The 72,089-nt window shown below is 39.2% G+C and overlaps 2 protein-coding genes across 2 annotated transcripts; one reads left to right on the top strand and one right to left on the bottom strand.

Moving 5' to 3' along the window:
• Positions 1 to 57,891: 57,891 nt before the first annotated feature.
• LOC104102969 (spore wall protein 2-like) lies at positions 57,892 to 59,595 on the top strand. The gene has a single exon (XM_009610828.4). The coding sequence runs from the start codon at positions 57,892 to 57,894 to the stop codon at positions 59,593 to 59,595; it is 1,704 nt and encodes a 567-aa protein (XP_009609123.2).
• A 305-nt stretch (positions 59,596 to 59,900) lies between these two features.
• On the bottom strand, positions 59,901 to 64,407 carry LOC104102968 (uncharacterized). The gene is made up of 4 exons (XM_009610827.4): positions 64,151 to 64,407; positions 63,893 to 63,963; positions 62,064 to 62,150; positions 59,901 to 60,184 (listed from the first exon to the last, which is right to left on the bottom strand). The coding sequence occupies exons 1-4, from the start codon at positions 64,257 to 64,259 to the stop codon at positions 60,161 to 60,163; spliced, it is 291 nt and encodes a 96-aa protein (XP_009609122.1). The 5' UTR covers positions 64,260 to 64,407; the 3' UTR covers positions 59,901 to 60,160.
• Between the last annotated feature and the right edge of the window lie 7,682 nt (positions 64,408 to 72,089).

Here is a 72,089-nt window from a genome sequence, read left to right as displayed (position 1 = left end):
GCACTCGATGACTGAATGTAGAAGGAATATGCTGGAAAGGAGGAAGGAAAATAAAGTAAACATAGAAGGGCAACATGCTGGGGGTCAGGAAAAACCAACAGGGGAGGCAACAGAGTGGAGAAGGAGATGCGAGAAAGCAAGATGAAGCAACGGGGATAAGGAAGTATAATAAACAACCTAGAAAAGGAAGCATAGATACAGAGGATATGGGTAGAGGGACAACCAGCTGAGAAGGTAATAGAGAAAGGCAAACAACAAACAAAAGGAAGACCCCAAATTCAACTAAACTAGCAGAGGAAATCAATTCCAGTAGGTAATACATTTGAAGAACTTGAACATGATGTGGATAAAATGGAGGGGCAGAGGAAGGAGCCTAGTCACTAAGACAAAAGCTTATAACAAGTGGACAAAGGTACAGTAAGTGGGAGGGGTGAGACTACCCCCATCCTCATAGATAAGATTGGGTTTTGGAATGTGAGGGGTCTGAAAAAACCAACTAAACAAAGAGAGGTACAAATGCACATGCATAACTCTCATGTTGGGATGTTTGGGATCCCAGAGACAAGGATTAAGAGGAACAAGGCTCATAAAGCCTCTCTTAATCTTTTTACGGACTAGTCGTTTGTTACTAACCTGGATAAACATCCAGAGGGAGAATATGGGTATTATGGAAGCCACATATCTATGAGGTATATATAAAAGTAACTACAGAACAGCTGATTCACTGTGTGGTGAAACATATTGGCCTTAGGAAAGAGTTTGAAGTATCTTGGTATATGGCTTCAATGATCTAGGTATGAGGAGACAATTGTGGAAAACTATAGAGGTGATATTGGTCACGTACAAAGCACACCTCAAAAGAGGTATGAAACAGTCGTTTGCTATAATAGAAACCCAACTAAGAGTCGGGGTCGAATCCACATGGAGCTAAAATGGGAGTTAGGGGTATATATTTCAATATGAGTTGGATTATCTAGATTGCACTTCCACAATAAGATTTGTGTTCTATTTCTAATTTTACTCTATTGATTGCGAAATAAAGGAAGAAGACTAGAGAAAATTATTTTTAATTTTTTTTTTCAAATGAATAAAAAGCCTAGGGCTATGACCATTACCTAGGTGTTGCCTAATTAGATAAAGACTTTAATGCTTGTTTTATTGATTGTGGTGTATTATAGCTATCAACTCTAAATTACCCACTCAATACCTCTCGGTCAGAGAGTGATTTTGCCCAATTTAGCTTTTTCAAGACCAAATGGGTATAACTTAAAATAGTTGATAAGAGCTCAAGTCGGGTTATTACTATCTCTAGGTTGAACCCTTTAATTGGGTTAATCAATCTCTCAATTGATCTAATTCCTTGTTAGCAAAGTTATCATAGACTAAGTCTCTCTGTCTCAAGTAGAGACTAAGTCAAATAGGCATAAATTAATATTTGCAACTATTAATTCTATAATTAAATCATGAACTAAGCTAAATAATAAATACCTAATAATAAATAAGCTCTAAATTAGATACCCATAAGGTTTTACACTCTAGGGTTGGGTCACAACCCTATTAGAAATCTAGCTACTCATAATTGGGTTTGAAGAAAATAGAGAAGAAAGACTAATTAAACTCATAATGAAAGCTTAAAATGATTAAATCTAATGAAAATACACCAAAACAAAGTAAACTTCCTAAAAAGACAAAGAAAAATGGCTATAGTAATTTCAAAGGTTCAAACTTGACCTAATTTTTTGAAACTCGTCCATTTATACAAGGCTGAAAATCTAGGACAAAAATACCCTTCGGGAGGTTCTGCGGCCGTACAATTCCATGTGCGATCCGCAGATTTCTTCATCTGACAGGAACTGGAGTTTTGCGGCCGCATATTTCTGAACTGTGGCCGCAAGGCAACCTTTTTGCGGTCCACAGATTTTGAACTGCGGCTGCAAGGCACTCTTCTGCGGTCCGCAATATGAGGATTGGACCCGCAAAGAAATCTTCTGCGGCCACACAAATTTTTGTGCGGTCCGCAATTCACTGAGGCTCTGAACTTGTTCTTTTTGCACACTCTTTGATCTTCAACACTTAGCCCAGCTTTGCGGCCGCACAATTCATGTGCGGCCCGCAATTTGCACAAATGTCTCATAATTTTTCTTTTTTTGTTTGCGGTCGCAGATGAAATTCTGTGATCCGCAATTTCTTCTACGGACCGCACATTGTGTACTTTTGTTCCCTTTATTGCCTTGTACTGGGAATGGTCTTTTTTGAGTTGAATTTCATCTCGGGAGCCTAACTTCCAGCATTCCTGCAAATTTGCACAATTTCATTAGTTTCGGCAAAACAATTCAATGCTTTTAGACTAAAACAAAATCTAAAAGGCGCTAATAAGTAGTCAAAATTCCCACTTATCAACTCTCCCAAACTTAAGTCTTTACTTGTCCTCAAGCAAATAAAATAGTTTTTACCTCCAAAAGTTAAGGGTCATTTCAGCGAGTCGAAGGTGAGCCATCCACACATCAGTTGGGACCAACAATTACCCACACTAACCATGTATTATCGACAAGGCGATAAGTTAAATATTTATGCACATATAGTTCTAATGTGACATTTGAGCATCAAAAATTGACTTTACTCATCAAGGACTCTTGCTCTATCATGTAGGTTATGGTGGACTCCAAACTCTTCCTCCTTTACTTTCCGTTTGCCTGGTTTACTTAAGAATTTTAGCACTCAATCCAAAGATTTATGAAAGGTTCACTCATCTCTCTCAAGAGAATGTCGCAAGTATGACTTCAAGTACCATAGGCTTTCCTCTCATATAGAACGCCACTAATGTAAGCTCACTCAGCTTGAAATCAAATATGACTTCTTTCGGGATGTAATGAAGGTTTTGGAATATGGTTGGATACAATATGAGTGAGTGGTTACACCTTTCCTTAAGCACTTTATTTTTCATTTCTCGGCTCACACTTTGCCAATTCTTTGAGCCACTTTCTTTTCCTTGGGGAACTAGAGAGACTTAACATCACTCTTTCTTGATCAATACATTAATTTTTTCCCTCTTTGATTTCTTCATGTTTGGGATTATTACCTCTCTTTGAAACCTTCAACTCTTCCACTTATTCACTATTTTGTATTTTTATTTTTTTTGCTATTTTGTTTTCTTACTTTTCTTCTCATCATTTCTTTTCTATTTTTGTGCCTTGATACTTTTTTCAAGTTCCTTGTCTCTCCCCCAAACTTACATTTTTAGCCAATTATTTTACAAGACTGTTAAGGAAAGCTCGGGTGCCAAGAGAGGGTCACAACCAAATGGGTAAAGGCTTGTAACATGGTTGTCAAATGAGAAAGGCTCGAGGCTCAAGGGGGTTGACTAGGGATCACAATATTGGTGGGCAATAGAAAACTCAAACGGGCCAAGGAAAGCCTACAATCACTTCTCAAGCCAAGCAAAACTTAGGATTTCGCCTTGGAACACATTCGGGGCAAGTTCTAGACCTTTCACACGGGTACTTGGACTAGCAACAAAGCATCTCACCTCTCACGCAATCGGATTGTTAAAGAGGAAAGATTCGAGGGCCCACAACGACCACATTCAAGTTTAAAAATTACTGTGGTTCAATTAAACCACTCGATGGTTGCCAAAGTCAAATCAAGAGTCACAAAGTAACTAACTAAAACTATTTATTTCAAAAATCTTATTTTTAACCATAAGCACATAGTTAAGTGTGTTGGTACTAATTGAAATATGTTTGACTCTTCGAGCATGACTCAATTAGATCTTTTTATTCATTACTACTATTATTACCTAAACACCAAAAACAGACTAATTTCCTTAAGAAGGTTGTCACGCCATCCATCGTTGGGATGAGTCACCGGGTTCGACACAACAACTATCTTTGAAAAGAACCGTGACATTAAGAAAATCAAAGGCTTATTATCTATGAGAACATATAAAGATGCTACTAAATCAAACAAAGAAGCTACTAACTCAACTAAGAACTCAGAAAGAAACAAAAATGAAGAAGCTAATAAACAAAAACTACTGAATATACATAATGAGATAGAAAGAGATAATATATATAGAATACGAAAAAGAAAGAAAATAATATCAAGTTATTACATGCCAATTTTCTCAAAATGTACCAAATAAGATCAAATAAACTCCAAAATAAACTCCACCCCCTCCCCCGAATAAAAATAAGCATTGTCCCCAATGCTTAACAAAATAAGGGTAAAAGAGGGGAAAGAGTGAAGAAAAACTCCCTATGGCTCCTTGGACATCTCTGTGTCCACAACAAAGTTACCGCCCCCAGTCTCATCCAACTAGATCTCATCATCCTCAACTTTGGGAGTGACTGGGTTGGTGAACATCTAATGCACTACCTCAGCAGTGTCGATAGCAGAGTCTGGCTCCTCAGACTGGCCAGCTGGTGCCACCGGTGTTGATGGTACTGCAGGATATGGGTCTGAAGGGTGTGGGTCGATCAACATGTTAAAAGGGATATCTCCGGCTACAACAAGCTTGGTAACCTGCCTCTGGAGCATGTCCACTGACTTCTTACTGGCCTGGGACTTTCTCATCTTCTTTACTTCTTTGTCCAGTTCTTCGATCACTGACTCGTGATGTGCCAAGGTAGCCATGGTGGTGTTCTGGTTCTCCAGGATCTTCTTTAAAGTCTCCTAAACTGTCAGGGGGAACTGAGATGCCTGAAAAGTACTGTGCTGCAACAACACTGGATAGGCCAGATAACTTTGCAGTTGCTATCTGCATCCAGTTGTTGAGGCTCGCCAATGTCTGGGAGACTCGCAGCACAGAAAGTGGAGCAGTAGGCATAGGCACCGACTTCAAAGCCGAAGTGGAAACTGTGGCAGGAGCTGCAGAAGGGGTTATGGATGATGGTAGAGGCATAGCTGCGGCACTGGAGGAAGGCTCAGCCGAAGTAGATGGGATATCAACTTCCTCCACAACTACTATAGCTGACTCATCAGACTGGCCTGTGGTGGTTGACGACTGACCTTTTCTCTTCGAGTTGCTTGCATCCATAAGTGAGTACCATGAGAAAGGTTTTTTCGGCCTCACCTTTGTATCAAAATCCCTTGGTTCCACCGCCGCATCCGTAAAATACTCTGTAATGGTGTAGGGGTACGGGTAGGAAGAGTCAACCTGCCGGGCGATTACTGAGATGTTGGCCGACATCACGACACCCATATTGATATAGTACTTGGCCATAATCGAGGCAACTAAGACTGCTTGAGGAATCGATAAGTGAGTCTCATTTTGACTCGGGTCCAGTCTACTACAGACAAATGATTGCCACCCTTTTTCTTCAAAGCTTAGTGTGCTCCGGTGGATAGGAACCCCAGCAGTGATCCATGGCGGTGGTTGTCCTGGTGCAGCTTGAATCTCCGCTAACCAAGGTTGAACTGCATCCCCAAGTGCACACTTTTCCAGGTATTCTTTTGGCTCGACATCATCAAAGCGCAGGTATGTGTTCTGTGTGTGCTGGTCAAATCGCACTTTGAGGTTTCTCACTTTTGTCACCTTTGTCCTCTTTTTGATATGTGCCAAATTGGCGTAGAATTCCCGGACAAGTTATTCTTTTGCATCCACCACACTTTGGGAAAAACACGTTCACCCTTTGCGTTCCCTAAACTACCTCAACACGGCCGGGTTGTATCTCTCTAGGTCTGTCAATAAGAACTGTCACTCGAGTGTTAGTGACCTCGCCGGCCACTAAGTGCAGAAACTAGTGAAAGCTGCCAGGCTGACAAATCGGTCCTCCCAAACCTCTTTCTTCTTTGTTCGTTCAATCCCAGTAGCGGTGGCATCTCCCCCTTTACCATCATCAGGTATGTTCTGAACTGTGTATATGGTACCTTAGGGACACGTATAGTGGATGGCTCAGAAGCCTGACTAGCACTTTTCGAACCCTCGGAAGTGTTGTGGGATGATAATGGCTCATCCCGCAGTTGAAATCTCCCTGACTGCTTGGACTGTACTACTGGTTGTTCCTGAACAAATGCTGAGTTGCCCTCTGATACGTCCCTAGATGGGTATGAACTCATCTCGGAGAGATCTGCACCTTTCCCTCTCCCGGCTGCCGTTTTTTTTTTTCTGATTTTCTGCTGTTGGGTACTAGGTAAGGCTCTCTTGTCTCGTCCCCGAGAAGGTTTACCCTGTCCTTTAGAAGTATCACCTCTGCCTCTAGATCGAACCATTATATGTATCAATTAGACGCAGTTGTTAGTTGCAAATCAATGTTCAATCAAACACAGGAGATATACAAGAAAACACCTAAAAACACAGTGAGAGTCTCAACTATAGTGTGCTTGAAAGGTAAGGATCTGAGGGCCGCACAATTTTTGTCACGACCCAAACTCCCTCAGTATAACGTCGTGATGACACCTAGTCTCTACGACTAGGTAATCCTAACAAATTTCGGAATATAACAAAAAAACGAAAGTAAAACTTGGCAACTAACAGCAGTGGATAACTGAATAATTGGTAACAATGTCGCTCAGCACGTACAATAACCAGTCTATAAATACATAGTCTTCCCGAAACCCGGAACATCGTAAGACACAAGCTACAGAAGGAAAACTAGTATCTCTATAAACCAGAGTCTAACAAAAGAAGTACGGAAGGTAAATGGCATATGAGATAATAAAGGGGGGACTCCGAGGCCTGCGGACGCGGCAAATGTACCTTGAAGTCTCTGTACAACAGCAAGACTCTCAGCTTATAGCGGGGCTAATAAGTAGTACCTGGATCTGCATATAAAACATATGCAGAAGAGTAGCATGAGTACACCACAACGGTACCCAGTAAGTGCCAAGCCTAACCTCGGTAGAGTAGGGATGAGGTCACGTTCGGGCCCCTATTGGGATATAATAATAAAACAGATGCTATAATAAAAATGAAGTAAAATGGAGAAGACAACATCAAGTATTCACAAAGCAATAACAACACCGCACAATGATATAGCAAAAGGGGCGCTCTCGAGATACCGTCCCGTAGTCCCAAAAGTAAATATACAGGGAGAACTCCCGAGGTACCGCCTCGTAGTCTCAAAAGTAAATATGTAGGGAGAACTCCCGAGGAACCGCCTCTTAGTCTCAAAAGTAAAAACACAGCTCAAACTGATAGATACAACAATTAACAACAAGAATTTTACAGTTAAGACTGATAAATATCAAGGGAAAAACAAGAAATCAATTAGGCATGCTGCATAGAGTTCAAATAAGCAGTTAAAGCACGTGGACATGGGATATTAGACTGAACATGATAACTACACATATTGGAATAGCTCAATTAAGACTAAAAAACAGACTAATACTCATTTAAACGGTATAACTTCCAATTTAAGGAAAAACAGGTTGCTACTCAGTAAAATGAATCGGGTTTTACAACAAATAACCCGTGTACGTGCTCGTCACCTCACATATCACAACAGTACCAAATCCTAAGGGGATTTCCCTCCACACAAGGTTAGGCAAACCACTTACCTCGAACCAAGCTCAGTCAATCGGTGACAATGCCTTTTCCATGAATATCCAACTCCGAATGGCCCAAATCTAGACAAAATCAATTACATAACATTAATATAATTACAAGGAACTAATATAGCTAATAAAATCAAAGCTAAAGCAAGAAATTAGAAAATCGCCTTAAAAAGCCTCCATGGGCCCACATCTCGGAATCGGGTAAAAGTCACAAAATATGAACACCTATTCACTCACGAGTTCACTCATACCAAAATTATTCAAATCCGATACCAAAAGCTCGATCAAAATCCCAAAATTCGGCCTAAGAACTTTTCTCAACTTTTCAACCCCAAATCCGAAATTAAATGGAGAAAACAACTATAGATTAATGGAATACAATCAAAAATGAGTTAGGAATAATTACCCCAAAGCTTCCTCTGAAAATACCTCGAATAATCGCCAAATTTCGAGCCCTCAAGTCCAAAAATGAAGAATGAAATCAAACCCTCGCACTTAGCCCTTTTTCTGCCAGAGATCTCGCTTCTGCGAGCCTTCAACCGCATCTTCGGTCCCGCACCTGCGGAATTTTCATCGCATGTGCGGATTTCACTTAAATCTCATCGTCTGCTTCTGCGGTCAAAAGGTCGCACCTGTGTGTGCGCACCTGTGGACCTATGTCCGCTTCTGCGGTCCCCATCGCTCCTACGATCTCACTAGCGCATATGCGGGCATCGTAGATGCGGAACTCACCTCGCACCTGCTACCCCTGAACATTCCTTCCAAAACCGCTTCTGCGCTTAATCTTCCGCACGTGCAGCCCCGCACCTGCGGTCTCCCCACCGCAGGTGCAAAAACACCAGATGCCTGAAGGTTTCAGCAATTTCCTAAGTCCAATATTTCTTCAGTTAAGCATCTGAAACAAACCCGAGGCCCCCGGGACACCAACTAAACATACCAACCAATCCTAAAACACCATATGAACTTAGTCGGCCCCTCAAACCACATCAAACAACACTAAAATTACAAATCATCCTCCGATTCAAACTTAAAAAACTTGAAACTTCCAAATTCGACAATCGATACCGAAACTAACCAAACCCCATCCGATTGACCCCAAAATTTTCACACAAGTCATATTCAACATTACAAACCTACTCCAACTTTCGGAATCGGAATCCGACCCCGATATCAAAAAGTACACTACCAGTCAATATCTCCAAATATTCGACTTTTGCCATTTCAAGCCTAAATGAGCTACAGATCTCCAAAACACAATCTGGACACGCCCCTAAGTTCAAAATCACCTAACAGAGTTAACAAAACCGACGAAACTCCATTCCGGAGTCGTCTTCACACATTTCTGACTATGGTCCAAAAACTAAGGCTTAAACCTCCGTTTAGGGACTAAGTGTCGCAAAACACTCCAAAAATCAAAATGAAACCTCCCGGCAAGTCACAATAGCAGAAATAGGTGCGGGGGAAGCAATTAATAGGGGATCGAGGCTATAACTCTCAAAACGACCAGTCGGGTCGTCACATCCTCCCCCTCTTAAAACAATCATTCGTTCTCGAATGAGTATAGAGACATACCTGGAGCTGTGAAAAGATGAGGATAACGGTTGCGCATATCTTGCTCGGTCTCCCAAGTCGCCTCCTCGACCGGCTGACCTCTCCACTAAACCTTTACTGAAGCAATGTTCTTTGACCTTAGCTTTCTGACCTGCCTATCCAAAATAGCCACTGGCTCTTCAACATAAGATAGATCTTTGTCCAACTAGACTGTGCTGAAATCCACTACATGAGCTGGATCACCGTGATACTTCTAGAGCATAGAAACATGAAATACCGGATGAACCCTTGCAAGGCTGGGAGGTAAGGCAACCTCATAAGCAACCTCCCCAACATGCCGAAACACCTCAAAAGGACCAATGTTCCTTGGGCTCAGCTTTTCCTTCTTTTCGAACCTCATAACGCCCTTCATTGGCGATACCCGGAGCAAGACCCGCTCTCCAACCATGAATGCTATATCGCAAACCTTTCGATCCGCATAACTCTTCTGTCTGGACTGGGCTGTGCGAAGTCGATCTTGAATCACCTTCACCTTATCCAGGGCATCCTGGACCAAGTCTGTACCCAATAATCTGGCCTCGCCTGGCTCGAATCAACCCACTGGGGACCGACACCGCCTACCATACAGAGCCTCACACGGTGCCATCTGAATGCTCGACTGATAACTATTGTTGTAGGCAAACTTCGCAAGTGGAAAGAACTGGTCCCATGACCCTCCAAACTCCATCACACACACAGAGCATATCCTCTAATATCTTAATAGTGCGCTCGGACTGTCCGTCCATCTGAGGTTAAAATACTATGCTCAACTCCACTCTAGTACCCAACTCATGTTGTACGGCTCTCCAGAATCGTGATGTAAGCTGCGTACCCCAGTCATATATAATAGATACCGCTACGCCATGAAGGCTGACGATCTCACGGATATAAATTCGAGCCAACTGCTCGGAAGAATAGATAGTTATCATGGGAATGAAATGAGCTGACTTGGTCAGCCTATCCACAATCACCCAAACCGCATCAAACCTTCGCTGAGTTCGTGGTTGTTCAACAATGAAATCCATAGTGATTTGCTCCCATTTCCACTCCGGAATCTCTAACTTCTGAAGCAAGCCACCCGGTCGCTGATGGCAATTTAGGCATCGAGACACAAACTCCAGTATGTCCTTATTCATTCTCCTCCACAAGTAATGCTGCCTCAAGTCCTGATACATCTTCGCGGCACCCGGATGAATGGAGTGCCGTAAGCTGTGAGCCTCTTGGAGAATAAACTCCTGCAACCCATCTACACTGGGCACACATAGCCTGCCATGCATCCTCAATGCACCATTTTCTCCAATAGTAACCTCCTTAGCATTACCGTGCTGAACCGTGTCCTTAAGGACAAGCAGATGTGGGTCATCATTTTGACGCTCCCGGATACGATCATAAAGAGAAGACCGAGAAACTACACAAGCCAATACTCTACTCGGCTCAGAAATATCTAATCTTATAAACTAGCTGGCTAAGGCCTGAACATCCAACGCCAACGGCCTCTCTGCTACTGGTAGATATGCTAAACTCCCCAAACTCTGTGCCCGACGACTCAAAGAATCGGTCACCACATCGTCCTTCCCCGAATGGTACAAAATGGTGATATCATAATCCTTAAGCAGCTCTAACCACCTCCCCTGATGCAAATTAAGATCCTTCTGGTTGAACAAATGCTGCAAACTCCAGTGATCGGTGTAAATCTCACAAGGGACATCATACAAATAGTGCCGCCAAATCTTCAAGGCATGAACAATAGCTGCTAACTCAAGGTCGTGGACCGGATAGTTCTTTTCATCCACCTTCAGCTGTCTGGATGCGTAGGCAATGACCATACCGTCCTGCATCAACACCGTACCGATACCAATCCGCGATGCATCACAATATACAGTATAAGGCCCCGAACCTGTAGGCAATACCAATACCGGGGCTGTAGTCAAAGCTGTCTTGAGCTTCTAAAACCTCTCCTCACACTCCTCTGTCCACCTGTATAGAGCACCCTTCTGGGTCAACCTGGTCATATGTGCTACAATAGATGAGAATCCCTCTACAAAATGACGGTAATAACCCGCCAAACTAAGAAAACTCCAGATCTCCGTAGTTGATGACGGTCTAGGCCAACTCTTCACTGCTTCCACCTTCTTCAGATCCACCTAGATCCCATTACTCGATACTACATGACACAAGAATGCCACTGAGTTTATCCAAAAATCACACTTTGAAAATTTTGCATATAACTTCTTTTCTCTCAAGGTCTGAAGCATAGTCATCAGGTGCTGCTCATCATCCTCCTGAGTTTGGGAGTACACCAGAATGTCGTCAATAAACACAACGATGAATGAGTCAAGATAAGGCTGGAACACACTGTGCATCAAGTGCATAAAAGTTATTGGGGCATTGGTCAGCCCAAAAGACATCACAAGGAACTCGTAGTGACTATACTGAGTCTTGAAAGCAGTCTTCGGGATATCTGGCTCACGAATCTTCAACTGATGATAGCCGAAACGTAAATCAGTCTTGGAAAATACCCTGGCACCCTGTAGATGATCAAATTAAATCATCAATATGAGGTAATGGATACCTGTTCTTCACTATAGCTTTGTTCAATTGCGGTAATCAATACACATCCGCATAGAACCATCCTTCTTCTTCACAAATAATACAGGAGCACCCCAAGGTGACACACTGGGACGAATGAAGCCCTTATAAAGAAATTCTTGTAACTGTTACTTCAACTCCTTCAACTCAGGAGGAGCCATACGATATGGAGGAATAGAGATGGGTTGAGTGCTAGCAACAAATCAATGCCAAAATCAATATCTCTGTCGGACGGCATTCCCGGAAGATCAGCTGGAAATACATTTGGAAAGTCCTTCACTACTAGAACTGACTCAACTGTAGGGGTATCAATACTGACATCTCTCACATAAGATAGATACGCGTCACACCCCTTCTCAACTATTGGTTGAGCTTTAAGATATGAAATAGCTCTGCTGGGAGTATACTCTAAGGTACCTCTCCACTCAAATCACGGTAAACCTGGCATAGCCAGCGTCACAGTCTTAGCGTGACAATCAAGAATAACATAATGAGGTAAAAACTAGGGCTGCTTATTGGGCGGATCAGGCGGTTATTTACTTTTAACGGTTCGGCTTATCGGTTTTAAAATGTATTAATCCGCTAGCCACGTGATAAGATATCGGGCGGGCTGGTATCAATTTAGCTATTATCGGGCGGCTATCGGTTTAGATTGTGCTTTTTTAATTAGTAAATTATGTAATAAACTGAAGTAAAAATATAAGACACGGAAAGATAACATTTCATATCTGCACGAGTTCTGACAACAACAACACATTTGAGACATTTCTTCAATATGTGAAACTCGTTCCAGTGAACAAGCTTGTTGGGTCAAAGTTTTATGTGCCATACATATAAGTTGGGAGTAATAAAAAAACTGTTTGGACAACACCTCTGCCCAGATAACTAATTAACCCACTACTTAGAAGAAACAACATCCAAGAATATCAATTTATATTTATGGATAAAAATAAATCAGTACAATTCACTTTGCACTTCGTACAATTGTCCAGAGCAGTAATATGGATAAACATAAATTATATATATTCTTAACGGGTTAACGGATTATCCGTTAAGAAAATTGAATAGTCTGCCCCCAAACCGATAAACCGTTAATAGAAAAATTTTAATCCGTTCCCCGTCCGTTAAACCATTAACCCGATACCAATAAGCCATTAAGCTTCGATTTCGGTTCGGTTTTTGTTTTCGGTTTCGGTTTGGTTTTGAACACCCTTAGCGACAACAGTCCATGCCCAAGATAACATCAAAGTCTACCATGCTGAGTAATAATAAATTGACTATGGTCTCAAAACCACTAAGAGCAATCAAACATGACTGATACACGCGGTCCACAATAAGAGAATCTCCCACAGGAGTAGACTCATAAACAAGGGAACTCAAAGAATCCTGAGATACGCCCAAATACGGGGTAAAATAAGAGGTCACATTGGAATATGTAGAGCATGGGTCAAATAATACCGACGCATCTCTATGACAGACCGGAACAATACCTGTAATGATAGAGTCGGAAGCAACTACCTATGTACGAGCCGGAAGAGCATAATATCTGGCCTGGCCTCCCCCTCTAGGGCGACGTCGACCTCTCCGACCTCCACCTCGAGTTGGCTGAGGAGGTGGGGCGGTAGCTGGTACTGGAATCACAACCTGAGGACCCGGTGGAGCATGTAGTGGCTGAGAAATCTGTGGAGGTGCACCCCTCCTAAATCTGGGGCAATCCCTCACCATATGGCGAGTATCGCCACACTCAAAATAAGCTCTCGGAGAGCGTGACTGCTGTGACTGGCTCGGGCCAGGTCTGCTGGGCTGGACGCTAAAAGCACCCTGAGCAGGAGGCACACTAGATACTAGCGGTGCATAATAAGGCTCCTGGGGCCTATAAGGGACTGCAACACCATTGGCGGATGGAAGAGCTGAATGTACGAGGCGACTCACAGAACCCCTACCATGGAGAACTGCTGGGGCACGAGCACCAGAATAAGAACCAGTCTCTCGAGACCTCTTGGCCTCTCTCTCCTCTCTATCCCGGGCAAGCATGCCCTCCAATCTCCTGGCAATACTCACAACCTGCTGGTAAGAGATATCCATCTCCAACTGCCTGGCTATACTGATCCTGATGCTGGGGTGGAGTCCTTCAATAAAGTGACGAACCCTCTCTCGAACCGTAGCAACTAAGGCCAGTGCATGTCGGGCCAAATCACTAAAACATACTGCATACTGTGACACAGTCATAGAATCCTTGCGCAACTGCTCAAACTCCGAGCGCCATGCATCCCTGAGGCTCTGAGGGACATACTCTTTCAAAAACATATTCGAGAACTGAGTTCATGTGAGTGCGGTTGCCTCATCCAGAATACTCAACTCATAAGCACGCCACCACTGATAGGCTGGCCCTCTAAGCTGGAAAGTGGTAAAAGAAACCCCACTCGTCTCCGCTACGCCTATAGTACAGAGAATACGATGACACTCCTCCAGAAAACCCTGAGCATCATCTGTACCCGATCTGTTGAAGGTAGGTGTGTAGTACTTCTTGTACCTCTCAAGTCTGAGCTGCTCCGCCTTAGAAGCGGCTATCCTAGTCTCGTGCTGAACCAGAGCTACCGGCTATATTGGTATAATCTCTGGAACTTGGTCGGCCTAAACCTGCTGCTCTGGAGTATCGATGACGGGAGTCTGTGCTCCTCCCCTGGCTTGAGATGTGGCAGGATCAAGTGTAATCAATCCAGCCTGAGCTAAGGTGCTGAACATGCGCAGAAATTGGGCTAGGGTCTCCTGGAGAGCTGGTGCAGCAACAGGTGCCTCAGGTGTCTGCCCTCCAGCTGGAGCTACTGGGGGCTCCTCTGTGGCAGCTCTAGCAAGTTCCCTGGTTGACTGCATCGACGTCCTCGGCCTCTACCCCGGCCCTAGCCTTTAGCGGCTCTAGCAGGAGGCGTGTGTGCCTGGTCATTAGATCCGCCTGTACGTCTCCTCAACATCTGTGAGAGAATAGAATACAGAAGTTTAGAATTTTTTTTTGATGTCAAAAATTTTGCACGATAAGGAATCAAAGAAGTATAATTTTTTCTAACGATTCCATAGCCTCCCAAAGATAAGTACAGACGTCTCCGTACCGATCCGCGAGACTCTAATAAACTGGCTTGTGACTCACGACACCTATGAACCTAGATCTCTGATACCAACTTGTCACGACACAAACTCCCTCCGTATAACGTCGTGATGGCACCTAGTCTCTATGACTAGGTAAGCCTAACAAATTGCGGAATATAAAAAAAATGAAAGTAAAACTTGGCAACTAACAACAATGGATAACTGAATAACTAGTAATAACGCCGCTCGACATGTACAATAACCAATACTCTATAAATACATAGTCTTCCCAAAACCCGGAACATCGTAAGTCACAAGCTACAAAAGGAAAACTAGTATCTCTATACACCAAAGTCTAACAAAAGAAGTACGGAAGGTAAATAACATAGGAGAGAATAGAGGGGGGACTCTGAGGTCTGCGGACACGGCAGATGTACCTTGAAATCTCTGTACAACAGCAAGCACTCTCAGCTAACAGCGAGGCTGATAAGTAATATCTGAATCTGCACACAAAATATGTGCAGAAGAGTATTATGAGTACACCATAACGGTACCGAGTAAGAGTCAAGCCTAACCTCGGTAGATTAGTGACGAGGTCAGGTCCCGGCCCCTACTGGGATCTAATAATAAAACAGATGCTATAATAAAAATGAAGTAAAATGGTGAAGACAACAACAAGTATTCACAAAGGAATAACAACACCGCATAATGATATAGCAACAGGGGCGCTCCTGAGATACCGTCTCATAGTCCCAAAAGTAAATATACAGGGAGAACTCCCGAGGTACCTCCTCATAGTCTCAAAAGTAAATATGCAGGGAGAACTTCCGAGGAACCGTCTCGTAGTCTCAAAACTAAATGTGCAGGGAGAACTCCCGAGGAACCGTCACATAGTCTCAAAAGTAAATGTGCAGGGAGAACTCCCGAGGAACCGCCTCGTAGTTTCAAAAGTAAACACACAACTCAAATTGATAGATACAACAATTAACAACAAGAAGTTTACAGTTAAGACTGATAAATATCTAGGGAAAAATAGGAAATCAATTAGGCATGCTACTGTTCAAATAAGCAGTTAAAGCACGTAGACATGGGATATTAGACTGAACAGGATAACTACACATATTGGAATAGCTCAATTAAGACTGAAAAACAGACTAATACTCATTTAAACGATATAACTTCCAATTTAAGGAAAAAACAGGTTACTACTTAGTAAAATGAATCGGGTTTTGCAACAAATAACTTGTGTACATACTCGTCACCTCACTACACGACGCTCACATATCACAACAGTACCAAATCCTAGGGGAATTTCTCCCCCCCACAAGGTTAGGCAAGCCACTTACCTCGAACCAAGCTCAATCAATCAGTGACAATGCCCTTTCCACGAATATCCGACTCTGAATGGCCCAAATCTAGCCAAAATCAATTAAATAACATAAATATAACTACAAGGAACTAATCTAGCTAATGAAATCAAAGCTAAAGCAAGAAATTGGAAAATCGCCCTAAAAAGCCTCATCGGGCACACGTCTCGGAATCGGGTAAAAGTCACAATATATGAACACCCATTCACTCACGAGTTCACTCATACCAAAATTACTCAAATCTGATACCAAAATCTCAATCAAAATCTCAAAATTCAGCCTAAGAACTTTTCTCAACTTTTCCCCAAAGATTCAACCCCAAATCCGAAATTAAATGGAGAAAACAACTATAGATTAATGGAATACAACCAAAAATGAGTTAGGAATTATTACCCCAAAGCTTCCTCTGAAAATGTCTCGAAAAATCGCCAAATTCCAAGCTCTCAAGTCCAAAAATGAAGAATGAAATCAAACCCTCGCACTTAGCCCTTTTTTTGCCAGAGATCTCGCTTCTGCAAGCCTTCAACCATATCTGCGGTCCCACACCTACGAAATTTCCATCGCAGGTGCGGATTTTACTTAAAACTCATCACCCGCTTTTGTGGTCAAAAGGTCGCACCTGCGTGTGCGCACCTGCGGACCTATGTGCGCTTCTACAGTCCCCCACCGCTCTTGCGATCTCACTAGCGCATCTGCGGGCATCGCAGATGCGGAACTCACCTCGCACCTGCGACCCCTGACCATTCCTTCCAAAACCGCTTATGCACTTCGCCGCTTAATCATCCACACGTGTGGCCCCACACATGCGATCTCCCCACCGTAGGTGCAAACACACCAGATGCCTAAAGGTTTCAGCAATTTCCTAAGTCCAATATTTCTTTCGTTAAGCATCCGAAACACACTCTAGGCCCCCGGGACCCCAACCAAACATACTAACCAATCCTAAAATACCATACGAACTTAGTCGAGCCCTCAAACCACATCAAACAACGCTAAAATCACAAATCATCCCCCGATTCAAACTTAAAGAACTTAAAACTTCCAAATTCGACAACCGATGCCGAAACCAACCAAACCTCGTCTGATTCACCCCAAATTTTGCACACAAGTCATATTCAACATTACGGACCTACTCCAACTTCCAAAATCAGAATTTGACCTCGATATCAAAAAGTCCACTACCGATTAACATCTCCAAAAATTTAACTTTCGCCATTTCAAGCCTAAATGAGCTACAGATCTCCAAAATACAATCTGGACACGCCCCTAAGTCCAAAATCACCTAACAGAGCTAACAGAACTGACATAACTCCATTCCAGAGTCATCTTCACATAGTTCTGACTACAATTCAAAACCTGAGGCTTAAACTTTTGTTTAGGGACTAAGTATCCCAAAACACTCGAAAAATCAAAATGAAACCTCCCGGCAAGTCACAATTGTAGAAATAGGTACGAGGGAAGCAGTTAATAGAGGATCGGGGCTATAACTCTTAAAACGGCTGGCCGGGTCGTCACAATTTTCTTGTGGCCGCAGATGAAATCTTGCGGACCGCACAATTTAGCATTGCGGCCGCAGAAGTGAAGTGTGGTCTGCACAATTTCACTTGCGACCTCAACTTAGAGACTCAAAATGTGCCAACTCTCTGATGATAGAGAATTGGCTGATGTGCGACTGCAGTATATTTTCTTCGGTTCGTACAATTTGTCTTGCGACCGCACATTTGAGTTACATATGGTAGACTCTCTAAAGATAGTGAAAGGGCTGTTGTGCGGCTAAAACTGCCCTATAATCAACTTTTGTGGACAGTACAATTTCAAGTGCGGTTGTAGAATTCAAAATATACGAACAGTCAGTTATGATTAACTAGGTTTTGCAAAAAACATTTATGCAAATTTTGACATGGCAACAACATAAAAGTATGAGAATGCATTGGCCCAGTCCCTAAGAAGCAAATAATAGTTAACCCACTACGGATTTACCCCCACATGGTTGTACAATTAAGTTCTACTAGCAAATGGCCTAAAATCACTTAATAACTACAATTTAAACTAAAAAATGAAAAATTATAACAAGGAATTTAAGCATACTAGATGTGAATGAGTGCAAGGGGTGAGTGATCACAATTGTTGGGCATGTGGGCAGATGATTTACCTAGAGATATCAGTATAGTGCAAGTTTTTGTGCTCAGAGAGGGAAAAAGTGTAATAGTAGCCCTAACTCTCTATTTATACGGTTGATGTTGTTAAGGGATAGAGGGGAGAGTGTGACCGCACAATTATCTTTCGGTCCGCACTCTATTACCTGGGGAGCTTAAGTCGCCTTTTCATTTGCGATCTGCAGAAATTGTGTGTGCGGCCGTAGATTCCTTGTTGCAGCCGCAAATTTCCTGTTGCGGCCGCAGATCGACCCTTTTTCTGACATACCAAATTCAGAGAGCTGGTATTTTCCACCTTCCACTTGTGCGGTCCGCAAGATAATTGTGCGGCCGCAGATCACTTTTGCTATAACAACTGTAAATGTGCGGTCCGCACAATTTAACTGGGGTCCGCTTAGCCTGATTTTTATCAACCATTCCTGTAAGGCACACTCTTCCCTGTAGCACACTTTAAATCAAGTTAGCACAACAATAACACCTAACTACAAAAGAAGAAAATAAAATAAAAAGAAACATGGGTTGCCTCCCAAGAAGCGCATGATTTAACGTCACGACACGACGAGAATACCATCAATTGAAATGAATTACTGCCACGGTGTGGCTATCTCCAACTTTTCCCAAATAGTGCTTCACCCGGTGACCATTGACTCGGAATACCTCATTGATTTGTTCTTCAAATCCAATGCACCAAAAGGCATCATACCCATAATTTCAAAAGGACCACTCCATTTAAACTTTAGCTTCCCGGGAAACATTTTCAACCTTGAGTTAAACAACACAAGATCGCCCACCTTGAACTCTTTGTGCCAAATGTATTTGTCATGAAGATATTTCATCTTTTCTTTATACAAGGACGAACTTTCATAACCATGGTACCGAAACTCATCCAATTCATTCAAATGTGCAGCCCTCAAGTTAACAGCTACATCCCAATCAAGATTCAACTTCTTTAGAGCCCACATTACCTTGTGCTCTAGCTCCAACGGAAGATGACAAGCTTTACCGAACACCAAACGGTAAGGTGACATTCAATAGGTGTTTTGTAAGCCGTCCGATAAGCTCATAATGCATCATCAAGCTTCTTGGACCAATCCGTCCGGTTAGCATTCACTGTTTTGGACAAAATACTCTTTATCTCTCGGTTGGAGACTTCCACTTGACCGCTAGCTTGTGGATGACAGGGAGTCGTGACTTTATGAGTAACACCATACTTGCTAAGTAAAGTGTCGAAAGCCTTGTTGAAAAAATGCTACCCCCCATCGTTTATAATAGCCCGCGGAGTACCAAACCTTGTGAAAATATTCTTCTTCAAGAACGCCACCACACTTCTCGCCTCATTTTTGGCTAGAGCAACGACCTCAACCCATTCAGACACATAATTAACCGCGACCAAGACATAGGTATTTCCACAAGAACTCATAAAAGTCCCCATGAAGTCAATACCCCACACATAAAAAATATCAATCTCCAAAATGGTAGTGAGAGACATTTTATTTTTATTTGAGATTCCATCGGCCCGTTGACATTCATCACATCTTTTTACTAGCTCACTAGTATCCTTGTTAAGAGTGGGCTAATAGAAACCGCAACTTAGTACTTTTGCCACCGTTCTTGCTCCACCATGATGACCACCATATGGCGAAGAATGTCAAGCCCCAAGAATTTCACATTGCTCTTCTTTCGGTACACATATTCTAATCACCCCATTCGTACAAATCCAGATGGTTCATCCCAATAATAATCTTGACAATCCCGTTTGAGCTTCTTCCTTTGGTTTGAAGAGAACTCATCCGGGTTGATACCACACACAAGAAAATTTGCTAGATCCGCAAACCATGGCACCTTCTTCATCGAAATGGCCAAGAGTTGCTCATTGGGGAAGGAGTCATTAATTTCAAGGACATCATGCGGCCTCCCCCCTCCTCCAAATGAGACAAGTGGTCCGCCACTTGATTTTCACTCCCTTTTCTATCTTGGATGTCAATATCAAACTCTTGCAACAAAAGCACCCATGTCATCAATCGAGCTTTGGAATCTTTCTTGCTCATTAGATAACGAAGTGCCGCATGATTCGTGTGGACAATGACCTTGGCACCTATCAAGTATGGGTAGAACTTCTCAATTGCAAAAAAAATGGCAAGGTGCTCTTTCTCTGTAACAGTATAGTTAACTTGGGCACCATTCATGGTCTTACTGGACCAGATGAAAAATCTTGTTGATGCGTTGCCCCAAAACAGCCCATACCGCTACGTTACTTACATCACACATAAGTTCAAAAGGCACACTCCAATTTGGAGCGATAATGATGTGAGTAGTTGTCAACTTGAACTTTAACAATTCAAAAACTCTCATACATTCATCATTGAAGTTAAACTTAGCATCTTTCTCAAGGATCTTGCACAACGGGTTCACCACCTTAGAAAAATCTTTGATGAAACACCAGTAAAAACTCGCGTGGCCTAAGAAACTCTGCACGCCCTTCGCCGAAGTTGGAGGTGGAAGTTTAGAAATCAATTCAATCTTTGACTTTTCAACTTCAATTCCATTCTTTGGGATTTTGTGACCAAGGACAATGCCTTCCTCGACCATGAAATGACACTTCTCCCAATTGAGCACCAATTTGTTTCTTCACATCTTGCTAATACTTTATATCTAAATTCGCAAGACAATCATCAAAAGAATCTCCAACTACCGAGAAGTCATCCATGAAAACTTCAAGATAGTCCTCCACCATGTCCGTGAATATAGCCATCATACACATTTGAAATGTCGCCGGTGCATTACACAAACCAAATGGCATCCGCTTGAAGGCGAAAGTACCATAAGGACATGTAAAGATTATATTCTCTTGATCCTCTGGAGTAATAAGGATTTGGTTGTAGCCCAAATTCCCATCAAGAAAGCAATAGAAATCATGGTCGGCCAACCTATCAAGCATTTGGTCTAGGAAAGGAAGTGGAAAATGACCCTTTCTTGTGACTTTGTTGAGCTTGCGATAGTCCATACACACTCTTCAATCGGTCACCGTTCTTGTAGGAATCAACTCATTCTTGTCATTGGTGACCACTGTCATGCCCCCTTCTTTGGGACACATTGAACCGGAGAAGTCCACGAACTATCATAAATGGGGTAGACAACCTTGGTATCCAACCACTTGATAATCTCCATTTTACAACTTCTTGCATAGCCTCATTGAGTCTCCTTTGATGTTCAATAGATGTTTGGAGCCTTTCTCCAAGTTTATCTTATGCATGCAAAATGCGGGGCTTATCCCCCGAATATCCACCAATGTCCACCTAATTGCCTTTTTCCCCTTATGTAGCACCGCCAATGTAGAACCTACTGCACGTTAGTCAAACAAGAGGAAAGAATAACCGGTAAAGTAGATCAAGGGCCAAAATATTAATACCGAAAATGTGGAGGCAATGGCTTCAACTCCAAGGTAGGAGGCTCTTCAATGGAAGGCTTTGTAGGAGGAGTTATCCTATTTTCAAGATCCAAAGATAGTTTTCGGGGTGCATAATTGTACGACCCTATTCCTTGCAAAGAGTTCACACATTCCATGAAGTCATCCATCTCGTCATCATCAAAGTTGAGCAAGATGGCCTCCAACATATCACCAACATTGATCGTGGTACTTGAATCATCAACAATAACATCGGTCACCAAGTCCACAAAAGAACACACCTCGTTGCTATTTGGTTCCCGCATGGACTTGCACACATGGAATACCACTTTTTTATCACCCACCCAGAAAGTGAGTTCTTCAGATTTAACATCATAAATAGCCTTCCCCGTAGCAAGGAAAGCTATTCCAAGAATAATCGACACCTCATAATCAACTTCACAATCTAGAATAAAACAATCTGCTGGAAGAATGAATTTATCAACACGAACCAAGACATATTCAATCACTCCCAAAGGTCTCTTCATGGTCCGATCGGCCATTTGTAATCTCATAGAGGTGGGTCTTGGTTGACCGATTCCCAAGGTCTTGAAAACTTAATTGGGCATCAAATTGATACTTGCTCCAAGATCACAAAGAGCTTTAGCAAACTCGGCACTTCCAATTGTACAAGGAATCATAAAAGCACCGGGATCTTCCAACTTAGTAGCCATTGAATGCATGATTGCACTCACTTGATGAGTGACTTTGATAGTTTCAAAGTTCATTGACCGCTTCTTTGTCACAAGATCCTTCATAAACTTTACATAACCGGGCATTTGTTCTAACGCTTCAACTAATGGCACATTGATTGAGAGACTCTTCATCATTTGAATAAAATTTTTGAATTGATTCTCGTCATTCTTTTTGGCAAGTCTCTGAGGATATAGAAGTGGAGGCTTAGGCAATGGAGCCTTAGCCTTTTGCACTACTGGTTCCGGTATGTCAATAATATGATCCCTAGACGGGTTCACATCCACTTGAGTCTCTTCCACATTATCATGAATATAAATCCGAACTTCATCATTTGATTGAACCACATTGTTCGATATCTCTTCTTCTTGTACCACTTGCTCATCATCCACAAGTTGCTTTTGAATTGAGGTGGGTCCATTCCCACCTCTTCCACTTCTTGTAGTAACAGCCATGGCATGCCCTGTGTTGTTCCCACCCTTTCGGTTTACCACCATATCACTTGGTAGTGCCCCCTTAGGACGTGAATTTATAGCTTGAGTGATTTGACCCATTTGAAATTCTAAGTTGCGGATAATGTGTTGTGTGAGGCAAGTTGGGCATCCGAATCGGCATTCTTTTCCCTCATTTGCTTGAACATGTTCTCAATACACCCCATCTCATTGTTTGTGTTACACCCTGTACGTCCCAAGGTGATGTAATGAATATGATACTTGTTAATCACTATTTAAATGATTTTAAAGTCATAATATGGCTATATATGATGTTTGGATAGAAAATATAAAGTTTGGGAAAAGTCGGATATAAGTTGCAGAAAAACCGACCAAGGAATTGCCTTGTAACAGAGCTTTTTGAGCAATACATTTTATGTGCTATATGGGGTTTCTATTGGGACATATTATATACCAAATTGAACGTCTTGTAATGTAGTTTCCAACGCTCTTAACCGGTATTTCATACGACATCCAGTTAAAAAGATATAAGCGTCGGAAGATGGGCCAATGAGAGGGTGCCAAGCTAGCACCTCTTTGACTTTTCCAAACTTGATATATTAAGGTCTTAGGTCGTCTTTATCTTCATTTTTCCATATCACACGACTAGAGAACACCCATAAACATATCCTTAAGCTCTCTTCTAGGGTTTCAAAGGATACTAACATCCCGGGTCCGAAATCAAGAAGCGATAACATTAAACCGATCCCTACGACGTTACTATCGCTATATCACCTCTCTTTTTCTTTGTAGTTTGCGTTTTGGAAGGTAATTCATATTTAAGAAAATGTATAATTTCTGTATTGAAGCTTTTATATATCAATGAAGGTTGATAAATTTATTTCCTAATATTTAGAACTCACGGGACAGTGATCGAAAGTCGTGAGTTCGATTTACTTCACTTTTAGTGGACTGTTTTGTAGTCCACTAGTTTTGGCCTATTGTGCTTCTGATTTATAGAGTTTGGAAGGATTAAGGGCGTGGAGACACGCCACATGTGGTAGGGTAGTAGGCTGGTCGCTCGTCGTTGCAATTTCAGGCTAATTGATAACTTATTGATTGGGTGTGTTATGGTATATTTGGTTTTTTTTTTGTATTGAAGGTCCCAAATTGTAGTTGGGTTGTTTTTGAGTTGCTGATTGTATTGTTTTTGTATCTTGCCTATAGTAAGCTTGAGGGAGCATTGAAATCAGGGTAAATGCTGCTCGTTTTATTTAAGAATCGAGTTATCATTTGAGATACGTGATATTCCACCGCCATCTAAGTTGTACACATATTTATTTGTTAAAGGGTTGCCGCGCTAGTTGTCATAAGCTTGTTGTTGAGTTGCATTGACGACTTGAGGTATGTTAAGGCTATCCCTTCTTTTCTTTTGGCATGATCCATATGATACAAAAGAAACGAGCAAATATGCAAATTTCATAAATGATTCTATTCTTAGAAGTACTAGGGTTGCCTATATTCTAGATTCCCCATATGCCCTACTTTCATATTGTCTGTTCATGGGTATCATGACATTCCGAGAGATATTACTGAATTACTTCATTATGCATTGCATTCATTTATACACGTACATTGATCCATGATCAGATGGCGTAATATACACATATATTATATGTATATGGGATATGGGGAAAGGTTATGGCGTTATTTACGCACCACCACCTGATCAACTAGTATACGCTGATGATTTCGCCCACAGTGGCTGAGATGATATGATGGGAAGCTCTCAGAGGCTTAATGATGTTATGTACACATATACCTATGCATGGTATGACATTTATACGTACATGTATGCCATTATAAAATTTTCATGATTCACAGAGCTATTTAGAATTACAGGTTGAGTTCTTTACTCCATGTTTATTTCATGTCTTTTATATACTACTTTCATGCCTTACATACTCGGTACTTTATTTTTACTGACGTCCCTTTTGCCTGGGAACATTGCGTTTATGCCCGCAGATCCTGATAGACAGGTTGAGAGTTCTCCTAGTAGGCTATCAGCTCAGCAGAAGGTGTTTGTGCACTCCACTTGCTCCAGAGTTGCCTATTTGGTCAGTATGATTTGAATATGTATTGATTGGTATGGTGGGGCCCTGTCCCCACCTTTATGACATTTATGTACTCTTAGAGGCTTGTAGACAAATGTCATATATATGGATACTTGTATGGCCTTATCGGCCTATATTTTGAGCATACAAATGATCATGTCAGCTTTATAGGCCAGTATGTCACATGTATAAGTTTTTATATCATGTTGGGTCATCCTATGTCTAGTATTCCCTTATGTTTTATTCTCGTTATCTCATGACGGCCCTTATGGCCCACTTACCCATGATGGTATGATTAGAAAGATATGTTACGTTGGTACTCAGTTGTGTAAGGGGTCGGGTGCCCGTCGCGGCCCTGTGGTTTGGGTCGTGAAAGAAGTGGTATTAGAGTAATTCTGTCCTAGGGAGTCTACAAGCTGTGTCTAGTAGAGTCTTGTTTATGGGTGTGTTGTGCACCACACTTATAAGCAGGAGGCTACAGGGCATTTAGGACTGTCACTCTTTCTTCTTACTCTAGATCGTGTGGTAGAGCTCAGTTGTGAGAATTCAAACTCCTAAATTTAATTTTATTCGTTATACAACGACATCTACATCCAAAAAGACAGTTGGTAAGAGATTGAATGTGGCTGTGGAAGAGTTGAGTCAGAGGAACTCGATTTTGCGTCATGCTTATGATGAGTAAATGTAAGGTCTTCAGTAGATTATATGTGTACTACGACGTGTAAGCTTCTTGATAAGGAGCCCTAAGGCATGAATATCTATCCACCCCTATGGTAAAAAGCAACGAGATAATCAGAAGGTAGATACAAGTTTCAACAAGTAAAATGAGCAAGGTGAAGAAGGATACGAGGTACCCAGTTAGTGAAGATTACCTGTATTTACAATTCAGACAAAGAAATATAAGCATTCTAAGTTACTTTTAACAGTAACACATATATATACACTTGACAACACCCATCTCAGTTATGCCCTATGGGAGCTAACAAATATAGTTTAAGAGAAAGATGGTATATTAGGATTCAGCTGGGGTTAGAGTAGCCCAAAATTATGGATGGATTGTTGTCATTAGCTCACAATGTCGAAGGATATTGCAAACGTGGTAATAGTTCTCCTTGCGAGACACCCAGATGGTGCACTCTAGAATAGTACAGTCAGATATGAATACTAGAATATTCATAAATTTTAGAAGATAGGCAGTGGAATCCTAGAAGGGATAAATATTTACCTTAGTATCACTCGCGTCCCTAAAAAAAGGTAGAGAGAATGTTAGGCGTCCTGAAGAGCCAGTTAGATGAAGCAAGGGGAGCTAAAAGTGAAAGAATATTTTGTTGAAGTTTTCAGAATAAAGTGATAGAAAGAAATATTAGTTGGAGAATAAGAAGAGAGTAAATAAAGTAATATGAGTAAGATATGATAAATGGGTGATAACGGTAAATCAAAATATGACAGAATGACAGAGTCTATAGTCAAGTGAAGGAAAAGACATGAGGAGACATGCCTTGAGTCAATAAAAGATTATAAGCCATAAAGTCATGTCCCCATTTCGAGAAATGAGTTGGTGACTCGTACGTGATTACCAGAAGGAAAGGTTAGACCCCCCAAAAAAATAGAAATCAGTATGGGCTAGTGAACAAGATAAACTGAGCATGAGTTAGGAATCGAAAAATTTGATAATAGTCAGCATCGTGAGAATTTTAAAGATCGTGTTCTGACAATAATAGAATGGACAACAGAAGAATAACCTTTAAAGGTCATTGAGGAAGACGCTTACCTAAAAAAGGCGTTGTGAGCAGAGTTCAGCTTAAGGGACTAAGTGTGCCAGTTACATTAAACGTCACCTTCGTGCGTACGAAATTAAATTATCCCTGGTACAGAAGGGTTACCGCAAGGCAAGTAGAGTCCGTGAAGATATGAAAAGATGCCAAACATGAAGAGGTGAAACATTTATAGGTAAATCTGCATAGCATTAAATGTTAGTACTCCCCTAAATGAGAAAGATAGTGTGATATGGTATTAAGTCGGAGTTATGTGGTTCAGGTAACTATGGAATAGTAAAGGAAGAATATGGTAGAAAGGCGAAAGGAATGAGATTGCATTTATTCAAATCCTACGGATATGATACCACTCTAGAACATTATGTAAGCATGACGACAGGGAGAGGCAGTAAGGGTTCCATAACTAGATGTTATTGATAAATAAGTGAAAATGAACACTGGAGACATAAGGAGCCAGTGTGCGGGGTAAGTTAAGACAAAGGATATAACCCAAGAGAGATTTCGCAGAATATAGATATGAGAATGGACTAACGAGTAGTTAGTAGTTGATTCAGGAAGATCCTAGCCATGGCTAAACAAGAGGATACAGACAAATCAGCAGATTGTGCAAGATAAACACAATGAAACCCAACATAGGGAATTCAGTCTCACAAATATGATGACATCGTAATCCTTTAGAAATATTCGGATAGGAGTTGGGGTTGTTAAAGGTACCGTATAAGTGTTACGAAAATAAAAAAATGATGCCACTGAGAAAACAGTCAAAAGTTTCAATTCAGAATCAACCTTACGAGAACAAGGGCGCGGAGGTAAGTAATTAAGGATAATTATAGGCGAGTAAGAACATCAAAAATTCTTTCGGGTATACGATGTAATAAGCTCGCAGCTTTACATGAGTCAAAGGGTCTCTCTTAAGTGCTACAAAGAAAGACTAGCTGAGGGAATAAGGAAGAAGGCTTTAGCTTAAGCATAGTGATATAAATAAGAAATAGTCTTGTAACGACAGTCTCACAACAACATTGTATGCATTTCATAAGAAAGTGGCACCTATCATGGCTAATGAATAGGAAGAAAAAAAAATCAAAAGATGATATTTGAGATCATATGAGTTACAGGAAATTCCAGTATTTGTGGGCAATGAGATAAGCCATGTATTCATGAAACAAGTGGTAGTACGACCATGAAAAGTAATTGCTTATGTTTAAAGACAACTAAGAAAGCACAAGAATAATTACCCGATCCATGATTTAGAGTTTGCCGCGGTGATTCATGAACTAAAGATGTGGAGGCATTATTTGTGTGGTATTCATGTTGTTATCTATACAGATCATAAAAGCCTTCATTATATCTTCAAGCAAAAGGAATTGAATTTACGCAAAAGGAGATGATTGGATCTACTGAAAGACTATGATGTTGATATTTTATACCATCCGGGGAAGGCGAATGTAGTAGCCGACGCCTCAGCCGTAAATCTATGGGTAGCCTGTCATATTTTCATCAGCTAGCTAGTCTTGGAGTTTGATTACTGGACTCAGGTGATACCAGAGTTACTATTTAGGACATGACAACATCCTCTTTAGTAACTCAAGTGAAGGAACGCCAGTATGAGGATCCTCTGCTAGCTCATTACAGAGATACATCCCCTCAAAAGGAGAATACACCATTTGAGATTACAGGAGATGGAGTCCTCATATATCGAGGTCGATTATATGTTCCTAATGTGGCAGGGTTGTACCAGCAGGTTATTGGAGAAGCTCACTATTCTCGTTATTCTATTCATCCAGGAGCGACGAAGATGTATCATGATATAAGGGGAATATACTGGTGGGACGGAATGAAGAAGGATATATCAGAGTTTGTTTCTCAGTGCCCTAATTGTCAGTAAGTTAAGATTGAGCATCAGAAACCCGATGGATTATTGCAGGCTATAGAGATTCCAACTTGGAAATGGGAAGTGATTAATATGGATTTCATCATAGGCTTACTTCGTACCCAGCATAAGTTCGATTCTATATGGGTTATTTTTGATAGACTTAAAAAATCAGCCCATTTTCTGCCTGTCAGGACTACGTATTCAGCAGAGGATTATGCAAGGCTTTACATTAAGGAGATAGTACGACTTCATGGTGTCCCTATATCTATTATCTCAGATAGAGGTGCTCAGTTTATAGCTAATGTTGTAAGTCTTAGTACAACATTTCATCCCAGACAGACGGTAATGCTGAGCGTACTATTCAGACATTGGAGGATATGCTACAGGCTTGTATGATGGACTTCAGGGGTAGTTAGGATGATCATCTTCCACTTATTGAGTTTACATATAATAATAGTTATCATTCCAGCATTCAGATGGATCCATATGAAGCTCTGTACGGACGGAAGTGTAGGTCTCTTATTGGATGGTTCGAGATTGGGAAACTAAGTTAGTAGGAACAGAATTGATACAACCGGCAGTTGAGAATATTAAGCTTGTAAGGGAAAGGCTATTAGCAGCTCAGAGTTGTCAGAAGTCCTATGTAGATAATTGACGACGAGACTTGGAGTTTAAGGTAGACGATTGGGTATTCTTAAAGGTATCACCGATGAAAGAAGTTATGAGATTTGGTAAGAAAGGAAAGCTTAGACCTCGGTACATTGGACCTTATAAGATTATACGTAGAGTAGGCCAAGTAGCATATGAGTTAGACTTGCCTCAACTTGGAGTCTGTACATCCAGTCTTTCATATGTCTATGCTCCATAAGTGTATTGGAGAACCCTCTAAAGTCATTCCAGTTGATGATGTTCAGGTTACAGAGTAACTATCATATGAGGAAGCTCTCATTGCTATACTAGATAGACAAGTTCGAAGATTGAGAACTAAGGATGTAGCTTCGGTTAAATTACTTTGGAGAAACAATAATGTGGAGGAGATGACTTGGTAAGCTGGAGAAGAAATGAAGACTGGGTATCCTCACTTGTTTCCTTTTCCGGATGAGGATCGGACTGAGACATCACAACCTTTAAGTACGTATATGATACTTGATTCTTATGTTAGTTATTGTTATTGGTCGTGTGAGGCCATTAGTGTTATTGATGATTGTGGCCCTGTGTGGCTTTGTATGGTTGGGTTTTCTGTGTGACAGGTTGGTAGTAGTATCGTTACAGAGGAGACTTTGCCAAAATTTCTATAGATTTCTGGGAGTTTAACATTCGAGGATGAATGTTTCTAAAGGGGGAAGATTGTTACACCCTGTGCATCCCAAGGTGACGTAATGAATATGATACTTGTTAATCACGATTTAAATGAGTTTAAAGTCATAATATGGCTATATATGATGTTTGGATAGAAAATATAAAATTTGAGAAAAGCCAAATTTAAGTAGTGGAAAAACCGACTAAGGATTTGCTTTCTAACGGAGCTTTTTGAGCAATATATTTTGTGTGCTATATGGGGTCTATTTTGGGACATATTATATACCAAATTGAAGGTCTTGGAATTTAGTTTCCAACGCTCTCAACCGTTATTTTATACGACATCCGGATAAAAATATATAAGCGTCGGAAGATGTGCCAATGAGAGAGTGCCAAGCTAGCACCTCTTTGACTTTTCCAAACTTGATATATTAAGGCCTTAGGTCGTTTTATCTTCATTTTTCCATAGCAAACGACTAGAGAACACCCATAAACATATACTTAAGCTCTATTCTAGGGTTTCAAAGGATACTAACACCCCCGGGCCCGAAATCGAGAAGTGATAACATTAAACCGATCCCTACAACGTAAGTATGGCTATATCGCCTCTCTTTTTCTTTGTTGTTTGAGTTTTGGAAGGTAATTCATATTTAATAAAATGCATACTTTCTGTATTTAAGCTTTTATATATCAATGAAGGTTGATAAATTTATTTTCTAATATTTAAAACTCACGGAACGGTGATCGGAAGCCGTGAATTCAATTTATTTCACTTTTAGTGGACTGTTTTGTAGTCCACTCATGTTGACCTATTGTGCTTCTGATTTATGGAGTTTGGAAGAATGAAGGGCGTGGAGAAACGCCACATGTGGTAGGGGGTAGTAGGCCGGTCGCTCGTCGTTGCAATTTCAAGCTAATTGATAACTTATTGATTGGGTGTGTTATGGTTTTTTTGGGGGGGGGGGGTTGTTGTATTGAAGGTCCCGAATTGTAGTTGGGTTGTTTTTGAGTTGCTGATTGTATTGTTTTTGTATTTCGCCTATAGTAGGCTTGAGGAAGCAGTGAAATTAGGGGAAATGCTGCCCGTTTTATTTTAGAATCGAGTTATCATTTGAGATACGTGATATACCACCGCCATCTAAGTTATACACGTATTTATTTGTTATAGGGCCGGCGCGCTAGTTGTCATAATCTTGTTGTTGAGTTGCATTGATGACTTGAGGTATGTTAATGCTATCCCTTCTTTCCTTTTGGCATGATCCATATGATACAAACGAAACGAGCAAGCATGAAACTTTCATAAATGATTCTATTCTTAGAAGTACTAGGGTTGCCTATGTTCTGGATTCCCCATATGTCCTACTTTGATATTCTCTGTTCATGGGTATCATGACATTCCGAGAGATATTACTGACTTACTTCATTATGCATTGCATTCATTTATACATGTACACTGACTCATGACCAGATGATGTTATATACGTGTATATTATATGTATATGGGATATGGAGAAAGGTTATGGCGTTATATACATACCACCACCTGATCAGCTGGTATACGTTGATGATTTCGCCCACAGTGGCTGAGATGATATGATAGGATGCCCTCAGAGGCTTGATGATGTTATGTATGCATATACCTATGCATGGTATGACATTTATATGCACATGCATGACATTATAAATTTTTCATGATTCACAGAGCTATTCAGAATTACAGGTTGAGTTCTTTACTCCATGTTTCTTTCATGTCTTTTATATACTATTTTCATGCCTTATATACTCAGTACTTTATTTGTACTGATGTCCTTTTTGCCTGGGGACGCTGCGTTTCATACCCGTAGGTCCCGATAGACAAGTTGAGAGTTCTCCTAGTAGGCTATCAGCTCAGCGGAAAGTGTTTGTGCACTCCACTTACTCTGGAGTTGCCTATTTGGTGAGTATGATTGAATATGTATTGATTTGTATGGTGGTCCTCTGTCCCCACCTTTTTGACATTTATGTACTCTTAGAGGCTTGTAGACAAAAGTCATGTATATGGATACTTGTATGGCCTTATCAGCTTATATTTTGAGTATACAAATGATCATGTCGGCCTTATAGGCCCGTATGTCAATTCTATATCATGTTGGGTCGTCCTATGTCTAGTATTCCCTTATGTTTTAATCCCGTTATCTCATGACGGCCCTTCTGGCCCACTTACCCATGATGGTATAATAAGAAAGATATGTTACGTTGGTACTCAGTTGTGTAAGGCACCGGGTGCCCCTCGTGGCCCTGCGGTTTGGGTCTCGATAGTTTGAAAAACTAGGACCATGGGAAGGATAGGGAGGCGGGTTGTTCGGTTGTTGATACATCGGGGGACTTTGAAAATCTGACCCCCGATTGCCTTGATTATGGTTCTATCCGCCTTGATTCTTACCCCCCTATCCCCCCCTAATTCCCTTAATTATTGCCACTCCAATTTCATTGATTATTGTTGTTATGCCAATTCCCTTGATTGTTTCCACCACTCCAATTTCTTTGGTTGTTAGAATTCCAATTGCCTTGATTGTTTTAAGGTCGCCATTGTTGTTGGCTTGGGCTTTGGAAGTTTTTTCGTTGCCCTTGAAAGTTGTTCACATTTTGCACCTCCTCTTCTTGGTCATTGTAAGAATCATCTTGATCAAAACCACTATACTCTTCCACAAAATTATCCACTCGATGTTGCACTTGTGGGAACCTTTGTTCTCCTTTTGTTCACCATCATATTTACTCCCTCCATGGCATTGACTTGCTTAGGATTTTGCACTTGTTGAAGTTGAGACTTTTCTAGTTGATTCACGGTGGTAGTCAATTTGGCAATGGCTTGCTCATGGTCATGCAACTCTTTGTAAAGGTGGATCATGTTGGGATCACCCTGTGGAACATTAACCCGAGATTGCCATGCCGATGATGTTTCCACCATTTCATCTAAAATCTCACACGCCTCCGCATAAGGCATAGTCATGAAGTTCCCACCGGCAAGTTGATTCGCTACACATTGGCTAGTTGTGTTGATCCCACGATAGAAAGTTTGTTGAACCATATTCTAAGTCATATCGTTGCTAGGACATTCCTTAACCATTGTTCTATAATGTTCATATATCTCGTGTAGTGGTTCATTTGGCTCTTGCTTTAATGCCAAAATCTCATCCCGAAGTGTAGCTTCCGCCAACTCATCCCAAGTGTGAATGGAATGGTTCAGCAAATGTTCCAACCAATCTAAAGCTTCCCCCCCCCCCCATAGAGAGAAGAGAAAAAGTCTTAGCCTTAATGCATCCTCAGAGATATTTGTTTGTTTGCTCCCCCAACAAGTGTCCACAAATACCTTCAAGTGTTTATATGCATTTTGACTTGGAGCACCAGTGAAGAAACCTCGTTGCTCTAGAAAAGTGAGCATCACATTGGTGATTTGAAAGTTGCCCGCCCTAATATGGGGAGGGACTATTGCACTTGCATATCCTTCATTGGGTAACACTCGGTGTGGAGCCGCTCGTGGTGGAGGTGGGGGTGGAACGGGCACATTGTCATGAGGCACTCGACCTCTTTTATTGGCTTGAGGTTCAAGAGGAACCTCATCCACTTGGTCATCCTCGACGTCTACATTCCCCAAAGCAATATATCCGAGCTCATTGTTTGCCATGGTTGTACCTACGATTTCTCAAACAAGTTAGTAACACGGAAGAAAAAGAAGATACTCCAAAAATACACCCAAATATATAGCTAATACCGTTTTTTAACTCCCTGGCAACGACGCCAAAAATTAGTCACGTCCAAAGCACACTTCAAAAGAGGTATGAAACGGTCATTTGCAATAATAGAAACCCAACTAAGAGTCGGGGTTGAATCCACGGGGAGCTAAGATGGGAGTTAGGGGTATATATTTCAATGTGAGTGATTGGATTATCTAGATTGCACTTCCAGAATAAGAATTGTGTTCTATTTCTAATTTTACTCTATTGATTGCGAAATAAAGGAAGAAGACTAGTGAAAATTGTTTTTTAGTTGTTTTTTTCAAATGAATAAAAAGCCTAGGGTTATGACCATTACCTAGGTGTTTGCCTAATGGGATAAAGACTTTAATGCTTTTTTTGTTGATTGGGGTGTATTATAGCTATCAACTCAAAATTACACACTCAATACCTCTCGTCAAAGAGTGGTTTTGCCCAATTTAGTTTTCTCAAGACCAAATGGGTATAACTTAAAACAGTTTATAAGATCTCAAGTCGGGTTATTACTATCTCTAGGTTGAACCCTTTAATTTGGTTAATCAATCTCTCAATTGACCCAATATCTTGTTAGCTAAATTATCCTAGACTAAGTCTCTCTTTCTCAAGTAGAGACTAAGTCAAATAGGCATGAAGTAATGTTTGCAACCATTAATTTCACAATTAAAGAATGAACTAAGCTAAATGATAAATACCCAATCATAAATAAGCACTAAATTAGATACCCATAAGGTTTTATACACTAGGGTTGGGTCACAACCCTAGTAGAAATCTAGCTACTCATAATTGGGTTTGAAGAAAATAGGGAAGAAAGACAAATGAAACTCATAATGAAAGCTTAAAATGATTAAATCTATTGAAAATACACCAAAATAAAGTAAACTTCCTAAAATGGCAAAGAAAAATGGCTACAATAATTTCAGAGGTTCAAACTTGACCTAATTTTGTGAAACTCGTCTATTTATACAAGGCTGAAAATATTGGACAAAAATACCCATCGGGAGGTTCTGGGCTGCACAATTCCATGTGTGGTCACTTATTTCTTTATCTGGCAGGAGCTGGAGTTCTGCGGCCGTACATTTCTGAACTGCAGCCGCAAGGCAACTTTTCTGCGGTTCACAGATTTAGAACTGTAGCCGCAAGGTATACTTCTGCGGTCCACAATATTAGGATTGCGGCCGCAAAGTAATCTTCTACGGCCGCACAAATCTTATGCGGCCCGCAATTCACTGAGGCTCTAGAGTTGGTCTTTTTGCACACTCTCTAATCTTCAACCTTTAGCCCAGCTTTGTGATCGCACAATTCATGTGCGGTCCGCAATTTGCACAAATGTTTGCTAATTTGTCTTTCTTTGTTTGCGGACGCAGATGGAATTCTGTTGTCCGTAATTTCTTTTGCGGCCGTAGAATTCCTTATGCGGACTGCACATTGGGTGCTTCTGTGCCCTTTACTGTCTTGTGCTTGGATTGCTCCTTTTTGAGTCGGATTTCATCTTGGGAGCCCAACTTCCTGCATTTCTGCAATTTTGCACAATTTCATTAGTTTCGAAAATACAATTCAATGCTTTTAGACTAAAATAAAAGCTAAAAGGCGCTAATAAGTAGTCAAAATACCCACTTATCAGATATATAGAGGGGTAAAAAGGCCATGTTCCATCAAAGGGGATTTCAACAATGTACTATATGCAGAGGAAAGAATAGGGAGGCCCATAACATTAGCTAAAGTTAGAGAATTTAAAGAATGCATAACAAAGTGTCAGTTGCAAGAAATGAAATCTTCATGATCATTCTTTACATGGCGTAACAAACAAGAAGGGTAAGATAGGGTGATGAGTAGAATTGACATAATCCTAATCAATGATGACTGGACTGTTTACATGCCAGATTCAGAAGTGAATTATCATAATAAAGAGCTTTTTGATCACTGAGCAATAATCTGATGGGGGGACAAAAACCAACAAAGACAGAAAATGTTCAAGTATTTTAACATGTGGAGTCTAGACATAGAGTTCAAAACAAAAGTTAAGGAAAATTGGAAAAAAGAAATCAAATGAACTAAAATGTACCAAGTGGTAGGAAACCTGAACAGATTGAAGAAAGTATTGAGGCAACTGGATAAGGATAAATTTGCAGAAGTGGAGGTGAAGTATGAAGAGGCAATGCTAAAGCTGAAAAAGTGCCAACATGAAATACAGCAGGATCCCTACAACAGGGACCTCATTATGAAAGATGTAACACTGAGAAAAGATTACAAATATTGGCAGCAGGCTACTGAAACCTTTCTGAGGCAAAAAAGTAAGAATAACTGGCTGCAATATGGGGATAAAAATACCAAACTGTTCCATGGCTTTATGAAATCTAGAAGAAGAAATAATAGAATATTCTCAGTAATAAACAGTGATGGGAATGAGCAGACTAGCCCAGATGGAATTGCAGAGGCATTCATACAGTTTTACACAAAACTATTAGGGGATGCATCAGAAAAAGAACACATGTAAATAGTGCTCTTCTGAGGAAAGGAGAAATACTCTCAAAACAACAAAGAACTATGCTGGTTGGAGAAGTCACAGATAATGAGATGAAGCAGGCAGTGTGGAGCATATCAGGGGACAAATCACCGGAAATGATGGCTATGAAAGTCAATTCTATAAAGATATGTGGGAAATTATAGGACTTGATATAACAAGATGTATGAAGGAATTCTTTACAAATGAAAAACTGCTCGAAGTCCTAAATAATACTTTTATTACCCTGATACCAAAAGGGAAACATTCAATATGTGTAGGTGACTATAGACCAATTGCTTGTTGTAATACAATATATAAAGTGATTTCTAAGGTGATGTATAATAGATTAAAGAATGTGCTGCCAATGATCATTTCCCCTTGCCAAAGTGCTTTTGTTAAGGGAAGAACAATTGTTCAGAACATTCTAATTGTCAAGACTTGGTTAGAATGTATAACAGGAAAGGTTCTACAAGGAGCTGCATGATTAAACTAGATCTGGGAAAGCATATGATAGTGTGGAGTAGAACGTTGTTCGGGAAATGCTAATGGCACTGAATTTTTCACCAAGATTTATTCAATGACAATGGAATGAATCAGTATAACTAGGTACACTATAGCAACGAACGGGGACACATATGGGGACATTAAGGGGAAAAAGGGATTAAGGCAAGGAGACCCTATATCCCCACTAATTTTTGTAATATGCATGGAGTATCTGTCAAGAATTTTGAAGTTAGTAGGGCAACAAGAAGGCTTCTTATATCATCCCAAATGTAAAAACATGCAGCTAAATCACTTATGTTTTGCAGATGATATCCTAGTTTTCTGTAAAGGGGAATGACAGGCAACAATGTTATTACTAAGAGGCACCAAGACATTCTCTTTGGCATCTGGAATGACAACAAATAATGATAAATCAATGTGTACTATGCAACCATTGAGAAGAAATGCATTCAAGATATATGTGAAATTTCAGGATACAAAAAAGGTAAGCTGCCTTTTAAGTATCTTGGGGTGCCAATATCTCCAAGAAGACTATCAGTGATGGATTGTGAAGGATTAGTGTAGAAGGTGATGAGCAGGGTGAATGTGTGGGGGACAAGAAACTTATCCTATGCTGGCAGGGCACAGATGATTAATTATGTGCTAATGCAATTACATGTATAGTGGGCCTCGATCTTCATCCTACCAAATAAAGTAATCAAGGCCATAATAACTGTATGCCTAAGCCCTTACAAGTTTAAAACACGTCATTAGAGTCTAAGACATATTTGCTTATATACCCGTATATACGTCGTCAAGATATTTGTTTCTATGTTTCTAGTTATTTCTTGAATTATCTTATACCAATGTCATTGCCTTTCTCCCTACTGAGAGGGAGAGAGTGAGTAGATTCATTGACGGGCTCACTTTCAGTATCAAGCTATAGATAGGCAAGGAGGCTGGAGATGATATTGTTTTTCAGAGGGCCATAGAGATTGCTAGAAGGATCGAGATGGTTCGTGGTAAGGAGAGGGGGCCAGTATTAGATAAGAGTAGGGGTACTTTTGGTAGAGGCCATCCTCCCAGGCCATTTCCGTCAGCACTTCAGGCATCGCACGGTACTTCGGGTAGCCGTGGTTCTTATGTATCTCGTCTTGGGAAGCTATACTACAATGCACCATCAGCTCCTATTAGTGCACCTACGATCCAGAGCTACCACAATGGTTATCCGACCCGTTCGGGTCAGTCTCAGCTTCGGTAGCCACAACAACTGGAGGGTGTTTTGAGTGTGGGGGTACAAGTCACATCAGGAGGCAATGCCCTAGATTGTTGAGCAGCATGCCACAGTAGAGTTCTCGTGCCATGGTTCCAGCACCAGTTGCTTCATTGCCTGCTCAGCCAGCTAGAGGTGGGTGTCAGGCTGCCAGAGGTGAAGGTCAGACCATTAGAGGTGGAGGTCAGGCAGTTAGAAGTAGAGGCCGTATGAGACGCGGAGGTCGGGGTGGTGGGGCTCAACCCTGTTTTTATGCATTCCTAGCTAGACCTAAGGTCGAGTCATCTGACACCGTTATCACAAGTATTGTTCCAGTTTGCAGAGATGCTTCAGTTCTATTTGATCTGGGCTCTACTTATTCCTATGTGTCATCCTATTTTGCTTCATATCTAGTTGTGCCTCATGATTCTTTGAGTTCATCTAGAACACTGCAATTCGGGCATAGTTTAAAACTCCAGCCCGCTAGTGATATTATTCGCTCTACGCCTAAGCCCTCACAAGTTTAAAATGCGTCAGTTTTGAGAACTTCCTTAGCAAAAGAGATAAAACCTTCAATCGGCATATTCCTGCAAATAAACAAACGAATTTGTAAAACAAGGTGCGTTAATTTGTAAATTATATAAGCATCAATGATGTATGTTCACCTAAGATTAGGATCTGTTCGTCTGAGATGTGAGAGTGTAATGAAGGGTTCTGTGATGGGTGATTGGTAATTGGTGTGAAAGGGTTCAGTGATCGGTGCCCATAATAAGAAAATTAGGCCTGAATGTGGGGTTCGGAAGATGAAAATTTGATTGGTGCAGAAATAGGCCGACAAATATCAAATGCACTTCGTACTTATCAAACTATACACATTCGTACTTATACAATTTAGTGCTTCTTTCACATTTAGCTCGCGCCAGGTTTAATCTTTACTTTTTCTAGTCGAAAAGGTGTTTAAAATTTATATAATTTTTGTATATTACATACATAATGTCTATATAAACAAAAAATAAATATAGACATTCCGACCCGAGACACGTTCGTTGATAAAATCGTCCTAGGTTCGACTTTTCAATTGAGCGGAGGCAACTGATCAACCTTCTCTAGAACAGTGTTTTAAAAGGCATTTTCGAGGCGAGACACACCAAAAATGCCCCGAGGCGATTGTTTGAGGCGAAAGTCTCAAGAGGCGTATGCTCAGTAATTCGGGGTGTACGCCCGGGCGTTTGAGGCATAAGCCCCTGAGACTTTTTCAAACTAAAACAAAATTTATTGAATAAGTCCTTCATATAATACCCAAATTCTCTAAAGTCAGCTTGGTAATTACTCAAAAGTTTTAAAAAGGAACTGAAATGTATTAAATTTAAAAGTCAAGACCTTTTTTATTGATTGAAGCTCTAATCCATCATCTTTTCCAATTCTTTATCTTGTCCGCTAGTCTGCTAATATCTTCCAAAAGCAACGAATATTCAATTTCTTTTTGACAAATACAAAGAGAATTTCATTCTCCTTCACAACAGCAAGTTCAAAGTTCAAATTGTAGGTTAGTCATCCTTTTTGTTCATCCATGTACTTTATTATTTTCAACTCAAGTGACTTGTGCTTCTAAGTAGCGTATAATAGATTGTTTTGACTAAGTTAGTGGGGATGGAGCGCGCGCGTGCACACACACACACACACACACACACACACACACACATATATATATATATATATATATAGATTGTTTTGACTAAGTTAGTGGGGATGGAGCGCGCGCGCACACACACACACACACACACATACGACAATGATGGGGTAAATATGTAAGTTACATAATCTTCCAATTACTTCTTTTAAAGCAAGAATTTCTAAATCTTGTATTCTACCTTACCAGCTCAGAAAATATCAAGTGTCATTATAAAATTAATAAGGAATACCATATAAATGTCGGGCATCAGTAGAGAGATTAGCTCGTGAATATTCGGGCTACTAGCGATATAGCGCACGATTATTCTGAGGTCGTTCGGCCCGATCCAAAATAATGTGTACACTGCCGAGGGTCGAGCGACACAAACCATAGATGCATCTATATACTGCCGAGGCGTTCGGCTCGCTCCACAAGAAAAGGAAGGAAGTTAACTAATCACGAGACACTTGTTTACAATACACCACATGAGCACAAAATGAATATAATCTTTACCGTTCCTCAAATAACTCGCCCACAACTCAAAAGTGTTAAGGCTTGGCCTAGTGTACATATATTTATTTCTAAATCAATTTCAATTATAACTTCAATTAATTAAGCCATCAGAATGAGTTCAATAATTCAAATATTACATGATAAGATCCTAAGTCTATACGGACATAAATATGCTATAGCTACGTACGGACTCTCGTCACCTCGTGCGTACGTAGCACCCACAACTAGTTGAACATAACAACAAAAATTACCTAAGGTAACAAAGTCAAACCGATGCCCATCTCTAACACCTCAAATCGATGCCCATCTCTTTAAAACTAGTCAAACAACGTGCAAACCAATAAAAATATACCCCAACACGTATAATTTAACAATTTATAATGATTCCCAGCTTCTCTCAAAAGCCAACAAAGTCAACCCTCGGGCCCACGCACCCGAATTTTGAAAATATTCGAAGATAAACTCTACCCAAAGCACCACGAACTCAAATATATAATTTATTCCTAATTCCATGTCCAATTTCCCGGTCAAATTCTAAAAATACCAAATTCTAGGTTTTCTACCAAAAATCCCAACTATTAATTTCCATGTTTAAATCCATAAACCAACCATGTATTTAACTTGTAATATGTGGGAGTCACTTACCTTGTGTTGCTTGATAAAAATCTCCCCTTGAACCTCTCCAAAATCGCCCCAACCAAGTGAAAATGAGAGGAAATGGGCCTAATCCCATTTTTATAAAACTTCACTGCCCAATGATATTTTCGCATCTACGGAACATGAGCCGCTTCTACGGCATAGAGTCCGCTTCTGCGGCTCCCTTCAGGCCCCTCAACCTCCCCATCTGTAGCCCCTCCAGGGCTTCTGCGCCTTCGCTTCTTTGGTCCCAGCCTTCCCCAGCCATTCCGCTTCTTCTCTCAAGGACGCCACATATGCGCCATCGCAGATGCAGAAATGGTCTCGCACCTGCGCCATTACCCAGCTCGCACAGAACCGCTCCTGCGGCCAAAACCTCACAGGTGTGGTTACACCAGATGCCAGCTGCTTCAGCATTTCCCCCAAGCCCAAACTCGATCCGTTTTCAATCTGATTCTAACCCCCGGGATCCCGTCCAAACATACTAACACATCCCAAAATATAGTACGAACTTAGTTGAAGCCTTAAACCACGTCAAACAACATTAAAATCATGAATCGCGCCTCAAATCAAACTTATAAATTTTCAAATTTTCAAATTCTATATCTTGTGCCGAATCAATCCGAAATGACTTCAAATTTTGCACTCGAGTCATAAATGACATAACGAAGCTATTCCAAGGCTCAGAACCCCAAACGGACATCAATCACATCAAAATCCACTTTAACCCAAACTTATGAAATTCTTAAACCTTTAAAATGCCAACCTTTCATAATAAGTGCCGAAATGCTCCCGGGCCACCCAATACTCGACCCGAACATATGCACAAGTTTGAAATCATCATACGAACTTATTGAAACCTTCAAATCCCGATTCTGCGGTTGTTTACTCAAAATTCAAAACTTAGTCAATATTTCTAACTTAAAGCTTCCAAAATTAGAATTCTTTCCAAATCAATCCAGAACTTCCCGAAATTCAATTCCAACCACACGTACAAGTAGTAATACCTGAAGTGAATCTACTCAAGGCCTCAAACCGTCGAACGACACGCTAGATCTCAAAACAACCGGTCGAGTAATTAAATTCTCCCCCATTTAAACATGCATTCGTCCTCGAACGTGCTAAGGACTGCTCCGGAGTTGTCCAAAATCACTATTTAACACCTCGTGCCACCATAATCCAGTTGAACACATTAGCTCGAGTTAGACTGAAGATCCTCCTTTTTATTTAGTCAATAAACCTTAGGACCAAATTCCAACCTCCGAATTTCTCTACAAGTCCAGATTCAAACATACGAACACCGTACCAATCACCACACACTGTACCAAAATATGATCATGAACCGATGGTGAAATAAAACCATGCACCATATTAGTCGGTTGCCCATAATAACATCCACTGACCACAATAGCTGTAATTTCACGAATCTGATGCCCGCAATACATCTCATGACGCATATAAATCCTGTTTCAATACTGCTATGACGAAAGAGACGTGTAGAAACTCATAACAACCTGTCAAATCAATAATTCATGGAGTCTATCCTCCTTACAAGAACCATTACCTCATTCTGAACTGAATAATGATATTTTCTCTTTAATGTACCTTATATAAATCTGATTGCACTAATTTCAGGTCCAATAATCTCGTCTCACCCCATACAAACAATTCGGGCAATGAGTTACCTCAAACACTAACCAAGATCTTATGCAGCACCATCAAAACACCAACAAGCTACCATTTGAATATAACTCATAAGGAAGAACGAACTCCGACAGGGAATTACCCAGCCTGCGTAACAAATAAAACGGTCAAATAGATGCTATGAACCTACCTCAGGGGTGAAAAACAAGGCACACAAAATAAGTGTAAGGAACTATGATCAACATCTCACTGTTGCAGTGTGCAACACGATCCGTCATGACACTATTGCAGCGTGCAAACCGATCCACATAACATGCCCGTGGTGGCGTGAATATCGACCACAAGCACACCAAGTGCATAATACAAATCCTGGGGAGAAGGATAGTGCCATACGCCATGAAACCCAAGAAAAAGTAACGTGCAATGATGACCTGCATCTCGAGAGCCATCCTGCTCACATAATACCATAAACTACACAAGACCTTAACACGAGTGCGAATAATCAAGTCGTCTCACAACCCACAATGCACAATAGAGATTTACATGGAATAGCTGATGACGGGAAAAACATCCAATGCCCGACGCCTCCTCCGTAAGCAATGTTATGACGAACAAACATATCTGACGTGACATAGAGCACACACTCACATTAGACCCACCAACATACCTTACACCGATTCTGATCATACCATACTGGGCCAATAACCTTCCAAAGATCCACAATAGCCCTATTCATGACACATAAGAACAACCGTCAAATCTGAAACAAACTCCCACAGTCCACAACCAAAAGAATTGAACGCCTCTCAGGAATAAACTCTCGCATTTACGATATTACCATAACCTCCACACTTGGTTTTAATCTTTAACAATCAGGTGACTAACATACCACACTTATACAAATCTCCCAATGGGGTACACTCCCACGACCTTCCGCCCAGGTAGAAAGGTCTGCACATCCATACCACCAACCGTTCTAATTCTGTAAAGCAAATCATGAATCCGCAAATCAATACACAAAGCCTCTTACACAGAACGCCGTTCTCAGGCGACACTAAAGAAAATGCCAGCGTACTCTGAACATCTAAATTTTCCCCTGCTCATCTGAGCTCGTGATATTCTTGTCAACACCGAACCCCAACCTTGATCCTCAACTTTCAAATTCCCATTCCGCTCACTGCACCTATCATGCCGCTATGCGATAATACGCGCATTCGCCATAACCCTCGAACTACTAGTAGAATAACCACTTCATTGGCTAGAAACCTTTCACTTAGCTCATTTTAGAAGAACCAATGCAACATGCCACTGAATTCCCAAACCACAGAAAAATACAAACCTCAAGTCGTGATCTAAACCGACATAACTCTTCCAGAATCTATTTATACAACAAGGCCATTTGAATTAAATACCTCCCAAATCAATCAAGTTATGGTGGTTGTAATCCCGCACGTACGTCCACAAATCACATTTATAACTTCACACACCGAAGGAACTAATCATTGTCACAATCATGCCGATTCAACCATTACTAACCAACCCAACTTCTTTCAATTTACTCTTGACCTGAATTAGAAATATAATAGCTCCATTCATAACATAACGAACTCAATCCGCACTCATCCCGAGTGACCAGAATCGCGAGACCATATCGTCTCAATACCCATGAATCATCTCATACCTCCTTACGCGCACAATAGCATCTCCAATTGGTACACCCATTCTGCAAGACCTTCCGCAAATCCGAAGCTATTTCTTCCTTTCCTCCAATACTGCATCGCATACCCAATGATAACATAGAAAATTCCAAGTCCCATTCATAATCCACTGTGAAAACTCGATCCCTAACCACACAACGGACATGAAATCCTTAGGCATTGTACGTTAATTCTTGAACCCACTAGAACCGTTGTTGAGAGTCACCCACTCTGACCTGATCCTGAATATCACTAAACTTCAACGCTCTGCTAGCACATGAACACACTCTCAAAGAAGCAACCAGCTGAATTCTTTTCTTTGTACATTACATCCACAAGAAGCATAAACTTGGGGTCTTCCCAAATCCTGCACCTCAATCGATAAGGCTAAGTATAGCACACATTCATCAAGTTCCTTGTTCGACTAACTCCTGACATTTCCTTTTTCTTTGTCATAAATAATCCACCAATACACCGATAACTAGAAACCACACAAGCATACACCCACGCGATCTAATCATAAATGGTGGGCTCCCTCCACTTAGCTTTAAGCTACCACCACATAATGTAGAGCCCACAACGATTCCGCATTCTCAATTACCATGATCTTGATCCGTTAACCCGCCAAATTTCTCGCAGTCTTTTGTTAAGCTTTTAATAAACATTCTGAATCATCAGTCACAATCACCTATTCGAACTCTTACCGAGTAGCAAGTGGTATTCTTCACAGAAGCTTCATCAACACCTCACAACCGCTAACTTGCTCACAGGAGATAACCCACCTGTGGAATTCCTTACTGACATCTTCCAACGACGTTGCACTAGGTACAACTACCACGTAATCAGTAGATTCTCCTAAGCCCATGCTCGCCCACCAGCTGTATAAGTTTGTTCCTTCCCCATTGACATCAACTGAAAGTTCAACAATACCTTCCAAACTCAAATCATAGTGCATCAGAAACGATAATCAAATCTTCACGCCTCTCTTTATTTCAAGCAACTCTTTTCTGTCATATTTCTTCGTACAGTAACCACTATTCCAAATCCTTCCATCACAACTCCCAAACCGTTCTACACTTTCTCAAGGCACGTGGCTATCCTACCACATAATCCATATGCTACTCTGCCACTCCCACTTCGGTCAAACCATCTACTTTAAGCAACTTATTGACCTCTGATGTTCATACTTGACATGCTAGTAATTCAACTACCACGAGACATTTCCCGCCATGTCCTCCCTCATACTTTGTTGCCCAACTGCTGCCTTATACCAACTCCATATCTGTAGAACTGGAGCTAATGAATTGCCACCAACTCTAAACCTCCTAGAAGATCATCTTTCTCGAGCTATCAACATTAGAAATACCAATTCGATTCTAAACCGCTGCACACCGCTATCTTTGATAACCGCCCCTCAGGCACCATTTCACAACACCTTACCCCGAAGGAAAAATCAAGAAGACCATACCACCGGCGAACCTTAATGCATTCAAACAAGGACGATGACACCGCATCACAATGAAAATTTCACCACGCTCGAAAATACCAAGTCTCGTTACTCCATCAACCAAAACCTTAACATCCATAGTTTGGTTGCCTTTCCTTTGTTGGAATTAAATGTTGAACCTCTAAATCATGCACTGAAAAATCCTCCTTTCAAGTCATTCACTGACTCGGCACATAGACAAGTAACCTACCATTACACAAACACTATGCGATAACAATGCATGAACATCATAACAATCTGTGCATTAGGAAGTACTGATACTGAACTGAAACGACAGAACACCCTTCTGTAGAGCGACGATAATAGCCCGCCCGAACACGCAGGGAAAAATATCATGCACCACGTCTGTAGTACCACTACAACTCCTCGATGTCCAAGTGATAATAAGCGTTTCATGTCGCATAAGATTGAGTAGGAAGGAAACAAAGTCACAAGCCTCAATGGAATCAAACCGCACGATGAGGAAATCAAGAAGGAAAGTGCTCCTAACAGCCCTGTAGCCTCTCGAAGATAAGTACAGACGTCTTTGTACCAATCTGCAAGACTCTACTAGACTTTCTCATGACTCGTGAGACCTAAGTGAACCTAACACTCTGATACCAAGTTGTCACGACCCAAAATCCACTAAAGGTTGTTATGGCGCCTAACATCGCTGTCAGGCAAGCCAACGATGATTGATCAACTTAATTACCTATTTTTATATTTTGAAATCATAATTTTCCTTAATTAAATCGTATGAAATAGAATTTACAAAACTACAATAACGAAAAACTCGTAGGAACTCCCAAAACTCGGTGTCACAAGTGCATGAGCATTTTCTAAGGAGTACAATAATAATACAACATATGTCTTGAATGTAATAAGACGGAATAAAATAAATAATACAATGGAGACTCGGTGGACTGCGATGCATATCCTGGAATGCAACTCACATGAAGTCTCCTCAACAGGTGTGCCTACACGCCAAGGTGATCATCAAGGAACCTGTCAGATCCTGCACATTTAGTGCAGAAGTGCAGCATGAGTACGTAAATCAGCGCGTACCCAGTAATATCTAGCCTAACTCCGGAGAAGTAGTGACGAGGGGTCAACATTGACACTTACTAAAGGTCCAATAAAATAATGTAATAAAACATGAGAAGATATGAAGCATACGACAATGATGGGGTAAATATGTAAGTTACATAATCTTCCAATTACTTCTTTTAAAGCAAGAATTTCTAAATCTTGTATTCTACCTTACCAGCTCAGAAAATATCAAGTGTCATTATAAAATAAATAAGGAATACCATATAAATGTCGGGCTTCAGTAGAGAGATTAGCTCGTGAATATTCGGGCTACTAGCGATATAGCGCACGATTATTCTGAGGTCGTTCGGCCCGATCCAAAATAATGTGTACACTGCCGAGGGTCGAGCGACACAAACCATAGATGCATCTATATACTGCCGAGGCATTCGGCCCGCTCCACAAGAAAAGGAAGGAAGTTAACTAATCACGAGACACTTGTTTACAATACACCACATGAGCACAAAATGAATATAATCTTTACCGTTCCTCAAATAACTCGCCCACAACTCAAAAGTGTTAAGGCTTGGCCTAGTGTACATATATTTATTTCTAAATCAATTTCAATTATAACTTCAATTAATTAAGCCATCAGAATGAGTTCAATCATTCAAATATTACATGATAAGATCCTAAGTCTATCCGGACATAAATATGCTATAGCTACGTACGGACTCTCGTCATCTCGTGCGTACGTAGCACCCACAACTAGTTGAACATAACAACAAAAATTACCTAAGGGATGGTTTCCCCCTCACAAGGTTAGATATGAGACTTATCTCGCTCCGAAGTTCCATAACCAGCTCCAAAGCCTCTCTAACACCTCAAACCGATGCCCATCTCTTCAAAACTAGTCAAACAACGTGCAAACCAATCAAAATATACCCCAACGCATATAATTTAACAATTTATAATGATTCCCAGCTTCTCTCAAAACCCAACAAAGTCAACCATCGGGACCATGCGCCCGGATTTCAAAACATTTTGAAGATAAACTCTACCCATAACACCACGAACTCAAATATATAATTTATTCCTAATTCCATGTCCAATTTCGCGGTCAAATTCCAAAAATACAAAAATCTAGGTTTTGTACCAAAAATCCCAAATTTCTATTAATTTCCATGTTTAAATCTATATACCAACCATGTATTTAACTTGTAATAGGTGGAAGTCACTTACCTAGTGTTTCTTGATAAAACTCTCCGCTTGAAGCTCTCCAAAATAGCCCTAACCAAGTGAAAATGGGTGAAAATAGACCAAATCCCGTTTTTATAAAAACCTCACTTCCTAGCGACATTTTCGCATCAGTGGAATATGAGTCGTTTCTGCGGCACAAAGTCACTTTTGTGGCTCCCTTCAGGCCCCTCAACCTCCGCATCTGCGGCCCCTCCAGCTCTTTTGCGGCTCCTCCTGCGCAGGTGCGGTTCTGCTTCTGCGGAACTCGACCGCATCTGCGGTCTGAACATTCCCCATCCATTCTGCTTCTGCACTCAAGGATGCCACATCTGCGCCATCACAGATGCGGAAATGGTCTTGCACCTGCGCCACTGCCCAGATCACCCAGAACCACTCCTGTGACCCTCTTGGCTGCTCCTGCAACCAAAACCTCGCAGGTACGGTTACACCAGATGCCAGCTACTTCAGCATTTCTCCCAAGCCCAAACTTGATCAGTTTCTCACACGAGGCACCCGGGACCCCGTCCAAACATACTAACACATCCAAAAATACAATAAAAACTTAGTCGAAGTCTTAAACCGCGTCAAACAATATCGAAATCATGAATCGCGCCTCGAATCAAACTTATGAATTTTCAAATTTCCAAATTATATATCTTATGCCGAAACGTATCAAATCAATCCAAAATGACTTTAAATTTTGCACACGAGTCATAAATGACATAACGAATCTATTAGAAGGCTCGGAACCCCAAAAGGACATCAATAACATCAAAATCCACTTCAAACCAAACTTATGAAATTCTTAAACCTTTAAAATGCCAACCTTCTATAATAAGCACTGAAATGCTCCCGGGCCACCCGATACTCGACCCGAACATAAGCACAAGCCCGAAATCATCATACGAACTTATTAAAACCTTCAAATCCTGATTCCGAGATCGTTTACTAAAAGTCAAACCTTAGTCAATTCTTCCAACTTAAAGCTTCCGAAATTAGAATTTTCTATCCAAATCAATCCTGAACTTCCTGAAATTCAATTCCGACCACACGTACAAGTCGTAATACCTAAAGTGAAGCTACTCAACGCCTTAAACTGCCGAACAATACAGTAGAGATCAAAAACAACCGGCCGTGTCGTTACAAATTTAATCTTTACCTTTTTCTAGCTGAAAAAGTGTATAAAATTTATATAATTTTTGTATATAATATACATAATGTCTATATATATAATAAATATATATATAGATATTCCGTCCCGAGACGCGTTCATTGACAAAACCATCCTAGATTCGATTTTTCGATTGAGCAGAGGCGAACTGATCAATCTTCTCTAGACTCTAGAATCCTGAGTTTTTTTTACGTGGCCGATTTCGAAAATTTGGTTTAATTAGTCTAAAGATATCAAAAGAAAAAAAGAATTAAGTTTTGAGAACTTCCTTGGCAAAAGAGATAACACCTTCAATCGGTATGTTCCTACAAATAAACAGACGAATTTGAAAAATTAGATGTGTTAATTTGTAAATTATACAAGTAGCAACGATGCATATTTACCTGAGATTAGGATTTGTTCGTCTGAGGTGTGAGCGTGTAGTGAAGGGTTCTGTGATGGGTGGTTGGTGATTGGTGTGAAAGGGTTCAGTGATCGGTGCCCATAATAAGAAAATTGGACCTGAATGTGGGGTTCGGAAGATGAAAATTTAATTGGTGCAGAAATGGGCCGATAAATATCAAAGGCACTTCGTACTTATCATACTATACACATTTGTATTTATATAATTTAGGAATTTTTTGACATTTATCTCGCGCCAGATTTAATCTTTACTTTTTCTAGTCGAAAAAGTATTTAAAATATATATAATTTTTATATATAACATACATAATGTCTATATATACAATAAATGTATATATAGATATTCCGGCCTGAGACACGTTCGTTGGCAAAACCGTCCTAGGTTTGACTATTCAATTGAGCGGAGGCGAACTGATCAACCTTCTCTAGACTCTAGAATTTTGAATTCTTTTTTTTACTCGACCTATTTTGAAAGAATGGTTTAATTAGTCTAGAGATATCAAAAGAAAAAAAGAAATAGGATTTGAGAACTTCCTTAGCAAAAGAGATAACACCTTCAATCGGCATGTTCCTGCAAATAAACAGACGAATTTGTAAAATTAGGTGCGTTAATTTGTAAATTAGACAATAGCAACAACGCATATTCACCTGAGATTAGGATCTGTTCGTCAGAGGTATGAGAGTATAGTGAAGGGTTCTGTGATGGGTGATTGGTATGAAAGGGTTCAGTGATCGGTACCCATAATAAGAAAATTTAGCTTGAATGTGGGGTTCGGAAGATGAAAATTTAATTGGTGCAGAAATGGGCCGACAAATATCAAAGGCACTTCGTACTTATCATAGTATACACATTCGTACTTATATAATTTAGGGCTTTTTCACATTTAGCCTGTGCCAGATTTAGTCTTTACTTTTTCTAGATGAAAAAGTGTATAAAATTTATATTTTTTTTTGTATATAACATACATAATGACTCTATATACAATAAATGTATATATACACATTTCGGTCCGAGACACGTTCGTTGACAAAATCGTCCTAGGTTCGACTTTTCAATTAAGCGGAGGCAAACTGATCAGCCTTCTGTAGACTCTAGAATCTTGAATTCTTTTTTTTTTTACCTGACCAATTTCGAAAAATTAGTTTAATTAATCTAGAGATATCAAAAGAAAAAAAGAAAATGGTTTTGAGAACTTCCTTAGCAAAAGAGATAAAACCTTCAATTAACATGTTCCTGCAAATAAACAGACAAATTTATAAAATTAGGTGCGTTAATTTGTAAATTATACAAGTAGCAATGACGCATATTCACCTGAAATTAGGATCTCTTCGTCTGAGGTGTGAGAGTGTAGTGAAGGTTTCTGTAATTGGTAATTGGTGTGAAAGGGTTCAGTGATTGGTGCCCATAATAAGAAAATTGGGCCGTAATGTGGGTTTGGAAGATAAAAATTTGATTGGTGCATAAATGTGCCGACAAATATCAAAGGCACTTCATACTTATCATACTATACACATTCATACTTGTAAAATTTAGGGCTTTTTTTTACATTTAGCCCACGCCAGATTTAATCTTTACTTTTTTCTAGGCGAAAAAGTATATAAAATTTATATATTTTTTGTATATAACATACAAAATGTTTATATATATAAAAAAATATATATGTAGACATTCCAGCCCGAGACGCGTTCGTTGACAAAACCGTCCTAGGTTCTACTTTTCAATTGAGCGGAGGCGAACTGATCAACCTTCTCTAGACTCTAGAATCTTGAATTCTTTTTTTTTTACTCGACCAATTTTGAAAAATTAGTTTAATTAGTCTGTAGATATCAAAAGAAAAAACGAAATAGGTTTTGAGAACTTCCTTAGCAAAAGAGATAAAACTTTCAAACGGCATGTTCCTGTAAATAAACAGACGAATTTATAAAATTAGGTGCGTTAATTTGTAAATTATACAAGTAGCAACGACGCATATTCACCTGAGATTAGGATCTGTTCGTCTGAGGTGTAAGAGTGTAGTGAAGAGTTCTATGATTGGTGATTGGTGTGAAAGTGTTCAGTGATCAATGCCCATATTAAGAAAACTGGGCCTGAATGTGGGGTTTGGAAGATGAAAATTTTATTGGTGCAGAAATGGGCCGACAAATATCAAAGGCACTTCGTACTTATCACACTATACACATTCGTACTTATATAATTTAGGAATTTTTTCTCATTTATCTCGTGCCAGATTTAATCTTTATTTTTTCTAGCCGAAAAAGTGTAAAACTTATATAATTTTTGTATATATAGACATTCCGGCCCGGGACGCGGTCGTTGACAAAACAATCCTAGGTTCGACTTTTCAATTGAGCTGAGGCGAATTGATCAACCTTCTGTAGACTCTAGAATCTTGAATTCTTTTTCTTTTACTGACCAATTTCGAAAAAATGGTTTAATTAGTCTAGAGATATCAAAAGAAAATAGATGGGGTGTTTATTCTGTCAGGAAAAAGTGGGAAGAGTGCATTTGCTTGAATGAATTTCCATTATAAAATTTGTTAACGTTATGTCTCCAATAACAGAAAGTCGCTTACTTTTTGGATACAATCACATATAGCACATGAATCTTATTGAGATAAAAGATAAATTATCTTAATTTTTTTATTTAGTTTCTATAACCTTAAATATCATTTTAAACGGCGTGCTTAGCAACTGCAACCACTTGAAACTTTCTTATCTCTACTTTGAAAAAATAAAGTGTTTCAAAATTCGTACTATTTTGAATTGAATAATATAATATGAATACACCTTTTGTAGTTCCACTCTATTTCAAATAATTAGTAAAGGTAGAGATATTTTATTACCTAACTAAAATTATTAGAATTTAGCCAACTTTTAAATTGAACCGATAAAGTAAGTATTCTGCAGTGTAAAGATAAAATTTGGATGAAAATACTCTAACCAAAAATACGGAATAACTCCAACAATCGAAGCTAGACCTCGATACTTTTATATGTAAAACTCCATCATACTATACTAGAATTCGAAAATTTCTCTATAGGTGAAGATTCAATACCGTGTGTTGTATTTCGAAACTTTTACATGTACTATATTGGGTTTCAATATGGGAATACAACATGCTACTAACATCTATATGGAAACACTACCTCTCTTCCATGGAGTAAAGCTTGCCTTGGAAAAAAATTTACTGCCATTAACTATCGAAACTGATTGTCAAGAACTAATCAATTTATTATCTAACGATAATTGTCTCTATAAAAATTTGATTGATGATTGCAGGTCCCTATTATATGATACAGGTAATCCAACCCTAAAGCACGTGTATAGAGAAGCTAATAGAGTGGCATACCATGTCACGCCCCGAACCATAGCCTGGACGTAACACGACACTCGATACCTAACTACATGTGACCGAGCGAACCAACTGGGTGGCTGGATCAACATGTGGTATAACTACAATCTGAATATAAACATGCAACATGTTGATTTACTAAAGAATCTGACTGAAATATCATAAATGCGGAAAGTACTGAAAAGTCTGCAAGTATAAACGAGTAGCCGACAAGGCTAACACATAAAAAGCCTGCTAATATCTGACTTACTGGGCTATATTCTACGAAGCCTCTAAAGAAAATCGAAATGCTAACTGTTTACCGGGACAAGATCCCCGGTATACCTTATTAACTGAAATACTATAAAGACTAAAAAAGGGAGGGATAATGCCCTGAAAGACTGGGATTCACCAATAGCTAATATGAGATGTCCTAGCAAGCAGAATCGTCAACCTGTAAATCGTCACCTGCATCGCGAGATCCAGGCCCGGACAAAAAGGGATGTCAGTATATTTGAATTGTACTGGTATGTAAAACAATTGAAAGAAAGAACTGTAAATATTGAAACTGAAACTGAACTGATAACTGAGAATTGATAAGAAAGTAAGGATATGAATACTCCCTCTTTTGAATGATGAACCACCTGTTTATCTGAATATTAAATTGCGGCCTCAGGCCCAATATATATGTGTACAAATTACGACCTCGGGCCCAAGTATACGTATACATTATCTGCGCCCTCAGGCCCAAAAATGCTTAAAGCATAAACTGCGGCCTCAGGCCCAAATACAGGTGTTCAACATTCAGGGATTTAAAATTAGAAAATGAGAATCATACTGCAATATATGATACTGAAATACTGAATGGAACTAGACTGGTATATGTATTCATAATAAATTGATTTGTCACAACTGAGTCTTATAAGATATTGAATAAATTATGAACTATGCCATCTAGAGAATAGAAGTTCTACAACCATTCATGGAACTGGGGCATAATTACTTGCTGAGGAATTCGTAATAGTCATAAAGAATAGGGAGAATCAGAAACATTCCCAAACGTAGAGAGTTAACCTCACATATCTTAACTTCCTGCTTTTGAACGTAATACAATGTTTGTCAACCCTTTCAACTTTAATCTATAGCAATACAAGTCAAAGGGATTCCATATTAGCAATGATACTCATGTTTTGGTCACTTAGGCATTTTATCAAACACTTGGTGAGAATAAAGCTTCATAGTCCTTATTAATGGTGTTTCTACACCCAATAACCCATTCTCTTGCTCCTAGATAAATTCTAAAATCTCACATGATTATAATCAACATCATTCTTCATCACCCATAAGGTAAACAACACCCTTAACCAATAATCAACAATCCACAACCCAAACATATAACCGTTCATGCTTTTCTATCACACGTCAACTCATATCTCATGAACTAGAGTCTATAATCATTAATCCAATGCTATAATCAATTTGAGGGTGAAAACATTACCTTTTTGACATTCAATCCCCTTAAATTCGAGTTCTAGGGTTTCTTCTCTCAACAATGATGTCCCAATCGAATATCTAATGATATGGAGGGTTTACCCATGTTAATAAGGTGTTGGGAAATTGAAATTAACTTAGAATCACCATTAGAACTTACCTTGAATGGTGGAGGGACCTTTAAGGAGTTAAGTTCTTGAGAGCTTCCCTTTCTAGAGCAAGTTTTTGTGTTTTGGGGTGTGGGGGACGAAGTAGGGCTTTAAAAATGACCCCCCGGGAGCGCCTCCGCGCACCTGAATGCGCAGAATGGCAGTAGCACTGCCACAAGTGCGCGGCCGCGCACGTGACCATCTGGGCGCGCATATTGTGCACCGCTCTGTAAAACACACATAAACTTTTGCACAGAGATCCGTTCGGGCTCCACAATATATCATTGGAAAGCTATTTCAAAGGCCTACAACTTTCGTGTTTTGAGTTTTCCCAAATTCCTTACACAGTTTCACTAAATCCTTCTTCAAGACAGACCTTTCGTAAACTTAGTAAATTTTATCAAATCTTATACACCTCACTCTCCTTCTTGATTCTAAAATAACTATTTTCACCCATACTCATATCGATAGAACTTCACATGTCCGAAATATAACATTACTACTCATTTAACACATTCATATCTAAGCCGAATTTACGGGGTGTTACAGACCAATTAGCAAAAAATACATGTAGCTTGGACGTTTTTGAAAATCCTTTGTTGTACCCCAACCGCCCGCCCCTATATTTCCTGCTTTTGTTAGAGATAGTATGGTCACTATGTTACCCAAACTAGTCTCATTATGTAATGAACCTTAATATAGTTTTTATTTTGAATAAAAGTCTTTTATTACCAAAAGAAAAATGCTAAATATCCTTAGATATTTTGCTAATGTCACGGTGAATGATGATTTACCTTTAACATCTTAATATCAAGTTTGAGTAAGCATTAGAAAAAAATTATCGACTTTTGGTATTTGTCCTTTGAGTTTTAATGCAATAGTGGGGTTGGGAGTTTACTACAATCAAATGGTATCAGAGCCACTCTTGTGTCAACCTTGCCGATGATGGGTCAAAACTCAACTGACTTTAGGCAAATCCCAGTTAGGCAGGGCAAACCTCAGTGCTGAATCTACGTGAATCCCATGCGGTGGGGCAAACCTCAGTGAGGGCGCTGAGTCCATAAGAAGGGGTGTATGTAACACCCCAGACTTTAGACAGAGTTCCACATCGGCAAAACACAAGAGGGATACTAGGCATATAAGTTAACATGCTTTAGACCCTAGTGACGCGTTTTAAACCCGTGAGGGCTTAGGCCGAGAGCAGACAATATCAATAGCAAGTTGGGCTGTTACATGCGGCCTGTGCAACTCTAGTCTACGCAATATGGAGAGTCAGGAATGAAGCAGTATGGAATGATTGGGTAACAAGAACTCAAGTAATTTCCAAGCAAATCAAAGAAGAATGTAGATACAAAACCCTACGCTTAGAAAATAGAAGCAAAAGACAGATGGAATGGATTCAAAACTTGTACAGATAGATAGATTTAGACAGAAAGAAATAGATAGATGAACTGATTACTATTCATTAGAGCAATCAGTTACAGTTAGTATAGGACTTTTGTAATTGGGACTGTTTTAGTAGGTGATTAATAAGATTTCTTTCTTTTCACAAAAAAATGCAACTCCTTAGTTATTTGGTCAAGCAATCTGTTGCTTATGTTTTCGGTCAATTACTGGTTTGAAGCCTTTTACTTTTGTCCTTTTCCTTTTTCCCAAAATTTGCCATAGATGACACTGAAACGGCTGGAGAAAAAAAAAAGAAGGAAAGTAGAAGCCACTGTCGCAAGTATGCAAAAACAAATGCAGAGCTCTGGTTGATCACAAATGCGGTGTTGCAGTTTTTACCTGCCTCAGTTACAGTTAGTTGAGCCACTTAAAAAGTTGAAAGCCAACTCTCGCAATGAAAGACGAGAATTCAGAGGACAATCAGAGCAATTAAGCAAAAGAACGTATTCTTAATTAAAAAGAAATGGTTAAAGTGCGCCAGAATTAGTGGCCTTTTGTACAGTCCCCATGCCATGCACATTTATCCTTCAAAGCCTTGTTATTTCCGCTGCTCTTTTCCTTAAGCTGCCTCCATGTGTTTGTGTGTGTGTGTGTGTGTGTGTGTGTGAGAGAGAGAGAGAGAGAGAGAGAGGAAACAGTTTGAAAACCTCTTTGGGATGACAAGCAACATGCAATATGTGACATTCTCTGTTGGCATATAGGAAGAGCTAAGAGAGAGATTGAGGCCATTCTTATTTTCTCCATTCCTATACATTTCTTGAGAGAGAGAGAGAGAGAGAGATGGCAAAGGGGGGAAACATGAAGGGGCACATGCAGAGTCAGAACAATGGGAGTAGAGGAAGAGCATATGCAGTGCTGGTGCTTCTGGCATTTGGGGCTGCAATTTTTGGAGTGATGATTCTCCACAAGCTCAGGGAAAGGCGTATCTTCAACCTCCTTGTCAAGGATAAAGAAAGTGAACTCAACGACCTTAAATTCCTATTGCAGGTACTTCTCTCACTGTTGTTAGTGTGTGTGTGTTGTGTTGTGGGGGGGGGGGGGGTGTAGACAATAACAATTGTCCTGAACCAATATCAAGCCATGCAACAATGCTACATCACTCTATTGTTTTTCTTTCTGCAAAGAAAATGAAACTAATACAGGAAACCCGAAAAATCAAGTCAGAAATCAGTAACTAGGAGTGGCCTTCTGTTTGGCGTCTGGTTTAGACTTTAAACCATTTGCTGTGTTTAACAACCAACGATTTAAACTGAAAGGTTTATATTGCTTCAAGGGGAATTAAGAAAGACCAAAGGAGGAGAAGAAGAACATGGTGCCAAATAACTTTCCACGAAAATCTTAAGTGAGAGGTCACATTCAAACTTAGATGATAAGTTAAACTTTTAAAGAAAACGTGGGAAGTATTTTATTCTTTCTGTTCATAGAGGAAAAACACACAAACAAGGACATCTTTTAATAACTGTAGTCCTCTAATTTTATGCAACTATCATAGTGAAAATTAGTATGATACCAGCTGAAATGTATGATGTGTATAGCAAAGATGAACCTTAGGAAACAAAACAATATGAACTATCAAGACACAAATTGCAAGATCTGTATCTAGGGGCGGATCCAGCCCTCTAGCACCGGGTTCAACTGAACCCAGTGCTTTTATTGCGGAGTATAAATTTATGTGTAAAAATTTATTAAAATTACAATAAATAGTAAATATGAACTCATAACTTTAAAAATATAATGATGTAATGCTAAAAACCTTAATGGTTGAACCCATAGAATTTACATCTTGGATTCGCCTCTGTGTATCTTCTACCACATTTTTGTGTATTTGCAAGTTCATTATGTTACACAAGCTAATGTTAATTGTCACCTGTGGGACAGAAAGAAAGAGAACATACACAAGAAGCTAAAAGGAAAACAGAGGAAATGAGATCCAAAATACACTCACTTCGTACACAGAAAAGGGATCTGAACAGCAGGATCTTGGAAATGAAATCAACAATCTCTTCCCTTAAAGATGAACAAAGAATAATCGAAGTGGCTCTCGAGGAAAAGCAGGATGAAATCAAGATGCTTAGAGAAAAACATATGGAAACAAACCCAGATAATTCTCAAGTTAAGCTTCTTTCTGAATCATTGCGACAGAAGGAAGCTGAAGTTGAGGATTTAAAACATCGTCTTGAATTACCTGTAAAGGTCTGGTCAGTGAGTGCAGACGATCCATCAAATCCACCTATAAACTTCACAACCGCAGCTACTGTAAGAAAAGAAGCAAGTGAAGGAGAAACCGAAGAATTGCATCGATCCTTTAAAAGAGATGACCAGAAGAATTCAACAGAAAATATACAGAGAACAGCTGATGAATCTGCCCTCAATCGAAATGAAGGCACAAGGCAAGGTGAAGACAGAGGACAAGCACAAGATGGAGAGACATCTGCTGATAGAAAGAGCAATATTGGAGAAGAGGATAGAAGCACCAGTTTTCAGACTTTGGATGGCCAACGAGAGGCTGCTGACAGTTTTAAAGCTGGGGAAAACTTCCTGGAAGAGAAAAGGTACAATAGCGGAAATGCATCTGTGGAATCTATCAATCATAGTGGTCAAGTGCAAAAGCAAAACAATGAAGTTGGTGTAGTAGATGCCCCGAACTGGAAAGAACATGGCACAGCAATCGGAAATTTTGCGGATTCTCAAGGTAATAACTACAGGTCTGGATGGAATGACAATCCCAAGAGTAGAGATAGATTAAGAGTGAGCCAGGAGAACATAAGAAAGACAAAAGGGAAGAGCCGGCGAATAATTGCAGATAGCAAGGTCACTGAAAGTGGAGGGCTTCCTGAAAAGGGAAGCATTGTAAGCATGAGAAACAGAAAGTTCTTTGAAGAAATGCATGGAGGTGAAACAAATGAGAGAATGGAAGGCGGTAAACAGGAGAAACAGGAACATCTGCAAGATCAAAATATGGACCTAAACAGGAATAACGGATCTGCTCCAGAAAATCAAAGGATTAACGATTTGGAGGAAACTTTTGGAAACCAAATCAGGTCAGAACAAGAACAGAAACCAGATACGGGCAGACAGCAAATGCAAGATGATAGCTCAAACCTCGATGAAGCTCCACCACATAACGCATTACTTAACCCTGAGAAATCTGCAGGTGCCAAAGAAAGTAGCCAAGAAGGCAGGAAAGCTAACACAAATGAGAAAATTGAGAAAGGGCAAGAAAAAGAAGTCAAAGACGCAGAATCTGAGATGGCCCAGAGCTCTCAGGAAGTGCATGCGAAGACAGCTGTTTCTGAGGTCAACAGAGTTTCAAAAGAGGCCAGAAATAGAAAACCAGATGAAACTGCACAATCACAAGATGCAACAGGCATCAATAGTAAACGTCAAGAACAAAAACAGGCTGACAATCTTCACAATTATCTGGAACATGCAAATATTGCTGAAAGAGATGTCAAAGCAGATGACCTTCAGTTTGAGAATGATCAAGAAACAGGACAGCTAGACCAGTCCAAAGGAATTTCACGAGAGACCAGAGATCAAAAACCCAATAGAAATGCACAATCAGAAGAGCAAAACACCGTCGTCTTTAGAGATACAGAGCACAGGTTGGCCAGCAGCTTTCACAGTTCTTCCGCACATGCGAGAAATGCTGAAAGGGCTGTAAAAGATGGCAACCTTGACCCTGAGAATGATAAGGAAATAGAAGATCTAGACCATTCTAAAGGCTCTGCTGCCAATTTGGAAGAGGAGGAAGAAGACAACGACCAAGCAGATGAGCCTGAATTTTAGGTATACAGTTGCCTGACAGAACGCTAAATGCTTTGCTTCATTTCAATGTTAGATCATTATGTTTTTAGTTTAGTATAATGTAAAGCAGTTGAGTATGCTTTATGAATCTTCGATCACTGTGATTTAGTTTCTCTATTGTTTGACATTTTCACTAACTCAACTCCCAGTGAGGATAATTTGCATACTCCACGAGAAAATATGTTAACATTACTGAAACTGCAAAGCTTCTAGATATTATAGTTAGGGGATCTTCCAATTAATGCGTACACAATTTCCAGATCAAGATGACAATGAAGTAAGAAAAGTAAAAGGAGAAAAACCAGTTCCATTTATCATTAGCATAAGAAAGAGAGAACTGCATTACAGTGCTGATGCAACCAACTTTAGCCCACCATTTAGTAGCTTAGAAGCTATCTGGTCGTTTGTATAATAAGAAGAAAGCTCATACAATGAGAGTTAAAAGTTATCATTGTCATGTCCAATAAATTGGATTATTAGAGAGAACTTCTCAATTTAGGACATGAAAATATCCCAACCTAAGCATGATGCCACGTAAATTCCCACCTTATTGTGATGCTTGCACCAAATTCTGCATAAATAAAGATAAAATAGGATGTCATTCCTCTCAAACAGAGAAAAAGTCACGCTCGTTTGCAGGGCAGGTAAAGGGCACTCAAAAAGAAGCAATTATCGTATCAGAATATAGTTCCTTCAGAATTAATCTGCCATTATTTCAACTGATGAAACTTTACTCCACCAAAATTTAAAATTCACATAGAATCTATTTCTATCTGCCATCACATAGCTGGAAATTTTTGCTCTATTCCTGTATCAAGAATTGAGTTTAATAAATTATTTGCTTATATGAACTATCATCAATATGAAAATTCCCTTAAGTGTAAACCTTTGCAGTACTTTTCTCTTTCGAGGTTAGGGTACACGTAAATATGTAGTATTTGTTTCTGAAGAAAGGTTTTATCAACGCTATACTCTAGCCTCTTTCTTTCTTCTAAATGAAGAAATCCCTCCTAACCAAGTTGGTTCCATTTCCACTTATATTTCCTATAACCATAAATAATCTGTAGCAATGTAATTCAACAAAAATATGTTCTTCAAAAAATACTAAGGAAATGTGTTCGGTATTTCCAACAAAGAAAATGCATTTGGATTATTTAGCCTATTTCTTGAGCAAATGAAACAGCAATAAGTATCAACCATTATTCAGAATAGGTGAACCCATAGAACTGCATAGAGTAAGGAGGCAAGTTTGTAACTTTAAAATATCAAATGGCACAAGACTCCAACCCTGATATAGCTAACTGCTTGAATAAAAAACTTTGGCGCTTTGACACCTCTATAAAAACCCCAAAATGCGACCTCCCATTCTTTCCTCACTTCTTCCTCCCTGCACTCAAAATTGATAAAATTTACTAAACAAAATGGAAGCTTACAAATTTTTCGTGTTCTCACTATGTCTAGGCCCTTCTAATCATATATCCAAGGTGATACACTCTCTATCTCCCTTCACTGATACGGGAACTTATGTTTTCAATCACTCAGCTGTGCCTCAATCTCAAATTAGTTGGGGCCGACTATATTTGCATCCAATTGACTTTATTCAAGTCACTCAATATTCAAATTTCATCAAACCTGAACCATTTTTAGCAGGCCATCAAGCTTTTGTGATCCTCCTAATTTATCCGAGCTTGAATCCGGCAATGCTTTGCGAAGCTCAAGCAAAGTTAGGTAAACCTATTCTTGATGTATGAAAATTGTGTGCCAAGAAAATTGCATGAAAACTGATAGACTAAACTTTATAGCAATGACCACACATATGCCCTATTACATGATTATACACTTGGCCAGGAAAACTTTAGCAGAAAACTATTTGGGCATGATGTTGTGATAGTGTTCTTTCTCTTTGCACCAGCGACCATCTGGGAGCGAAATATAATGAAGTGCCCTGTTTTCAAGTTTCACGTTCATTGATTTTTAATCAAGAACACCACAAAGCATCTCTTTAGGAACTTATAGATACACGGACTGCTGGTACATGTTTTTTAACAAAGAAGACATACACCACGGTAAAGTTTCCGGATTCTAAACTTGGTTCGCAAACAGCCATTTAATGTTTTTTCGTTAGTTGTTCCAGATAGCCTTTTAAAGTTTTAAACAGGCTATTGAATTTAGTCGACACTCTCTTCTCAGTCTCGTCCTAATTTGATTGATACTCTAACTAGATTGAGCAATCTATTGAAAAACATTGCTTATAGCAGATATAATTTCTGTTTCCTGAATCAATTTATCTTAAGGTAGCACTATGTGCACTTTCAGCATTATGTGCACTCTAACTAGATTGAGCAATCTATTGAAAAACATTGCTTATAGCAGATATAATTGACTCTGTTTCCTGAATCAATTTATCTTAAGGTAGCACTATGTGCACTTTCAGCAGAACAGACAAGTACCTCTTCTTTGTTCTTCTTGCCTCCAGTGAATAATTTGTACCCACTATAGAAAAGCAAGCCCCAACCGGACAAAGATACAATCACAAACTGCAAAGACCAAAAGAAACATTATTTGCAAGTTTTGCATTTACATTCCAAAAAATCATTAAAAGATAACCTTACTAAGGTTAAGAATGTGAATTTCCAAATACGGATTTAATAGGAATAAGGTTGATCCTGTTTTATGACTCTAGTTTAGCCAAATAGGATCAAATTGGGTCCAAAAATGGGCTAAACATATATTAATTTTATACCAAAAAGACTTGAAACAAAATTGGTCCAGGTTTAGTTTAGTCAAGGAAAACAAACACCAGCTCTTCTAACACATTTCTCTATTTCGTTGCTTTCAAATTTCTTCACATTACTTTTTAGTTATTTAGAAAAAGCACACTTTCTCGTAGCATATATAGGATATGTGATACAGACTTTATAAAAACTAAGTGTAATTTACTAGGTTTGTCAAAGTACGGTCGAACAGGATCATGATCAACAACAGTGATAAATTGGATATGTACAGTTGCACTAAGGAAAACAGAATATCATTCTTAAAGAAAAATCCATTTTTTGATTTCATTATTTCGGTAAAACTATACCTATGTTAAAAAACATAGCCTCAGCATTGCTTAAACTCCAATAATGAGCTATATGTACTTCTATTATCCTGTTTTCTCTTTGTGACTACTGTAAGTGAGATTAAGGGTTCTGGAAAAAATTTCTAGTAGTTAGTGGGTCTGTTCCCATAGACTCTTTTAGTACCTATTCATCCTTGATATGGATGTGTCATCTTGACTATCCATCAAGTAATTGCTATGCCCATTGACACAGCTACCGGGTAACACCTACTCTGTTGGTAGTGCCTAATCAAAGTCTTTGATAAAGCCATTTTGAGTGCATAGTGAACAGATTTTAAAAATCTAAATATTTACATATACTACCATACCTAGTCTTTCCACAGTTAAAATTCCAGTTTCGTTGTCTTTAGTACTCCGTCCCGTTTCATGTAACACTTTGTTATTTTAGAAATCCCACTATATTATATACACTTCCACTGATACTCTCTACTCTTCAAATTAAATAGAGTATAAGTTATATACTGAAAGAGTAATGCATTCTTCACACCATTAGTGTAATTTAATCTATTATTAGAACTTACCATTTATATTAGATTACCAATCAGTGTTATTAAATAGCCTTTGAGTGATCTGATTATATAAATAATTTTGTAAATATTTTTTACACCGTTAGTGCATAGAATTTAAACTCTTTCACATTATAAGTTTCATTTTGTAGGATTATTACAAGAAGAACTGAACATATATTATTGTTTAGCATTTTTTACAGAATATGTGTCATCATATAATAACTTTTTTGGATAATAAGTTTGAATCCGTCATATTCCGAGTTGCAATTGCCAAACAAGCACAAGCTTTAATTCATTGAAGCCAAAAATTTATTTGTTTTGAGCAATCAATGCAAGAAAATGGTAAAAACTCACCCGCATATAGTGGTTACGTCAAGCCAATAAATGACAAACATGTGTCTTTTATACACACATTTATGACTTAATCATTGTTAAGTGATATGTATTTTCTCTTTAATGCTTAGTTGCTGAGGTTAAATTGCTTGATTTGGTGTAAAGAGAGTGTGCACATAAGTTTTTACCAAAGAAAATTATTCTATTACATTTATCAAAAATATGGAAAAAGAAAAAACAATTAAACTTTCACAGAAATGTACTCTAAGAAACAAAGCTTCATTCCTATCGTGGATTTTATAGTAAGAGAACTAACATGTTCTTCCTTCCATTGGGCAGGATTCTTCGGCTCTGACCAGCAATTGACCTTAGGAGGCCCGTGATGATCTGTTAGAATTATTCACATTTCAATACCATCAATAAATTAAAAAACAAATAGAGCTATAAGAATAAATCAAATGATTGTATATTCATGGATCAACAATTAATGGAAATGAATCGGTCCAGAAATGTTACGCATCTGATTAAATCGATCAAAAAAATTAAGAAAGAGAGAATAAGAGAACATCATTACCAGCTGCGCCGGCAAGGCCACGGCGCTGAACGAGAGAAGGAGTGGCTGAGGAGGGGAAGCGAGTGAAGGCCGCCACTCGACGAGCCGCCATTGTCAACGAAGTAGCCATGGCTTTGTTTGTTCTGAGATCGAAGAGAGAAAGATAATGAAATTAGCTCGGGATGTAGGCTTCAACCGGACAAGGGCTTAGAGTGGGAATGTAAGGTCTATGAAACGACGTAGCTTATAGTTTTATTGCTTTGTTTGTTCCATTTTCCTCCCTGCTACATTTTATATACACATGGTTAACCGGGCATTAAATGTAAAAGAAAAGATTGACTTTTGAGGCGTACTAAAATTAGTTTACCCTTTGTGGTCTATACAACTTTTTTGGGTTAAAAGTGACATATAATAAAATTAAACATAGGGAATATGAGCCCGTTTGGATTAGCTGATTGTAAATAACTGATAAGCTTGTAGTGTTAAAAAGTTTTTTTATGTGCTGAAATTGATTTTTAAAATAAGCATTTACGTGTGTGGATAGAAGTGTTGAAACTGATAATAAGCAGTTGATGTGTTTGATTAAAAAGTGCTGATAAGCTATTCTTTTGTTAAAATGACTAAAATACCCTTGATTTTTTTCAAAAGATTATAAATTAAAAATTTCTTTGTAAACAAAAATAATTAATAACGAATATGGAATGAAGAGAAAGACAAGAAATTTATTTTGAGACAAGTATTTTGTGAATTAGAAAATATTATTAAGGATAAACTAGTATAAATGTTGGTCAAACTAAAAGTGTTTATAAGCTGAAAAGTCATAAGTTGGGGGTGACCAGCTTATAACTTATGGTTGATTTTAGCTTATAAGCACTTGGCTTATAAACACTTTGAGTGCTTACCAAATTATAAGTCAGTTTGACCAGCTTATAAGCCTAGCCAAATACCCTCTATGTTAACATTCTCATATGCCACTTTTTTGGTTAAAACTTATTACGATCAATATAAATAAATGACACGTGTCACTTTATTTAACTACACTTATTAGTTTTTTTATCATAATTAACTACCATGTGTTTTGCACTCGATCTTGAATAAGTGATAATATACAAAATACTTAATAACATCGAACACTAGAAACCAATTGGGAAAAACTCTAACCTTTAGCTACCTCTAGGCATTCATTTATGTCAAAAATTATCCAAAGATTATACAGACAAAATAAAGATGCAGTATTGTTTTTGGCATAAAACTCTATAGTAATTTTCAATGTATCAATGAAAAGTATATTTAATATTGAAAATTAACCAAGATGTGGGATTTTGATACTTTTACATACGAAATATATTATACTTAGATTATCTTTAGAACTATATTACCCTCACGTTTTGAGTAACATTATAAATTTAACATAACACATGAGCAAAATCATCCGATGTCATGTACCAAACTTAGGTTGTAGATAAGTGTAGACTTAAAATACATGACCTTATCTAAAAACCTGTACTCTATTAAGTGAAAAAAGAACATGCTTTAAACATTACATTTAATTGTTAAAAAGTCAGAATTACTGTCACAAGTTTAAATTTCTTCTTTATTCGAATGTTAACGGTGTAACTTCTTTGGCCAAGCTTCTACAATCAATTTATTTTGAAAAGTACATTTCTCAAAAGTATTTTTTTTAAAAGTACTTTTAATGAAAAAAATATTTTGTGTTTGACTAATTAATATGTAATGCACTTTTGAACACTAATTAGTATTTGGCAAACTTTTAAAAAGTATTTTTAAGTGTATTATTCTCAAAAGTAATTTTCGTAAAAGTGCATTTAAAAAAAAACTATTTTTTTCTGCTTCTCAAAAATTATTTTTTCCCTTCTAAAACTTGATCGAATATCTTTAACTTTAGAAAAAAATACTTTTAATAAAAAAAAACTTTCCAAACAAGGCTATAAGACTTGCAAGAAGAAAAAATACCATAGTCAATATTAATGTTTCTACTTTATGTAACACATTTAAAACATCACCAAATATCATAAAGTAAAGCATGTTTCATAAAATTTGTATAGAGAAGCTACAAGTCTGAAATTATAAACTATTGCAGAGAAGCCATGGGAGTTGGGACCCTAAATTTTAATTAGTACAACTCCACCTGGGCAGAAGTTGTAAACTTGTCTTTGAACGGGTATGTCTTCTCTTTTTCCTATCGGCCAAAATGTGTATATTTTCTTATTTTGAGCGGGTATGTGTTGAGGTTTTTTTTAAGATGAATATTCTTAATTATTTTAAGATGAATATTCTTAAAATGAGGGTGATTGGGAAATGGAGGGAAAATAAAATTTTGAGTAAAATTTTAAGTTTTTCCCTCTTAACAATGAGACATTGTCCCATATTGGAAGAGGAAGACATTTTTGGTGGGTATATATATAATTGCTCTTCTTGTAACTCTTAAAGAGTTAAGAAGAAAGCAAGCCTCGCGCCGTAGTCATCGTCGCTCGCTCGGCTCGGCCTCGGGTTCGGCTTCGGGTTTTGGTCAAATGATTGATTGATTAATTTTTTGGACCAAATTTATTTGTTAATAGTAAATATTAACGTAAGATTATACGTATTTATAACGGATATTTTCCAATCCGTGTATTGATTATTTGGCAGCCGGATAATGGTCTTCCCACCATGAATGTGCTTGCTCCACAAACATGAAGTACTTGCTCCACAAACATGTAATGCTTGCTCCACCATGGAGGGTGGGCGTTTGGTCTTCTTCAACATTTTGCTGCTATATATATGTGCAGCAGATGTTGAAGAAAGACACTCAACACACAACATACAATTCGCTCAACAAATTGGCTATACATTGCACTCCTTCCTCTCAGCATTTCCATACGATTTTCTGAGTATATACTCCTTCGTTCTGCATTGTTTTTAACTTCAAACAAAGCAACTGTAAGTGTGATTTGCTACCGAACTTTGTGTTCGCTGAAACACTGGGGTTTGAAGTACCGCTACACCAGTGTGTTATTCGTTCTATCCTGGGAGGAAATAATCCATTACCTTGGGTACTAGGAGGGGATTAAATTCCTTAAGGAAATACTGTGAATTCAGTGGGCTCGAATTTATTATTGTTTCACTACGTTAACTTATATTTTGCAGAATTAATATTTACAAATACAGCAATATTGGCGGGGAATAACAATCTTAAGGAATTTAATATTTATTTCTGTATTTGTGTTATTCTTATTATTCTGCAAACTAAAACCTTTGTGGTTTGCGTACTCCCGTTTTGGAGAGTTAAGCCTTCGTGGCATTTTGTTGGATATTAAAATCTACGTGATTTTTACTCCAGTTTGAAAACGTGTATTAAACGTTTGTTTGTGTCATTCTTTTACAGAAAAAAAATGATGACTGAAAGCGAAAACCAAGCTGTGCCGATGGTAACTTCCAACGCATCGACAAGCCGAACACCGGCGTTGGCACCGGCAGAAAAACCCGGAAAATTTTTCGGGATTGATTCCAAGCGCTGGCAGCAGAAGATGTTCTTCTACTTAACTACGTTATGTCTACAGAAGTTCATCAAGGAAGATGTTCCTGATCTGCCGGATAAAACTCCAGATAATGAACGCTTTCTCGTGATTGAAGCGTGGAAGCATTCTGATTTTTTATGCAAGAATTATATTCTTAGCGGACTGGATGATAATCTGTATAATGTATACAGTAGCATGGAGACATCCAAAGAATTGTGGAATGCGCTTGAAAAGAAATATAAGACTGAAGATGCCGGGATGAAGAAATTCGTTGCCGCAAAATTTCTGGACTACAAAATGATAGATAGCAAGTCTGTTATTACTCAAGTCCAGGAATTGCAAGTGATTATTCATGATCTACTTGCTGAAGGTCTTGTAATCAACGAAGCATTCCAAGTAGCAGCAATGATTGAGAAGTTGCCTCCATTGTGGAAGGACTTCAAAAATTATTTGAAACACAAACGAAAGGAAATGTCCCTTGAAGATCTCATTGTTCGGTTGAGAATCGAAGAGGACAATAAAGCTGCTGAAAGGAGAGGCCGTGGAAATTCAACAATAATGGGAGCAAATATTGTTGAAGCTAACAAAAAGAGGAAGAAGGCTTCTGGTCCGAAATACAACCCAAGCAAGAAGCGGTTCAGTGGAAACTGCTACAACTGTGGGAAAACTGGACACAAGTCTACGGAGTGTCGTGCTCCGAAGAAAGACAAGAAAAGAGGTCAAGCAAACATGGTAGTAAACCATGATGATGTTGATAACTTGTGTGCCATGCTTTCTGAATGTAACTTGGTGGGAAATCCTAAACTGTGGTGGTTTGATTCAGGAGCCACTCTCCATGTTTGTGCAGTTAGAGAGGCTTTTGCTACTTATGCTCTTGCTGAACCCGAAGAGACAGTTTATATGGGAAATGCTTCAACAGCAAAAGTTGAAAGATATGGGAAGATATTTCTGAAAATGACTTCTGGCAAGGTCATGACTTTGAACAATGTCCTTCATGTTCCCGAAATGAGAAAGAATTTAGTCTTTACTGGACTTCTTGTTAAGCACAGTTTTAAGTGCGTTTTTGTGTCCAACAAGGTTGTAATTAGTAAGAATGAAATATTTGTGGGAAAAGGTTACCTCACCGAGGGCCTTTTCAACCTAATTGTAATGGTTGTTGAAAATAATAATAATATTTCAGCTTCTTCTTACTTACTTGAGTCAAATGATTTATGGCATGTACGTTTGGGTCATGTCAATTATAAAACCTTGCGGAAAATGATTAACTTGGAAGTACTGCCCAAGTTTGAATGCAAAAAATCAAAATGTCAAACATGTGTGGAATCTAAGTATGTTAAACATCCTTATAAGTCAGTTGAAAGGAATTCAAATCCTTTAGACTTAATTCACACAGATATTTATGACATGAAGTCAATACCATCTCGCGGTGGAAAGAAGTATTTCATAACTTTTATTGATGATGGTACTCGATATTGCTATGTTTACTTACTGAATAGTAAAGATGAAGCAATAGACGCATTCAGGCAATACAAAAATGAAGTTGAAACGCAACTTAACAAGAAAGTAAAAATGATAAGAAGTGATAGGGGTGGTGGATATGAATCTCCTTTTGAAGAAATATGTTTAGAATATGGAATTATTCATCAAACAACAGCCCCTTACACGCCCCAATCTAATGGGATTGCGGAAAGAAAGAATCGCACATTAAAGGAGATGATGAATGCGTTGTTGATAAGTTCTGGTTTGCCACAGAACTTGTGGGGGAAGCCATTCTTACGGCTAATCGAATATTAAATCGAGTGCCCCATAGCAAAACACAATCCATTCCATATGAAAAATGGAAAGGAAGCCCAACTTGAATTACTTTAAAGTGTGGGGGTGTTTGGCAAAAGTGCAAGTTCCTAAACCCAAAAGGATAAAGATAGGACCGAAAACCGTTGATTGTGTTTTCATAGGATATGCAACAAATAGTAAAGCATATCGATTTCTGGTTCATAAATCAGAAAATCCCGACATTCATAATAATACGGTTATAGAATCAGATAATGCTGAGTTCTTTGAAAATATATATCCGTATAAAAAGGAATGTGAGTCGTTTGGTGAAGGATCTAAATGACCTCGGGAAGAAACAAAAGAAAGTACATGTAATCAGGAGAATCCAAGACGTAGTAAACGTCAAAGAACGTCTACTTCATTTGGACCAGATTTTGTGACTTTCTTATTGGAGAATGAGCCTCAAACATTTAAAGAAGCTATGACTTCTTCGGAATTATTGTTTTGGAAAGAGGCAGTCAATAGTGAAATAGAATCCATATTGAACAACCATACATGGGAATTGGTTGATCTTCCTCCTGGAAATAAACCTTTGGGTTCTAAATGGATTTTTAAGAGAAAAATCAAAGATGATGGCACTATTGATAAATTAAAGGCAAGGCTCGTAGTCAAAGGGTATAGACAACGAGAAGGTCTAGACTACTTTGATACATACTCTCCAGTTACAAGAATTACGTCCATACGGATGTTAGTAGCATTAGCTGCAGTGTATGGTCTTGAAATTCATCAAATGGATGTTAAGACTGCCTTCTTAAATGGAGAGTTGGAGGAAGAAATTTACATGGAACAACCTGAAGGGTTTGTGGTTCCAGGTAAAGAAAAGAAGGTATGTAGACTTGTTAAGTCTCTTTACGGACTAAAACAAGCACCCAAACAATGGCATGCGAAATTTGACCAAACAATGTTGTCAAATGGTTTTAAAATAAATGAATGTGATAAATGTGTGTACATTAAAAATGTTCCAAATCACATAGTCATTGTTTGCCTATATGTGGATGATATGCTGATAATGAGTAATGACATTGCCAACATATATGCTACTAAGCGTATGCTCAATAACAAGTTTGATATGAAAGACTTGGGAGTTGCTGATTTAATTCTGGGAATTAAGATCCATAAGACTCCTCAAGGTCTGGCATTGTCACAATCTCATTATATTAAGACAGTACTTGAAAAATTCAAGCACTTGGGCTTTAAAGTTGCAAAGACTCCAATTGACGTGAATCTTGCATTAGCAAAGAACAAAGGCCAAAGCATATCACAATTGGATTATGCTCGTGTATTGGGATGCTTAATGTATATCATGAATTGTACACGACCAGATATAGCTTGTGCTATAAGTAAACTGAGTCGATATACGAGCAATCCAGGCCAATCTCATTGGATGGCAATGAAACGAGTTTTGGGATATTTAGAACATACCCAGAACTTTGAATTGCACTACAGTAATTTTCCTGCGGTGATTGAGGGATACTGTGATGCAAATTGGATCACCGGTTCAACTGATTCTAAGTCCACGAGTGGATATGTATTCACTATTGGTGGAGGAGCGGTATCTTGGAAGTCGTCCAAACAAACATGTATTGCCCGCTCTACAATGGAGGCTGAATTCATAGCCTTAGATAAAGCCGGTGAAGAAGCTGAATGGCTCCGGAATTTCTTGGAAGACATTCCATTTTGGCCCAAACCGTTGGCACCAATATGCATACATTGTGATAGTCAAGCGGCAATTGGAAGGGCTGGGAGCGTTATGTATAACGGTAAATCTCGTCATATACGACGAAGACATAAAACCGTTAGGCAATTACTCTCTAGAGGAATTATCACGATTGACTATGTAAAGTCAAGTGATAATGTGTCGGATCCACTTACAAAAGGCCTAAATAGAGAGGTAGTTGAGAAATCATCAAGGGGAATGGGGCTATGGCCGAGAACAAGTCATTGTGGCGGTAACTCTACCTAGAAGACTGGAGATCCCAAGATCTAGGTTCAAGGAGATCAAATAAAGTCATTAATGACGGTTCAACATTGTCAAATAAAATTTTAGTCCGTTCTCGTGATGAGACAATGTTCAGTACCAAGGATAAAACATTAAGGTTTTTTAATAATTTCTAAATTTGATACGGGGTATATCAAATAGTGTATCTACAGGATGACACGTTTAGGAATCACCTATGTAAGTGTGAAGTGTGAGCCGCTTCAAGGAGAACTTTGTAAGGCCAGTTCTCTACGCACTTATGAAACCAGGCGGTGTTCATGGCTGAAACGAACACAACAATGAGAACCAAAGACGGTTAAGGGTTGATTGTGTGACTTATGGTTGTCTAGGTATACACCAAAGATCGACGGTTCAAAGATATCAAATCTACCGATTGACCGAGTATATCCGACATAAGTTTACTACGGAAAGTTCAAAGGGAAACCTACTTATCCAGATGCGATTAATCCTTGCTTGTAAATCATTGAGGGATACTGTGATGCAAATTGGATCACCGGTTCAACTGATTCTAAGTCCACGAGTGGATATGTATTCACTATTGGTGGAGGAGCGGTATCTTGGAAGTCGTCCAAACAAACATGTATTGCCCGCTCTACAATGGAGGCTGAAT

The sequence above is a fragment of the Nicotiana tomentosiformis genome, chromosome 6 (genome assembly GCF_000390325.3).
Source record: "Nicotiana tomentosiformis chromosome 6, ASM39032v3, whole genome shotgun sequence".
Taxonomy (NCBI): Eukaryota; Viridiplantae; Streptophyta; class Magnoliopsida; order Solanales; family Solanaceae; genus Nicotiana; species Nicotiana tomentosiformis.
Note: the sequence above shows the minus strand (reverse complement) of the source record. Positions and strands in the feature narration are given on the sequence as shown.

Excerpts from the sequence above, each read along its gene's own strand:
- LOC104102969 (XM_009610828.4), top strand. The coding sequence starts at position 57,892 with ATGGAAACAAACCCAGATAATTCTCAAGTTAAGCTTCTTTCTGAATCA.
- LOC104102968 (XM_009610827.4), bottom strand. The coding sequence starts at position 64,259 with ATGGCTACTTCGTTGACAATGGCGGCTCGTCGAGTGGCGGCCTTCACT. Across the intron at positions 63,964-64,150 it reads TGGCCTTGCCGGCGCAGCTG|ATCATCACGGGCCTCCTAAG; the intron begins GTAATGATGTTC and ends TAATTCTAACAG. Across the intron at positions 62,151-63,892 it reads CCCAATGGAAGGAAGAACAT|TTTGTGATTGTATCTTTGTC; the intron begins GTTAGTTCTCTT and ends TGGTCTTTGCAG.